The 72,089-nt window shown below is 34.9% G+C and overlaps 6 protein-coding genes, 3 long non-coding RNA genes and 1 other non-coding gene across 10 annotated transcripts; 5 read left to right on the forward strand and 5 right to left on the reverse strand.

Annotated features, from left to right (window-relative positions):
* The first annotated feature begins 1,240 nt into the window (after positions 1–1,240).
* On the forward strand, positions 1,241–1,966 carry LOC136276154 (uncharacterized protein C05D11.13-like). The gene has a single exon (XM_066087257.1). It carries the CDS (start codon positions 1,241–1,243, stop codon positions 1,964–1,966), a length of 726 nt encoding a protein of 241 aa, XP_065943329.1.
* Positions 1,967–2,290: 324 nt separating this feature from the next.
* Positions 2,291–2,995, forward strand: LOC136276155 (protein IWS1 homolog A-like). The gene has a single exon (XM_066087258.1). The coding sequence runs from the start codon at positions 2,291–2,293 to the stop codon at positions 2,993–2,995; it is 705 nt and encodes a 234-aa protein (XP_065943330.1).
* A 28-nt stretch (positions 2,996–3,023) lies between these two features.
* On the forward strand, positions 3,024–7,500 carry LOC105321290 (uncharacterized). Its single transcript, XM_011419552.3, has 3 exons — positions 3,024–5,243; positions 5,453–5,723; positions 7,209–7,500. Exons 1-3 carry the CDS (start codon positions 3,113–3,115, stop codon positions 7,498–7,500), a joined length of 2,694 nt encoding a protein of 897 aa, XP_011417854.3. The 5' UTR covers positions 3,024–3,112.
* Positions 7,501–15,926: 8,426 nt separating this feature from the next.
* On the forward strand, positions 15,927–17,829 carry LOC117684690 (uncharacterized). The gene is made up of 3 exons (XR_010714835.1): positions 15,927–16,358; positions 17,091–17,232; positions 17,701–17,829. It is a non-coding gene; the product is annotated as an uncharacterized protein (transcript).
* Positions 17,635–21,222, reverse strand: LOC105324004 (uncharacterized). Its single transcript, XM_066088187.1, has 3 exons — positions 20,721–21,222; positions 18,290–20,117; positions 17,635–17,787 (listed from the first exon to the last, which is right to left on the reverse strand). The coding sequence occupies exons 1-2, from the start codon at positions 21,060–21,062 to the stop codon at positions 18,294–18,296; spliced, it is 2,166 nt and encodes a 721-aa protein (XP_065944259.1). The 5' UTR covers positions 21,063–21,222; the 3' UTR covers positions 17,635–17,787; positions 18,290–18,293.
* A 340-nt stretch (positions 21,223–21,562) lies between these two features.
* On the reverse strand, positions 21,563–22,873 carry LOC136276568 (uncharacterized). The gene is made up of 3 exons (XR_010715084.1): positions 22,719–22,873; positions 21,988–22,572; positions 21,563–21,708 (listed from the first exon to the last, which is right to left on the reverse strand). It is a non-coding gene; the product is annotated as an uncharacterized lncRNA (long non-coding RNA).
* A 786-nt stretch (positions 22,874–23,659) lies between these two features.
* On the reverse strand, positions 23,660–25,580 carry LOC105318372 (uncharacterized). Its single transcript, XM_034468330.2, has 5 exons — positions 25,011–25,580; positions 24,714–24,890; positions 24,243–24,506; positions 23,969–24,038; positions 23,660–23,727 (listed from the first exon to the last, which is right to left on the reverse strand). The coding sequence occupies exons 2-5, from the start codon at positions 24,843–24,845 to the stop codon at positions 23,660–23,662; spliced, it is 534 nt and encodes a 177-aa protein (XP_034324221.2). The 5' UTR covers positions 24,846–24,890; positions 25,011–25,580.
* Positions 25,581–26,714: 1,134 nt separating this feature from the next.
* LOC136276567 (uncharacterized) lies at positions 26,715–29,748 on the reverse strand. Its single transcript, XR_010715083.1, has 3 exons — positions 29,042–29,748; positions 28,126–28,176; positions 26,715–27,524 (listed from the first exon to the last, which is right to left on the reverse strand). It is a non-coding gene; the product is annotated as an uncharacterized lncRNA (long non-coding RNA).
* Positions 29,749–31,389: 1,641 nt separating this feature from the next.
* Positions 31,390–39,443, reverse strand: LOC117688971 (uncharacterized). Its single transcript, XR_010715210.1, has 4 exons — positions 39,233–39,443; positions 32,780–32,849; positions 31,937–32,007; positions 31,390–31,759 (listed from the first exon to the last, which is right to left on the reverse strand). It is a non-coding gene; the product is annotated as an uncharacterized lncRNA (long non-coding RNA).
* A 23,994-nt stretch (positions 39,444–63,437) lies between these two features.
* On the forward strand, positions 63,438–64,272 carry LOC136276157 (putative nuclease HARBI1). Its single transcript, XM_066087262.1, has 2 exons — positions 63,438–63,718; positions 64,119–64,272. The coding sequence occupies exons 1-2, from the start codon at positions 63,438–63,440 to the stop codon at positions 64,270–64,272; spliced, it is 435 nt and encodes a 144-aa protein (XP_065943334.1).
* Positions 64,273–72,089: the final 7,817 nt, after the last annotated feature.

Below are 72,089 nucleotides of genomic sequence, written 5' to 3' on the forward strand. Positions count from 1 at the left end.
GTACTTGTAGTTTTTATATCAGCACCATTGCAACCTTTAATACTATTAATAAACAGATGGAATTTGTTCATGACTTCTTTTTGTGTTTATCGCTTAATAGTAAGTCAACTCTTTACAAGTCCTTGTAACAATTTTTTATTTACAGATCACAATGGAGAAGATTGAAAAAATTATGAAATGTGGTGAAGAACTTGTAAACAAGGGATTTCAGTTACAAGGGTGCATGAGCAATATGAATTTGAGTGGACAGAATAGGGCAAATTGCGACTATTTGTGGAAAACTCTCACAGAAATCCGGAACTTAGGCAGCGAAATAGCAAGAGTAGGAAACGAGTTGAAACCTGCCATGAAGAGTGCGATTGAAAATGAAGAGAGACTTAAAAGGATGCGACTTGATTTATCAAAAGTGAAAAAAGAGAAGATTGACTTGGAAAAAAGAATTAAAGAGCTTGAGGCTGAAACCAGCCTGTATTCTTTTGATGAGGAGTCCCTCCTTGGTTCACAACAAGAAGCAACATCACCGGTACAGGATGAAGAAGAACCAACACAACCAAGATCAGAAGAACAAAAGAATCAGCCAGGAACATCCTCACCCCCTCAAGAACCTCCAACTAAGAAGGAAAAGAGAACTGAAATAATGTTGCCAAAGACATGAACTAAAAGAGACAATTGTGTTAATTAGGACTTTACTGTTTTTCATTGGTTATGATTTACTGTTTTTCATTAGTTATGATTGTATTTACTCTGACACAAATATGGGAATGTTTATAATTTTGTTCAAATGATTGTCAGTAAACTTTTGTTTTTTAGGTTATGCTTACTTGGAAATGAAAGATAAAGTAAAGCCTTGATTTAAACAGACACTTTATATGCAATAGACAATTGTGTTAATTAGGACTTTACTGTTTTTCATTGATTATGATTTACTGTTTTTCATTGGTTATGATTGTATTTACTTTGACACAAACATGGGAATGTTTATAATTTTGTTTAAATGATTGTCAATAAACTTTTTTTTTTTAGGTTATGCTTACTTGAAAATGAAAGATAAAGTAAAGCCTTGATTTGAACATAAGCTTTATATGCAATATACTGGTAAGTACTGCAAGACTTATGATATGTGTATAAAAGATATGACTTGAAAGTTTTGAGTATTTTTTCCCTGCAGAAATATCAAATCAGGCACAATATGTAAATTTTAGTTGTTCCTGTGGGTTGATACATACTTGAAATTATCAAGATGCCTAGACTGAAAAGAAAAAGTACAGACCAAAGACAAAAACAGATTAAAGAACTTGTTTCAAAGCGTAGAAGAGAAGAAACTTCATCAGCAAACAAATCAAGTGAAAGTGATATGATACCAGTGACTGCTGACATTTTTCCAAAGACTAATTCATGTTGTACATCAACAAAAGAGACTAGAAATATGTTTTCAACAGGAGCAAATAGTTTTCCTGAGAATGGAACAAATGTTTCATCAATTAGTTCAAATACTAGTTCAAGAACAGTTTCCTCTTCATCCTCAATAGTGAATAACAAAAATGAAAGCTTTACACCTGTGAAAAGGTATTTTGAAGATCAGACTGATAAACAGAATAAAAGAAGAAAAGAATTGGAAGAAAAACGAAATTCCTCAAATTTAGCTGAACAGGAAAATAATCTTAAACCGGCAGCAAATCGATTAAGACAACAAAAGTTAAGAGCCTTAAAAACTCCTGATAAGAAAAATGATGATAAAAAACAAGTGGAAAGGGCACTTAAGACACCAGATCAAAAACAGGTGGACAATGCTAAGGATAAGAAAAGGAAGAGTGACTCTCGTGACTCAAGAACACCTGCTCAAGTGGCCTCAGACAAAGACAAAAATAAGAATAGGATGATTGACTCTCGTGGCTCAAGAACACCTGATCAAATTGCCTCAGATAATGACAAAGATAAGAAAAGAAAGAGTGACTCTCGTGACTAAAGAACATCAGCTCAAGTAGCCTCAGACAAAGACAAAAATAAGAATTGGATGATTGACTCTCGTGCCTCAAGAACACCTGCTCAAATTGCCTCAGATAATGACAAAGATAAAAAAAGAAAGAGTGACTCTCGTGACTCAAGAACACCAGATCAAGTGGCCTCAGACAAAGACAAAAATAAGAATAGGATGATCGACTCTCGTGCCTCAAGAACACCTGCTCAGTTTGCCTCAGATAATGACAAAGATAAGAAAAGAAAAAGTGACTCTCGTGACTCAAGAACACCAGCTCAAATGGCCTTAGACAAAGCCTAAAATAAGAATTGGATGATTGACTCTCGTGCCTCAAGAACACCTGCTCATATTGCCTCAGATAATGACAAAGATAAGAAAAGAAAGAGTGACTCTCGTGACTCAAGAACACCAGCAGCCTCAGACAAAACCAAAAATAAGAATTGGATGATTGACTCTCGTGCCTCAAGAACACCTGCTCAAATTGCCTCAGATAATGACAAAGATAAGAAAAGAAAGAGTGACTCTCATGACTCAAGAACACCAGCTCAAGTGGCCTCAGACAAAGCCAAAAATAAGAATTGGATGATTGTCTCTCGTGGCTCAAGAACACCTGCTCAAATGGCCTACGACAATGACAAAGATAAGAAAAGAAAGAGTGACTCTCGTGACTCAAGAACACCAGCTCAAGTGGCCTCAGACAAAGCCAAAAATAAGACTTGGATGATTGACTCTCGTGCCTCAAGAACACCTGCTCAAATTGCCTCAGATAAAGACAAAGATAAGAAAAGAAAGAGTGACTCTCGTGACTCAAGAACACCAGCTCAAGTGGCCTCAGACAAAGCCAAAAATAAGAATTGGATGATTGTCTCTCGTGCCTCAAGAACACCTGCTCAAATTGCCTCAGACAATGACAAAGATAAAAAAAGAAAGAGTGACTCTCGTGACTCAAGAACACCAGCTCAAATGGCCTCAGACAAAGACAAAAATAATAATTGGATGATTGACTCTCGTGCCTGAAGAACACCTGCTCAAATTGCCTCAGATAATGACGAAGATAAGAAAAGAAAGAGTGACTCTCGTGACTCAAGAACACCAGCTCAAGTGGCCTCAGACAAAACCAAAAATAAGAATTGGATGATTGACTCTCGTGCCTCAAGAACACCTGCTCAAATTGCCTCAGACAATGACAAAGATAAGAAAAGAAAGAGTGACTCTCGTGACTCAAGAACACCAGCTCAAATGGCCTCAGACAATACCAAAAATAAGAATTGGATGATTGACTCTCGTGGCTCAAGAACACCTGCTCAAATCACCTCAGATAATGACAAAGATAAGAAAAGGAAAAGTGATTCAAGAGCTTCAAGAACTGATGACATACTAGAAAATGAACGCTTAATTGATAGAACTAGAAAGCAAAAGTCTCGAAGTCAACCTCCAAAAATTGATCTTGACCTTGCTATAGAAAACTTCAGAAAGGCTATTAGTCAAGGGCCTAATTTCGTATGTAGCTGTTGTTGCCGTCAACTTTACAGAAGAAGTGTCATAAAGCTTGATTTGAAAAAGTATTCAAAGATATCACAGCCAGATTTAGACCTTTATCTCACTAAAGAAGACTGGATCTGTAACACCTGCCACAACAAACTAGTAAAAGGAAAAATGCCATGTCAAGCTCAAGCCAATGGTTTACAACTTACACCCATCCCAGAAGTCCTCCAGAAGCTTTACCCATTGGAGATACAATTAATCGCTAAAGTTATACCATTTATGAAAATTGTTGCAATGCCAAGGGGTGCTCAGCATGGAATAAAAGGACAAGTGGTTCTTGTACCAGCGAACCTTGAGAAAGTTGAAACAGCTTTACCAAGACCAACATCCCAAAGTCAGATTATATCTTTAGCATTGAAACGACGACTTTCTGATAAACATCATGTGCATAAGCAGTATATAAGGCCTCAGTTTGTTATCAATGCTCTTCAATATCTAAAGAAAAACCACTCTAGTTATACAAATGTGAAGGTTAATTCGACCTGGCATGAAATAAGTGAGGCAGAGGATGCACAATTCTGGGATGCTGCAACTCACAATCCAATCAGTGTTACAGATCAGGAGGATCATTTAGATGTTGATGAATCAAATCAGAAATCAGAGTCTCAGATGGAAGATGGGACTATAACTGAGAGTGATGATGAAATGGAAGAAAACAATCCTTCAGAATTTAATACTAATCTCCAGAATAAAAGAAGTGTTAATATAGACACATGCATTTATCCAATTGATGGTCCTGATGTGCATACTAATCAGATTTTGAACATAGCTCCAGGAGAAGATCAAATACCCATTACAACAAAAGAAGCTGAGTGGGAACAGATGTCTTTCCCGAGATTGTTTCCTGATGGTAAGCATACATACATTATGAAGAACCCAAGGAAAATTAAATTAACACCAAAAAAGTACATAAATTCCAGACTACTCTCCAAAGATGGCAGATTTGCAGAAAGTCCAGAGTATACTTTCATGGCGTTGGACTGGCTAGAACGAGATGCTATAAAACAAAGTATTTCAATTACCAGCAGAAAATGCTTTCAAGAAGATATCACATGTGGCCAATTCAAAGATCCACAGAGAATCTCAAGGTTATTAACTGAAAATCAAATATTTGCCACTTTTAAAAACATCCGTGGAACACCTCAATACTTCAAACAGATGCACTTGGATATGTTAGCCAAATTACGACAATATGGTCCTTATACATTCTTTATATCAGGTTCAGCAGCTGAATTTCATTGGCCAGAAGTGATAAGCATTATAGGTAGACAGTATGGAGAAAGATTTACTGAAGAAGACATTAACAAGATGACTTGGCAGGATAAACGAATGTGGCTGCAGAGGAACCCAGTGACTGCTGCTCGTCATATTGACTACATATTTGAACAACTATGGGAGAAAGTGATATTAAGTGGAACTCATCCAGTAGGACAAATTTTAAATTATGACCTGAGGAAAGAAATGCAGGGCAGAGGAACTGCTCATTTTCATGCAGCAGTACATGTAAAAGGAGCTCCACAACTTAATGTTGACCCAGATGAAGAGTTTGTAGCATTTGCAGATAAGTTTGTTAAATGTGTTCTACCAGACAAGGATGAGGATTACGAGTTGTATCAGCTGGTACTGACACGTCAGATTCACCACCACACCAGGACCTGTACAAAGAAAAAGATTGTAACCTGCCGATTCCATTATCCAAGACCACCTAGCCCTCAAACAGGTAAAATATATAAAACATCTCCGTATTACTGTATAAGTATTTAAAAAAAGAAAATCAAGATGACTAACATTTTCTGCTTGAACAACTTGACATTTAAGTTTACATCCAGGCCATATCTCAGTTACTATATGCATAGTTGTTTTTGTATCTCTTTTTTTTTAATTGCTAATTACCTACAAGAACATGTATATTTTCAATTTATATTCCAGTTCTTGCACATGTGCCAAATGATGAAGATGCCTCATTGATAAAACAGAAATCAACCAAGATTATAGGCAAGATGTTTGATGCTGTTCAGTCATATTCAAAAGAGGAAAAAATGCCACCTTATGAAAAACTTCTAGACAAAGCAGGCATCACTGATGAAGAATACAAAAAATCTCTTCGAACAGCTATACACAGAACCCACTTAGTAATGGAAAGATCACCTGAAGATTTATTTGTGAATAACTACAATCCTGTGTTGCTGAGATGCCTAAGGTAATAAATATGTGAAGTTGTAGAAATACATTGAAAAAAGGGTATGGCTAATGTGACAACAGCTCACAAAATATTTTGAAAAAGAACATGGCTTCTATTCCTGTTCTGTATCTTGGTGTCACAAGAGAGTCTTTAACAATGAACATTACATTCACAACCTCAAAAGAGAACAAGACTACATGCACACTTTAGTGGAATGTCCCAACATGCAGTGCCAATTCAGGCAATGCTCAGGGATGTCTAACAAAAAGAAAATTTCAATGAAAAAAAATAAGTTGCATTTCCGAATTTATGAACTAAGATTGACATAATATTTTAAAGATGGAACTGGTATTATAATACTTATCTATTATGGACTTCTCAAGAGAGAACTGTTTTCCTATAGTATAGGAATACAGTTCCTGAGGGAGAAGTACATAATATTTTAGTACATAATACAACTTATGAATCACATGTAAATCACGAGATTTTGGAATAGTGCCAGCCGCAGGAATAGTCCCTGGGAATAGTGCCCGCTACAAATTTAGAAAAGGCAAACAATCCAATCAAAATCGTTCATTTATGTCTATTATGTACTTAATGTAGACACAGGTACAAAAAGACAAAATGGTGAAAAAAAGGCTTGGTTTAAACGATAATATATATACAAAAATATTTTGCAACATTTTATCATCGGTTGAATATATTGATTCATGTAGTTAAGTCCACAGGCACCTGACGTCATATATTTTTCTCATAATAAAAATAATACACCGCTTACCTAATAATACACAAGGTACCCATCCCCGCCATCTTGGATTTTTTTAAAACTGTCACATCGCCGTGAATTTTCGCTTATAACTCAGCGGTAACATTTTTCTGCGATCATCTCCGCCGTCCGATCGGTCACTCGATTTATTAGCTTACTGCTGATTCAACCAAAACGGCCCATAACATCGTTTATTAATAAAAATATCTCCTCATTCTGCATCTACTGCTGCTGATTTGCGACAAAAGGCTAAAGGGTGGACGGAAGTTGACATCTTTGCGTCATCTTTTGGGATATCCCTTTTCTGATTGGTGCATTTTTTCCCTAATAAAATACTGCAAAAAATGCACCAATCAGAAAAGGGATATCCCAAAAGATGACGCAAAGATGTCAACTTCCGTCCACCCTTTAGCCTTTTGTCGCAAATCAGCAGCAGTAGATGCAGAATGAGGAGATATTTTTATTAATAAACGATGTTATGGGCCGTTTTGGTTGAATCAGCAGTAAGCTAATAAATCGAGTGACCGATCGGACGGGGAGATGATCGCAGAAAAATGTTACCGCTGAGTTATAAGCGAAAATTCACGGCGATGTGACAGTTTTAAAAAAATCCAAGATGGCGGGGATGGGTACCTTGTGTATTATTAGGTAAGCGGTGTATTATTTTTATTATGAGAAAAATATATGACGTCAGGTGCCTGTGGTTAAGTCCTGTAATTTTGTACTGTTTTTTCCAGATTGAACATGGACATCCAAATGATAACATCAATTTGGGCCTGTATAGCTTACATCACGTCATACATCTGTAAACCTGAGAAGACTATGTCTGAGCTAATGCAAAAAGCAAGTAAAGAGGCTAACGATAAAGGTGTAACTGACAAACTGTATCATATAGCCAACCAGCTAAGGAAAGGACGAGAGGTGTCACATCATGAAGCCATAATGAGATGTCTGTCAATGCCATTTAGAAGATCAAATATTCCTGTAGCATTTGTGACACAGATTTCAAAGAAAAAAGGACTAGAGTAATAAAACAGAGATCAGTTCTTGACACAATGGAAGATGATGATACCGATATATATACGACCACCATTCACGATAGATATGCTGCTCGACCATCTAGCCTAGAACAAATATCATTTGCCGATTTTATTTCAAACTACAGATTGACGTCTTCCTCTTCTAGTGAAAACAACAACTAAGAAGAACAGGATGAAGTTGATGAGGAAGTCTCTGAAAATGTTATTACTCTTAGAGATGGCTTAGGACAGATGAAAAAGCGGAAAATACCCCAAGTAATTAGATATCATTATGTCTCTCAAGAAAAAGATGAGGAGGCATACTTCCATAGATTGCTCTTACTATACCAGCCATGGAGGTCAGAAGATCAATTGAAAACACACTCAACATACAAAGATTCTTTTGAAATTGTAAAAGAACAACTTGTGCCAAAAATCAAATCATTTGAACCGTTTCATGACGATGTTGAGTCAGTCTTAGAAAATTTTGACCCGGATGACATGGCTCCGGAAGCATGGGAAGATTTTATGGCAAACATAGAGCAGGAAAAAGAAGGAGCAGTTGTAGAAGATCCAAACTATGAATTCCTCAATCCAGATAACTTACCAAATGATGTTCTAGAAACAAATTTACGTCGTTCATCATCTAATAAATCATTCACATTGACAAAAACATCAACATTACCAGACACTGATTTTTACAAGTTGATTCAATCCCTAAATTCCAAACAGAGATTTTTATTTGACTTCATCTATTATTGGGCCACAGCTATGAGATTGTCTGTAAATGTACCTGATCCATTTCATATCTTTCTGAGTGGAGGAGGGGGTGTAGGCAAATCTCATTTGATCAATGCTATATATGAAGGTGTAACAAGAGCCTTGCGTACCCCAGCACACAGTCCTGATCAACCAACAGTATTGCTAACAGCCTCTACAGGAAAAGCTGCAGTAAACATTAATGGTACAACACTTCATTCAGCTTTTAATCTACCAATAAAGGACAAATCAAACAAATTTGAATATAAAAAACCTGGCACAGAGAATTTGAATAGGTTATGAAGTAATTACATCAATGTCAAACTCATAATAGCTGATGAAATTTCTATGTTTGGAGCCAGAAGTCTATTGCACTTGCATCTAACACTTCAGCACATTTTCGAGATCTATGTAGGAGACCTTTTGCAATTGAATCCTGTAGGCGATTTACCCGTCTTCAAAAACCCCACTTCAGGATACAGTGCATTAGCTGGTTCATTATGGACACAGAATTTTAAACTTCATGAACTATATGAAATTGTAAGACAAAAGAACGATCCCATATATGCAAATATTTTGTCACGCATTCGTATAGGAAACATTATAGATGAAGATATGAAACTGTTAAAAGATCTTGAAAATACAAATACTGACAATTTCCCAGATTCCACTGTTAAAATATTTCTGACAAACAAACAGGTTGCTACATTTAATGAAGAAAAAATGGATCAACTCCCAGAAAGGATAACCATTCGAGCTAAAGATAGCAAAAGGGATACTACAACCAATACAGTTCCAATCACAATAATGGAAGAAAATATATATAAAACGGGAGGCTTACCCTCATCACTAACCATTGCAAAAGACTGTAAAGCAATGATAACTAAACACATCGATATTTCAGACCATTTAGTAAATGGTGTCATTGGAACTGTTCAGGAAATTTGTGTCGATCACAGAAATCCTACAGCTGGTATTATATTCATGAAATTTGGGAGTCCAGATATTGGCAGAGAAGCCAAGAAAACAACACCTTCGCGTCTGAAAGGAAGTGTTCCTATAAAGGCAGTGACAGTGAACTTCTTATTAACAGCAAAATCTCCTGTTCAGGTGGAAAGAACAATGTTTCCTATTGTTCCAGCCTTTGGTATAACGGCACACAAATCACAGGGAAGTACGTATGAATTTGTCATTGGGGACCTCACAATACCACCATCCATGAAAACAGTCATGCCTGGACAATTGTACACTGTCTTAAGTAGAGCAACACATAGGACTGGATTGAAATTGATAGAGTTTTTTACCACAGAAAATCAAGGTTAATCAACAAGCTTTACAGGAAATGGACAGAATGCGAAATCAAGCTACATTTGATAGGATTCATCCATTAGATCAACTTCCATCAGAAAACAAAATACACATCGGCTTCCTCAATATCCGATCATTAAACCTGCATTTAGATGACTTGAAAGCAAATACTGTTCTTCAAAATCTAACTACAATTTGTCTCACAGAAACTCATACCTCACTAAGTCATGAAATCACTGGATACCATTCCTTTCATGAAAAAACACAGCATGGCTTAGCTCAGTATCATAAAGAATCATCAGAAGAATTTAGTTTACAAGTGTCTAATGGAAATGACCTACAATTAATGGCTAGACTGTTGAAAACTGATGAAAATCCTTTACTTGTAGCTGTAACATATACACCACACAGTATGAGTAAAGGGACATTTGTGAGTCTGATCTCAGATTTTGTGAGGACTGTGCCAAAAACATTCACATTAGTGTTAGAAGGTGACTTTAATCTTGGTCCTGAAGATGAGAACCTACAAAAAATGTGCAAACTATATAAACCAAATGTTATGATCCATCAGGCAACTCATTTTCATGGGAACAATCTTGACCAGATATTGACAACAGATGACAAGGCATCATCTTGTGTTTTTCCTGTCCCCTATTCTGACCATTTTCTTACATGTATATCTCTGCAATAAGGGTATGTGATTTTATACAGTATGTAAACCAGAGTATGAAACTTGAATATGATTTCAAACAAAAACTGTACAGTGATATTGTCTCGTACATTTTAAATAAAGTTATATATGTTAATAGGTATTTGTTTGATTTTAGATTGTAGTATTTGGATATATTTGCGACAGGAAAAATAGAAAAAAAATGGTTGGTCGGGGAAAAAATTGTTCCTCCCAACCTCCCCACACATTTAATTCTGGAGCAGCCCTGAATGTTTGAAAATATTGCAATTTCATATACTGTGAAATCATTTGATTTCGTGGTGGTTCAATTTTCGTAGATTTCGTGGGTACCTCTCATCCACGATTTAACATCCTACACGAATTAATAAATAAGGGTAATAAAATCATATTTCCTTTGTAGGTTCTAGAGAATACACGAAATTACGTCCCCACGAACCTGTAAAATTTAAGCAATCCACGAAAATTGGCCCCCACAAAATTTAATGATTCCACTGTACAGTATACGAGTATACTGCTTGAACGGCGGGGGACCCAGGAATTCTATTCTTGTTCTCAAAATTAGAAATGAATGTAAATATAGCCGCTGGTCATATTACCACATACTAGTGCATGAATAAAGTATTTGTTAACGAGAGAGAGAGAGAGAGAGAGAGAGAGAGAGAGAGAGAGATGTTACAATCAAATCTCTGTTGGAATCAGCAGTTGTGATGCTGTAATGGGACTTTATCGTGCTTATGCCTTTCTGATTTGACGCTTCAAAATACCCTTTGGTAGATGATCTGAAGGGGGGGGGGATTATAAACATGATATGCCATAACACTTTTCACCATATTGAGTCGGTGTTTTTTGTAGAATAAGAAAAGTTTACATTCGAAATCTGTGCTTGAAATGGCGGTTGTGATGCTGTACTATTGTGCTAATGCCATTATGACATTTTGACTCGAAAACTAAAATTTTGAAACTATATAATACACTTGTGGCAGGATTGGTAATAGCAGGTGGAGCAACAGAATGAGGATCACTCGTACTGGATCTAACAACCTTCCTGAGGAGGGAGTTAAAAGGTTGGTTCCTCGTCTAGTCCGAATAGATTAACGAGTGATGTATGCCATGTAAGGAGATAGATAAAGACGGACTTCTTAAAGGCGAGATGTCTCCTGGTGTTCCACTGTTATTGTTCCTAGCTGTTTTCCCAGCCTCATAAAATGGTTTCCTGGTTTTATGTTCTGTTGTTTATTCTAGGGGTACTTTCGGGGTTGATACAACAAAAATGGACTGCTGGAGCCCTGTCTTTCCTTGCGAGGTTGAATAGTGTAATAGACTTTTGCCCCTGGATGACACTGCTCAAAGTATTGTGTCATCAGATATTTCCTTGATCGTGGGAGGTCAAAATTGCAGATGATGCACCTGATGATGGCCCCTAGGGCAACTTGGTGACAACACTCCATCTGCCTTCTGGATGGGTAGGTTTTATTACATCCCCGACAATTCCACCTAAAATTAACAAAAATGATACTCTTCATACATTCAGGGACTGTATCTTATATATATGTATATGTTTCTTCTTAAATCTCAGATATTTTTTACAATTGGCTGCCAATCTGGTTAGGAAATAAAAGGAATTACTGAAGGGAATAAGGAACAAGACAAGGACAGAACAACTGAACATTTCGATTAAAAGTAGTTATCAGTTAAGTATTTACTGTTGACTGCTAACTAGTCTGCTATGCCCCATTTCCTCTTTGTGGTATTCTTCGCTGAGGAGAGACTTGATCATGAGTTTTCTGTACCTTGCCTTGAAAGCTCTTATGATGAGTTGATCCAAAGGTCGCAGAACTGATGTTGTGTTGGCTGGGAGGAACTTGAGCTGAACATGGCTGAGGTGAAGTTCATGAATAATAGATGAGGCGTTGTCAAGGAATATCGGGATGTAGCGGGTTTTTTTTTCATTGTTGAGTTGATTTCACGGATCCAGGTGTTGATTATTTTTTATGTCATCCATGCCTTTTTGTTTGATTCATAACTGACTTGCAGTTGGTTAGCTTTTCCAATCACAAGTGGCTTTAGCTTTTCTCCTGTTGCACTGCACGTAAACATCACTGTTAGTCTTTTCTTTGCACTCTTGTCACCCTTGCAGGAAATGTCATTGGTGTTGAAGGTTTTGTCTAGAGAACAGGCCGGTCTAATCGCAGTTGAAAATATCTTCTATTCTGTATCCATTGATGATTTCTGGTATCCGCTGTCTGTAGTCCTCTACTGTATTCATGTCAACACTGGCGTTTTCTCCGCTGATCTTAAACGATGTGATTGAATAGCGGGCCTTCCATCTGTCGAGCCAACCATTGAATGCCTTGAATCCAGCGACGTTGATATATATATATATATATATATATATATATATATATATATATATATATATATATATATATATATATATATATGATATATATATAAAGCACAGGGAAATTTACTTTTGTTGGAGCTCCACCTCCACCCCGACCGAGGCTTGAACTCACGACCTCTGGAACCCATTCTCGTAGCAGTGAGCGGCCACCGCGCTACCCACTCGGCCATCTAGGCAAGACAAAGATCTTGCTTTCGATGACGAACGGAACCTAGCGCGCTGGCTGCGCACTACACAGTCGCTTGAGATACAGGTGAAATACAGTTAAACGACAATTTGAGAGGATCGGAACGATACACATTTCATAGATACACACATATATGATAGGCACAAACATTGCAATAACTCTCAATTGACATGTACCTGCCCATAGTGAATAATATAGATATATATAAAGCATAGGGAAATTCACTTACAGGTGGAATACAGTTAAACGACAATTTGAGAGGATCGGAACGATACACATTGCATAGATACACACATATATAATAAGCACAAACAATTGAGTCGTTTCGGCCTTTCCCCTCGTACGGTCCTTGATAAAATCGGACCCTAGTAGGTTTGGCCCCAAGTAGTTTGATCCTTAGTCGTTTCGGTCTGAGTTAAATTATTTGTGTTTTAATAAGTGTTTGAACACTTATAACTCTTATTATTATAGACATTCTTATTAGTCCCCTACCGGTTTCACCGGAGGGGACTATAGCTTTCCTCTGCGTCCGTCAGTCCGTCCGTCTGTCTGTCCGTCCGTCAGTCCGTCTGTCTGTCCCACTTCAGTTTTCCACACTTTTTTTCTTTATGCATTTGAGGAATAATATGAAACTTGCTGAACAGCTTCAAAATGGCAAACTACAGATCAAGTTTACACTTTTGTAGCGTCTGATTGACATATTTTCGAGAAAATTAATTTTAATATTCCAATTTTTTAATGTTCGGGTTCGTTATCGGGTTCGGTGTGTAACTGAATAAACGAGGTCAGTATGTAGTCAGTATACTGTGCGTTACTTGTACCACTCCTTTTACTGTACCATTCCTTTTATCATTTCTAACAAACAAATGAATTCTATAAAATAGTGTCAAGCATTGTGTTGTAAATTTAATCGGCAGGGTTTTTTTGTATTATTATTACAATCGGGTTCGTTGTCGGGTTGGGCTGTTTAACTGTTTGGTTTGATTCGGGGTACAGAAGACGGTAAGAAATGATATTGTGCATAACAGTGCATTGTTTTCACAAATTTGTACCAGCGAATACAGAATAGACTTGGCGAAATTACAGGAGATGAAATAAAGAGTATTATTTTACCTATTTCCTATTTAATTTCAATATCAACTATATAGTTTTAATTTCCTCTGTTCTTTTATCTCTGATTAAAGCATGACATCTCGTTTACAATAGCTCTGAAATAGTTGTGTGCTTGGAAGCTTTCATAGAATAATACAAACCGGTAGGGGACGTGTATTGCTTATGCAATACTCTCAGAATGCTTGTTTGTATTTAGAGTGTATTGATAAGTGTCTGAATTACTCTCAGACATTCTTAGCCAATTTTTGGAACTCTTTTTAGTGTTTGAATATTTTTTTTTATTATTCTTAGACATTCTTAGCCTATTTTCGGATTTTTTATAAATAAAAAAGAATAGTAGGTTAAATTATTATGATGTCGACAACTCTCTAAACCCAGGTAAATAATCAATTGAGAATTAAGTCAATCAAAAACTTTTTATTTGAATACATGTCATTAGCGAAGTAATGAGCACTAAACAACTACAACAGTAAAGACTAAACAACTAAACATAATAACAGTTTCATAAATAATATAATATTTACAGTCCAGTCCTTCTCATCAGTCCAGTCCAGCACTATAACACTATCACTATCACTTTCTCTGGAATTAACACGTAAATCACTATCACTGGTCCGGTCTGGGAACACTTGGCGCGACCACCTGTCCTACTCTACGCAGAAAAAGGGATGTAGTGATTATCCTCTCCTCGTACTCGGCCCAGCGCTCATGGAGGGTCCAGTGGATTCGACGGTACGTCAATCTCTGGTAACGTGTGAGTTGTTGTTCATCCACAAGCCACATGATGATGCTCAACTGGCTGGCTTCCTTCAGCAGCAGGGGAACAAGATAGCCTAGTACCCGAGGCCTTCCGAGTGCAAGCACGAAGGCCTGGAATCCCCCGTCCAATGGCTGCGCTCTATGGTGAATCCAACATGGCGACTAGAAAGGTAAAATCACATAGACACACTTATAGTTAGACCTGTTTGGCCTTTTCTTGCTGGTTCATATGCGAATCAATAACATGGTTAGACTTGATACAACATTTTCTTCGCTTATTTAGCTTTATACGGCCCTGAACCGTCGATTGAATGTCCGAACGGGAGTAATAAGCGAGCCCTGTATATCGCACAATATAAACAGTGATACATATCGACACTTTTGCTCATATATCTACTCATTTTTTAGGTAGACAAACATTTCAAAAGTTATTTACAGGTCATGATAACATACAAAACAACATACAATGCATAGATTCAATGGAATGCCTTGGTGTAATTGGTTAGCACACTTCATGCTTCAGAAGTTTATCATGGCATTTGAAGAGGTCCAGGTTCAAATCCTGGGGGTATTCCGCTTGCAATTTTATGTATTTTCAGTATTCATAATTATAATCTGCATGCTATCAGTTTTTAGTTATAAAGTGAAGGGCTGCAGTTTCAAACCTTTAAATTATGAACTTGATTTCACAAATTCATAACAAATTTTACTCTAATAGGTATTCTTATATATTTTATTTTTTTATAACAGCTTAATGAAGATGACATTAACAAGGCACTTGTAAAATTTAATGAAAGAATTGGTTGCAAGATTGACAATCTGAAGTCTAAACAAAAAAATGCCCTTCATGATGTTGTGAATGGACATGATGTCATTGCAGCATTACCAACGGGTTATGGGAAGAGTTTGATTTATGAGCTTATTCCATTTGTGCTGCAGGACACTAAAGTTATAGTTGTTGAGCCACTCAATGTGATTGTTAATCAGCAAATTAGCAAATTAGACGGTATGGCTGTACAACTTAAAGAGCTGAATCTGTGCAAAGCAATTACAGATGGGCATTTCTCCTATAGTTTTATCTACAGCCACCCTGAGAACATATTAGGCAAACCATCAGTGAACAAATTTTTTCAGTGCAGATGTTTTGAAGAGAACAGAGTTGTGATAGTTATTGATGAAGCCCATTGTATTTTGGAATAGGGAGATGATTTTCGTCCTGAATACAGTAAACTAGTTGAACTTCGAGCTGTGCTTCCTGAGGCAACATTTCTTTGTCTTTCGGCAACACTTTCCATCAAAGGTCAGGCTGATATAAAAAATTGTTTATCTCTGAAGGACTGTAGGATCCATGGTGAGATTCCAGTGAAGCCTAATATTTCAATTACTGTTTTAAGAAGACCTGCAAGCTCTAAGGATGTAACATTGTCTTACAGACATATTCTGGATGTCTTATTCAATGAACTGAAAGTTAAATTAGGTGCTACTCCACTGACTATTGTGTATTTCAATTCATCACTGAACTATATAGGATTTGCCTATGAACATGCTTGTCGAGTCTTGGGGAACTTGGTGTACAATGGGGAGAAGAATCCAGAAAATGCCAGAGTTGTTATGTATCATGCATCTGTAGAATATGGGAGTGAAAAAGTAAGAATTAAGAAATGAACTCAATGTCTACCCAAGTTATACGAGTATAACCTGGGTTGGGGCAATTTACGCTTTATAATCCGCGAAGCAGATTATAAAAAAGCGTAAATTGCCCCAACCCAGGTTATACTCGTATAACTTGGGTAGATATTGAGTTCATTCCTTATAATTTAATTTTCTGTAATTTACTGTACAAATTGAGTCTGTTTTAGTTTTAAAAATGATATTAATCTGTTCAAAATTCAAACGTAACGTCAAGCGGATTAGTACGATTTTGACGTTGGTGCATTGTGAAGTGTCTTGTGACGTGCAAACCAGGTTATACAATTTTATTTAAATTTTTCTATCCAATCAAATGCCGCGTTACAACCAGAATTAAATTATTTGCTAATAACACAAGAATCACACAAGAAATCCTTAGTTTAAACAGTTTCACATGAAAAATTAATATGTAAAGCTAAGCACTGTACAGGTTTGACTTGAAAGTAAACTAGGAGAATGACAAATTCAACAAGGTCCCCAAAACATTTTGTAAATTTACATATGATTTGTTTATGAAGATGGTGTAAAAAGAATATTTAGAGATGGAAGTGCTATGAATTGTTTTTTATAACATATAATGGTTGAACTTGATCGAATGATCCCAAATTTTCAAGATGTCCTATGCTATTGTAAATCATCAAAAATAGTGATACTGGGCTCAAACAAATGAATTTGATTTTCTACTATCAGCTACGGGAATTGATATTTCATCAGATTTCCTCAGAGGACAGCCCTCTAAGGATCATATTGGCTTCTTCTGCCCTAGGGATGGGAGCAGATTTTGGCCGTGTGGAAAGAATTGTGCATGCAGGTCCACCTAAGAGTATTGAAGGTAACTTTTTTAATGAATTTTATCATCTTAATATGGATAGAAATAAGTATTATTCCTCATCAGAATTATCAGAATTATCAGAATATAAAGGGAAGAAACAAGAACTATTTAATAAAAAACATGCAAGATGAATGAAAGTCGTGCTTGTGTAATTGTAAAGCATGAATGGTTTTAGGCTTTGTACTGACTGGCTAGACTGGGTCTTTCACTTCTCTTTTTAATGCAATCAAAATTTAAAACATAATAAATGCAGTCTTCAGGTTTAATGCTAAAAAAATATTTATATCCTGAAAAAGGACAAACTACAAATTATTATGTAAAAGTCATTCTCCTGCTACATATTTAATACTTCTATATGACAAATGGCTCCAATTGGTTTTGAGTTCAGTGGATAATTCCAACTTAAAATGATATCCTATGATAACACTTATAGTATCACAGTAATCGAACAAGTTTTTCTTCCAACAGCTTATATTCAGCAAGTGGGTAGAACAGGCAGAACAGGGAAACAGGCAACAGCAATTTTGTTTTTCAACAACAGTGATGTAGGTAGGCCTGAAATGAACAAGACAATGAAGTCATTCTGCCGAAATGAATCAACTTCCTTAATAATTACTTTGGATTTATGGATGACACCAATGAGAGTGAAAATAAAGCAACTTTGTGCTGTAACATTTGTAATCCAATCTTAAATGAATGGTATTCAGTTTTACCTCTAACGCAAGAGCTAAAATCTTCCATCCGACAATCATTGTCGGATTACAACATATTAAATAACTTGGAGATATCCCCTTACCAAATAGAATCAGTCATCCACAATTATTCAAGATATGTGGAAACAGACAGTTTCATTCAAGATTTTGGTTTGAATCAAGCACATGCAGAACATTTATGTACCATTATCAAATTAAGTGTGTCATTATAATGCCTTTCAATTGTTTTTGCTTTCCAGCACATAATTAAAGTACTTGTAATGAAAAAAAAATCAGTTGTCTTTATTTTTGAGTGGTGACCTAAAAAAGTGAGTTGGCTATATATTGAATTATAATTCACTTACCAGATTAAATGCCAAAGTCATTGATAATCTCGTATTGATGACCCCTGATCCATTCTTGCAAGTGTACAAAGTTGATATTTGCAATGGGACTTGTAAGTGGTTTTGTATAGCACTGAAGACTACGACCATCATTATTTTCAAAAGGCCTGACACGCAATAGCCTATGAATGATATTGAGCTCATCCTCTTCTGAGGAAGGTGTGCTATGTCGTTTAGCTCTGTAAAGTACATGTGTTGTTTTATCATAATTTGCTGATATTTGTCTCATTCCTGCTATGGCAGACGATCGAGACTGCACTGATGACTCTGTCTTATTTGCATGAAGAGACTTCAGATGCTCTTTTATCTCCTTCACAAAGTGTTCCATGTGTAGATCAGCTGGAATGTTTGTGTCTGCTTTGCCTTTCTGGTTAACAAAGAGTCCATAGAATGTTTCTTTAGCAGTCTTTAGGTCCAGCAGGGAAGTTTGCAAGAAAAGGAATCTTAATATTTCTAAAGCATACTTGGATCGGTTATTGTTCCCTTTTAAAACACACATGGTATATTTCATAAGTGATAAGACAATTTCTCGATTGGGCATCTTGATATTTAGATTTAAACACTGATATAAAAGGCCAATTTCTAAAACAGTTTTTCCATAACCTAACACGGAGTCATTTCTATTTTCTGAAACACACCTATCAACAGTAACTGGAACATTCAATATCAATTTTCCTCCATCAGGAAGCACATATGTAACTTGTTGGTAAAAGTTCATTGGCTCTGCAAGGTTAGCTTTAGCTTCATTCAGTATGAGAGTATCTATGAACTCTCCTAGAGAACTTGCAATAACTCTCTCTTTTTCTTCCTCTGTTGCAGAGGAAATATCTAATGCTGCAAATGCATGGTTAGGTTGCGAGTTGATCGTTTCCATTTCAAAGAAATGCATAACAGCATTAACTACATAACCTGAAATGAAGGAATCTGCGAGTTCTTTACAATCATTGTAATGATTTTTTACATCGTCTCCATTTGCTTTGGTTCTTCCCAATGTGATTTTCTCCGCATTTAGTGTTCCTAAAGCAGTACCACTTTTTCTGTAGAGAAGTTTGTAGAAAAGAGTTAATACTGACATCTGCAAATGGAAAAATGCAAATGTAATTGGAGTAAGATGTTCGAATCTATCCTTTGGTGTGATGGATGCTGCACGGAGTCTCTTTGCACCAGAGAACCTCTCTCTTGTAAGCTGATCCCCCCCTATATGAATCAAAATGTTGTTTCCTCCACACACATTTTCCACAACATTCTCATAAAAGTCCAAGATTTCTATTACATCGGAGTACTTCTGTTCATTCTTTGGCAGAACTGGTAAAGGAACACTTGTATGGACTTCAGAGATGTCGTAGTCATCTGGTCTGAGTTTTTGTTTAATGTTCTCTTTGACAGATTTAAAATTCTTGAAATACTTGCAGAATTTACATAGAATTTCAAGAATTACAACAATGTAGCAGTTTTTAATATTCTCCCAGTCTTTTTCTTGAGGTAAAAAAGTATTTGGTCCTAGCTCCAACAATGGCACTTGTGGTTTTGCAGTAGAAAGTAGGCTGAAGTTGCTGTGCTGAATAATGGCCATGGATGCAAACCAGTGTTCCATATGTGACTTCATTGTTTCTCTTTGATGACTAACATCAATCATAAAGTTCACATTATCTCCAATGAATCGAAATTTCCGGCCTTCCTGGACAGCATTGATAAGTTGTGAGTTAAAGTGTCCTCCAATCTGTTTTTGTGTTCGAAGCATGACACAGTGGGATGTTGTGATCCCTAGTGGTTGCAATCTGTCATACACCTTAAAAAAGAAAGGAAAGAAGATGCTCACTTTTTTATTTTTAGTTAGTTTTAGTCTGTTTCCATACAAGTAAATATCATTTTTAATTGGGCATCATAAAAAACATATAATTTTTTTTAATTTAGTACTTATTTACATTAATTACTTGCATTCAAATTGCCATCAAGATTGAAAGTAAAACTTATCTTACCTTAGTCTACTTACCAGCTTTTGCTTTAAAACTCAACAGAAATAAAACTTAATACAAAACATATAATTAGTAATCAAGATCCAATTTCATCATATAAAGGCATACTCATCATTCAGTACATAGAATGCACAGTAAATGATTGAATGGATCTTTGAAAGAACAGGATAAACACCAGCAGGGTTTGTCTGAAATGTATTTAAAATGTAAATAAAATATATCAATTCTGCTCAGTGCATAAAAATAACTGTTGGAAAGAATAGAATAAGCAAAATATGAAAAAATAAGCAATAATTGTCAAACTTGAAAACTTTAAACAACATTTCAAAAATTGTGAAAATAAGAACTTTCAACAGTAGTTAATTAAACATGAGAACTTTCAACAATAACAAGTATTCATATGTAAATTTCTTTACCTTCTGGTGTACTCGTTCATCAGCCAGGGAGATGGACACTACTCGTTGCACTCTTGAAAGGGAATTACATCTCCTCTTCATGAGAATGCCATACATCAGTCCTACTTCTTTTACCACATGCATGTAGTGTTCATCATCCTCAGATTTGTTAGTGCTTGTACAAACATTCAGCAAGACCTGGAGAAGCTGCCTCTGCTGAACATACATTTCTTCAATAATTTTTTCCCACTGAAAACTCCTCAAAGCTTCAAAATCAAGTTGACTTAAATAACTGTGTCCTTTGATACACATATATTTGGTATTTTCATGAATTTCTGCTAAGAAGAGTTTCCATAAGCACATTTTAAATGCTTTTACTTCAAGGATTGCCCTACAAATGTCTAATACATTACAACTACAAAAAAGTAGGGTGATGAGGTTAAGAATTTCTTTCCCTTGAAAGTCTGAGTAGATATCTGTTTCTAAGGGTCTTGTCTGGTTTAAAGCACATTTTAAAAGTCTTTGTGGTGTAGCCCCTTCCTCCAACAAATGATCACCATCAGCAATAACTTCAGCTGGTCGGGATGAAGTAGTTTTAAAACAGTCAAGTTCAAAAGATAATAGGGGCATAACACTCATCTTTAAATGGAAGCAATTTCATTTATTTCTAAAAACTGTAAATTCACCAATGGAGTGTTCACTGCTTAATTCAATATTACATGTACATGTTTTTGTTTATTTTACAGCCAACCTATTAAGGTTATTTAAATGCACTATGTCTTTATACAAGTAATTATCAACCCAACTGAACAACCTAACTTTATACTGTTTGCAACACATACAACATGGAAAAAAAACCTCATAACTGGAAATGAAAGATCAGTTTGACAGTATCGGTCAATTTCCTGCTCTATTGGTTTAGCCAAAATTTCTTTCTCGACTTCAGATATACTGGTATGTAAGGTGTCCGAGGCAATGAATCTCCGGTAAAAACTTTTACAGGAAGCACCTGTCATTATAAATTGCATTCATAAGAATATGTTAATAAAAAAAAACTTTAAGAGAGCAACAGTAGGGAATCAATTTCTGGAACTGCCTCTTATGAATTTCCAGTAGCCCTTTTTCACAATACATTTGTAAATCTTAAGATTTTAACTGTAATAAAGAATCTCTTACAACAAATTGTTATTCATTATCAGGATTTGGTTAATGTTTCTTTAGCTCTTATATTTTGAAACCTTTTAATCATATTTTTAACACAGTACTTTCATATATTTTACAACCTCACCAGTTCGGTTTGTGCCCAAGTCTGCATTCATATCTTGAGCACAGTTTTTCCAATATTCATTGGAAATAGGGTAATCAGGAACTTTTTCCTGCATATAACTGGCCACATAATTTTTCTCTTTATCATTCCATCTGGAAGACTATTTGAAAGAGAACCTAATGGACATTGTGATATTCGTTCTGTGGCTAAGTGAATACTTTAAATCATAATACCACAGTTTATTCTTTTCTTATCTGAAAGTAGCAAGATAGCAGAAAGAAGAACACCTGACTAGAGATTCAAATTGCCCTGATAAGAATCCTAATTGGCTTTGTCCTACTTTCTTTTCTTTCACAAGTGCATGAAATTTATATATATATTGATTCATACATAACTAAGTATATACATGCAGTATTTAAAATTTAAATATATTAATATAGCAAATCATCCTACAATTGGGGCTTTTTTGGAAGCTTGAACGGGGGTCTTTCCAGTAGGTGTCCCTCTACATCTCTTTCTGCTGTTACTTGACGTGTAGGAATGTTCGACATGCATAAACGAGGGCATCTTTTCCTGACATGGATGGAAATGATTGTGTATTTCCTCCTGTGTATTGTAATGAAACAGAAAAACTCTGCTGTATAAATTTGCTGCAGTGCTCAAAGAAACACAAGTGCATGAACTTGCATGTGTTAGTGTTTCTATCAGTATATGAGGTATTTAATATCAAAATATGTTACAACTTGTCCTACCAGTACCACTGGGGCTTTTTTTGATGCTTGGCCGTAGGTCTTCCCCTTGAGTGTCCCTTTGCATCTCTTTCTGCTGTTACATGTACTAGTGTATGAATGTTCCATATGCATGAATGAGGGCAACTTTTCCTGACATTGGTGGATATAATTTTCCTCTGTCTAAGATTAAAACACACAACAAACTATACTGAACAGCAATGCACATGGACATCATAACTAACTAATCAGCCATATCGGGGGCTTGACATACACTAAGTAAAGTGGAATACCTCCAGGATTTGAACCTGGACCTCTTCAAATGCCATAATAAACTTCTGAAGCATGAAGTGTGCTAATCAATTACAACAAGGCATTCCACTGAATCTATGCATTGTATGTTGTTTTGTATGTTATTATCAGCCATAATCAGCCAGATCGGAGGCTTGACATACACTAAAGCGGAATACCCCCAGGATTTGAACCTGGACCTCTTCAAATGCCATGATAAACTTCTGAAGCATGAAGTGTGCTAACCAATTACACCAAGGCATTCCATTGAATCTATGCATTGTATGTTGTTTTGTATGTTATCATGACCTGTAAATAACTTTTGAAATGTTTGTCTACCTAAAAAATGAGTAGATATATGAGCAAAAGTGTCGATATGTATCACTGTTTATATTGTGCGATATACAGGGCTCGCTTATTACTCCCGTTCGGACATTCAATCGACGGTTCAGGGCCGTATAAAGCTAAATAAGCGAAGAAAATGTTGTATCAAGTCTAACCATGTTATTGATTCGCATATGAACCAGCAAGAAAAGGCCAAACAGGTCTAACTATAAGTGTGTCTATGTGATTTTACCTTTCTAGTCGCCATGTTGGATTCACCATAGAGCGCAGCCATTGGACGGGGGATTCCAGGCCTTCGTGCTTGCACTCGGAAGGCCTCGGGTACTAGGCTAGGGAACAAGAACGTAGAATTGGAGGTTGGCCTTCCCTGCCTTCCCAATCATCCGTCGGTGCCAGCCTTAAAAATAAAAACCATACTATTAATATAATGAAAAAAAGGACAGATTATATATAAGTTAATATACGAATAAAGATTAGAAAATCAAATTATTTAAAACTGGTTGTATTATATTTTCACAATATTAGTTTCAAAAAATATTAACTTTCATATGAATTTTATAAATTTATATTTATATAATATATATTATAATATTTATATATCAATATACTATTTGAACATAACAACAATAAACATGTACCTCGTTCGAAGTCCATGACGAAACCCTCAACCGCCAAGTCAGGCAAAAGACTGCATATCTTCTGGAACAACTATAACAGATATATATATATTGGTCAAGATCAAATTCAGTTTTGTAAGTTTTCTTTTACTACTATATTTTATATATATATTTTTTTAAATTTACTAATATATTGTTCTATAGTTTGCCAATTATTAATAATAGTTAGTAATTTACATTGACATTATGCTACTTTATTAATATACTTTCACGTTTAAATTGACATTATACTTACTGCTACGTAATCCCTCTTTCGGCGTCTCGACATCAGGACGAAGAGGAGAGGGAATTGCTTCATACAGTCGTCCTTCTGTATGAAACCATGGATGGAGAACATTTGTTCGAATGGTCGACGAATGATCATGAATGTACCATCCAAGTACAAATTCTTCGCTGATTTCCGTAGCTCCTTCTGAAGGGGGGTTGCAAGAGGGATGTGGCGCTCGTTCTCTACCCGCACGTCACCCTGTATGAAGTCTCTAAGGAACCGTTGGTCAATCTGGAAATACAATAGTAAATAAGTTGTTTGTTAACTTGTAAGATATATATGTATAAATGATATCCAATACGTTGTCAAATTCTCTATTTTATAAAACTGATGCATTATATATCAATATACTATCAAATTCCATAATAATATTAATAAAATACTGATGCATTTAAGTCAACTTTCTTATTGTTTTCTAATCATTTTTACTCATTATACCTCAAAGGTTAAGTCCTTAGGCTCTGCAGGCCTCAGCTTTTGTCGGATACGATTCGCAGCTCTCTGAAGATACTGTTGATTGGGCAGGTTAAAATCGTTCTCGTTGGTAATCGAGAAGGCGTCCTCTACCATGTCCCCAGATGCTCTGTATGGATGTTGAATGGCTTCCACTCGGACCTGCAATTTAAAATAAATAAATAAAAAAGTAAATAATATATAAATTAAAAAAAACATAAATAAAATTTTTGGTTTAGTAATCAATCAATACAATTATATTCAAGGTAGTAGCAAACTAACCTTTGCAGCTATAACTGTCCGCTTGAGTAGACCTGCCTCTGGTGGGTGGATGTGATCAATGTCTGGCTTACAATGTATCTTAAGTTAAGACTTAATCAACTGCGTTACGCCAAGTAAGTTTTGTGAAACAGCTATGATAAATTTTAGGTGCTTGCCAATTAATAACTTAGGCATATCTTAATTTCTATCAAAGGAAACATCATAGAAAAATCTCAGTGAAAGGGGTCCTGCTTCTTTATATTCTATAATGCTACACCAGAAATTAACTAATATAAGAATAATAAAGACTACGTTCTTTGTACAAGATTGCATCCTTAATAGTTAAAGCAATATGAGCTGCAATTTCCCTGCTGAACTTTTTTTTTTACGAAAATGTTATAGAAAAATGTTATTTTCTACTATAATGACAAAAAATATCATGGTTTCCGTTAAGAAGCCTTAATTGATGCAAAATTGAACTATCGTCGTCCTGTACAAAATTTGAACCGCTATATATTCCTTAAAAGATAAATCTTTGATCGTCTCATCATTTAGTTCTCTTCATTTTCTATGTTCAACTTGACTCTGATTTGCCTTCGCAGGACAGTTAAGGCAACATTTTGCTTTTAAACAGCAGTAAAAGGAGCTCGTTTTGCTTTTGTCTATTCATTTCTGCATAATGAATAGTTCTAAACTATTTTGGGTGTTATTGTAAAGATATGGGTCTCCTTTACTTGACCATGTCTAAATTTGTCGGTCACGTGACTTTTTAGGGTCACGTGGGCGTCTTTTAGACAAAAATCGTTAATGCTAAAATGAGACAAAAAGTTCAAGGGCAAGGCAAAGAAATTTAAGAGTAAGTAATATGGCAACATATTCAAAATTATCCATACATCATAGAAATCAGTGCTCATTCAGTTGTAAAGTTTACTAGTTATGTAAATTTCTTTAAAGACTGGCTACTTGTTCCTAAAATAGTGCATTTTTGTATATTTTCATTACAATTACAAAGTAAACCTTCATCTGTCAACAAATGAGCATCAGTTTTTATAAAGAACTCGTAAAAGGGAAGAAAATCATACCAAGTTTAATAATATCTATAGCCGTCTTGCACTTGTACTTTTGCATTTAATTTCTCAATCTAGAAGTCCTCTCAAATCAATACACATTTCAAACGCACAAGTGATCCCAAAAGGGGAGGTAACTCTTTGAGCGATAACTCTTTTGATATAGGCGCGATGTCATTTTATCACATAATCCGAATTAATTTTAGGATATGTTTCAACAGTACATTATGTAAATGGTTATTTAAACATAGTGCTTCTGTTTTATTTATTTTAAAAGAGACAAGATGGTTACGATGAATCGTCAGCATTTCCTCTGTTGTATCATGGATGTAAACAAAAAACCGTTGTGTATCAGTTCTCTTGGTTAACCGCATTCGCGGAGTTATTGGTTTCTTAATATTTTTTTAGTAATGGGAGAAAAATATATGAGAGCTAATTGTACACAATTTTTTGAGGGATTAGATGTCAACAGAGACAAATGAAGCCCCTGATATTAATAAACTAACTAAATTGTTCTCATAATATATATTAAAAAATAAGATATGGAGTATTTTTTTCATTATTTATGTGCAGCCTTTGCCCAATGACTGCATATTCTTTAGCACTGCTTGGGTCTGTTAATATCATTCTGGGGAGGGGGTTTAAAGGGGTAACTTTATTCTGTTTGCCAGGGGCCAGGTACCATAGTGTTTTACTATGTAAATTGTGAATTAAATTAGAATTTGCCACGGGGACTATACATGTAGATCTGCCCATGTATGAGGCCTTTTCCCATCCCCCATAAGCAATCAACAGTATTCACCTTTGTATTACACATGTTACACTTGTAATTTAAACACTCATTAAAATTGACTTTTATTTTTATTGAACACATGCAGAATGATTAAGATTAAGGAGAGGGGGGAGGGTTAGCATATCTATTCATTCCCAAAATAAATTCTAAACGCTCATTTCTCATTACCGAGAAAGGAAAGAGAGTGTGTAAATCCTGCAACAAGGCGATCAAAAGCCATTTTTGGTTCACATCAATATATTGAATTTAAATAAGTCTGAATTCTCCTATGTGAGAGACTCTCTCTCCCGCCCATTTACATACCATCCCCTTTCCACTTCTCAAACAAAGTTATATATATAGAAACAATTATATTTGGTTCATTTGTTTTATTAATTCAAGAAGATAAAGGGACTTTCTGAAAAAAAATTCTGTGACAACATTTAAACCTGACATATTCATGCAAACTCAAAATTGCAATTTCTTTTTATGATGTCAATGTGTTTATTGTATGACTTCTTTAGTTCTGGTCCTCTTCTCTCTTCAAAAACACAGTCTTCCTGTTTCTATAGTTCAGGTTTTTCTTTCCATCATTTCATCTTGTATATGACACCAGGATAAGGGTGTGGGTAAATGATCACCAATAAGAACATCATTTATGTAAATCTCAAGACAAAGCTGCTGCTAAGGTACCAGCTAAAATGAAAATTACATATATTTCAGTAAGTTTAACTTGTTATCAAAATGGCTGAAAGACTGAAATGGAGGATTTTCTACAATTTGATAGTCAATGGAATTTATTTATCTTAATAAACATTTCATTATGTTTAGATGTGCATTTAATTTTGCACAAATTCAAATACAGCTTTTCAGTTTGATCGATTTGAAATTATTCGCATCCTCACCCCTGATATGTGCATGATATTAGTTTAATTGCACCCCTTTATTTTACCCGGCCTGACCTTAAAAATGCACCCCTCTCTCTCTCTCTCTCTCTCTCTCTCTCTCTCTCTCACACACACACACACACAACTGATTTGATTGATTGATATTATATAATGCTGGTGCAGTCAGTGTGAATTAAAACATACCATGTATTGTTGATTTGTTGATGAGCAATATTCATAATTGTAGATTTATAAATAACATAGGTTTATATCAATCATTTTAAAACATTAAATGAAACCATTCGTACTTGAAAATACTTTTTCTAATTGAATTGTCTCAGAGAATAATCAGATTGGTCATTATTTCAATGATAAATTATTGAACTTATACATGTATGTTATTTACTTACATTTTCTTCCAGCCTTTTTTTTCAAATCAGTGTGACATTTTTCAAATTACTCTGCATTATCAAAATATAATTATGAGAAGTCATACAATTTAATTTACATGCATATAAGGACATGTCAACAGTAATTTGAACATTTTTGTGAAAGGTCTACATATATTATGCATGGATGGGTAAAATGACCAACACTTCAAATTTTATTTGAAAGTTACATATGCACATTCTACACAAACAATACCATATATATGACCATGAATGTAGATTCCTCATTTAGAGAAAATCAGATGGAGACATGCAGTCATTTGTTTATTATTATTTGGGTTTTTTTATTACCAATATACAGCATCATAAGTATGAACCCAGGTGACAAGATTTCAAACAGTGTTTTGGTAGTAATATACTGAAGAATTAATGTGCATAAACATTTTAATATATCAACTGGATGAATGTGTAAACATTATAAATGAACTGTCATTGAAGAATTTTGAACACAGTAGAAAGGTGTTATTGATCAGCTGTTCATCAATTTCCAGAAAATGAAATCAGCATCTTTTAGCCTGCACTGTACTGATTTTCAGAAAATCAAATCAGCTGTTTTCACACAGTCTTTGTATTGTTTACTTACAAATTGAAATAAAAACAAACAGCTGTGTAAAGCTAAATATTGTCAGTACAAGTACTATGAACTGATTCGTGTCGATTGGTGAACATGATCAACAATTTAACGGACTGGCAATAAAGCTACATGTACAATGTACATTGTATAGGCCTAAATGTAAACAATGCAGTCTCTCTTCATGTTTTGAACGAAACAACACATTAAGTCGATCAGAAATGCATCAACAGTATAAAATCACAATAAAATAGTTATTGAGCTATCTGGTATATTACAAATACACTGTATATCTAATCTACATACCTGATAAATCATCAAAAGATCGCCATCATCGGGAATACCATCTACACGTGTTTACATCGTCTGACGAGCGCTTTTGGGACGCAGATTCACACCCATACGACAGATGCGTTATGGAAATTCTTCGTATATTCTGATTGTTGTAAACTTATAAAAACACACATGAGTCATTCGTAGTTATATTTTGCTTATGAAGTATTAAATTAGCCGTATTTTATGCTTAAACTGCTGTTTTCGGTATATATTCTATATATGGTAATACAGAGGCGGGGCGTATATTATGACGTCATAACTCATTATCCCTTCATTAGCATATCAAAACGATGTGTTGCCTTATCTGTCCTGCGTTATTATAATCTCATCATTAAATTTGTACTCTTTGGTAAATGGTTGATCAATTATATAAATTGTCGGAAACTTTGATATCGAAGATGGGGGACACACACCATTTCCAAAACAACAACCCAGAAATTACAGTAACAAACACATTTATTATAACAACAGTAATTAATATGTCAGGCCGAAACGACTAGGTATCTAAGGCCGAATCTCGCTAGGGCCGAACATATCTAGAGCCAAGCGGAGAAAAGGCCGAAACGACTTGTTACCATCTCAAGCTACTGTGTAGTGTCAGAGTTATTGCAATGTTTGTGCTTATTATATATGTGTGTATCTATGCAATGTGTATCGTTCCGATCCTCTCAATTGTCGTTTAAGGTATTCGATGTATAACGACCACATTTTGTACCTAATAAATGAATGGTCCGATATTCTTAATCATGATATCATTTTAAACTGTCTCTTTATTAAAATATGAAATAAAATTAATCATTTACCGCAGATATTTTGACGAAATTAAAATTTTCTTTTTTTATCAAGGGGAGATTAACTCTTTAAAAAATCTTAAATTGCAAAATGACCATCTCCTTATATGTTGTCTTTCGTGTGAATTTGGGTCATTTCAATTTCATTGTTATCTAGCAATACATATTTAACTAGTTTAAAATAATTCAAAATTGTTCAATATCCCTTCGTTATACATTGAATACCTTAACTGTATTCCACCTGTATCTCAGGCGACTGTGTAGTGCGCAGCCAGCGCGCTAGGTTCCGTTCGTCATCGAAAGCAAGATTTTTGTCTTTCCTAGACGGCCGAGTGGGTAGCGCGGTGGCCGCTCACTGCTAGCGCGGTGGCAGCTCACTGCTAGGAAAATGGGTTCCAGAGGTCGTGAGTTCAAGCCTCGTTCGGGGCGGAGGTGGAGCTCCAACAAAATTGAATTTCCCTGTGCTTTATATAAATATCTATATCATTCACTATAGGAAGGTATATGTCAATTTGAGAGTTATTGCAATGTTTGTGCTTATATATATATATATATATATATATATATATATATATATATATATATATATATATATATATATATATTCTGAGTATTCTTTTCTTCCTAGCAAGTTGTTATCATAAAAAAGGTATATTTACTTTTGTAAATATGACGGCCTCATGATGTCTTAAAGTTGAAACAATTTTAAAATTAATCGTGTAGATAACTGCACGCAATATAGAGTAATATTATTTAAAGATATACATTGTAATACTCATTGGGTATTGTAACAGTAAGATAGCCCACAAAATCCTGAGAAATGCTACGCTAAAGAAAAGTTTAGGGGATGCGTGAATCATTTTAATAAAATGCATAACACAAATTCTAAACAATTGCATGAATCTAATTTTTTCCTCTAAAACATCCTCCTTTTTAGCAATTTTCAATACATTTTAAGGTCATCAAATATAAACTTATATTCTAAAATTAATGTAAAAAAAACCCCCACAAAACAGTTGTCATTTTTATTTTTAAAAAAACTGATACAAAAGATACATTTGTACGGAAAGATTACTGAATAAAATATTAAGAATTGTAACAAAATTTAACTAATCAAATTTTTGTAGTTTTATGATTAAATTGCTTAATTTTTTTAACAAAATGTAGGCTTAAATTAGTTTTTTATTTAAAACTTTGAGAACATGAAAACTATAATTTCACTTTATTAAACAATTTCAATTTGGAAAAAGGATATGAATAAATATAAAACATATTAATTTTCCTTTCAAATATTTCTAAGAAAATTGATTGTATGCTTTGTGAAAAATAGTAGGAGTCTTAATTTGTTTAATATAACCATGTGATACGAACTAGGTACTCAAAGTATTACACCGACCCTATTAAAATATGAAAAATCTAACACAGTTTTGTAAAAACCATGTTAACAGTTTATGTATATACTACAATGTCAGTGCAAATACACTGTTTTAAAGAGTAAAGTACATGTAGTAAAAGAGCAAAACTGTCTAACATTAAAAAAACAATTTATTACTCTGCTGCTAATGCATCATTACCAACACAAGGTTTACATAATAATTCCGTTAATTTCAATAATGATTATTACATATTTTTAATAAATTGTAAGCAAAACTATCAATAATGACGTCACGTGAGTAAAAAGTTATCTTAAACAATCAATACATACATGTATTGTTTAGATAAGTCAAATGTTCTATACAGAATGTATTAAAAATGATTTGTAAAAAGAAACAATTTGCCAAAAAAAACAAAAATATTTATATACTACTCTCTCTCTCTCTCTTCTAAGTTCTGCCTTTTGAGGATATTGCCTAAGCTGGTTCTACTTTCCCTCCACAACACCCCACTATTTTCGAGACTGCCAAGAAATAGAAAAAAATAACCCGTCAAATATTCTGCATTGAGAGCCATGAAATCAAATATAATGCTTTTTTTGGATTCAGAATGTGTAGTCGTTATGGTGATTTACGTAAGCTTAGAAGTCTGAAGGAACATTGATACTAAGTTAATTGATATATATTGTATTGTAACTTACCTATATGTAAAACAACCAAAACGACAATCATGAGACCGACGAGACCTCCTATTATGATCCCAATCAATGCTCTATAAAGACAATACATAGGATATAGTAGGTCATAAAAAGTGTAAAGTAATATATATTACCATGAATATTATGTCAAGACATATTATGTAAATTTGGTTTTTATCAAACTATTTCCATAAGATTTAGAAACCAGCAAGTATATGATTAACTTGTCTAATAGGGTTAATTTATTTTCTTAATTTTTTTCAAATAACCTTTCATTAACACAGCAATGCATATTCATTTATTTAAAAAAGCCACATGAAATATTTTATTCATAGCAGAACAATGCATTTGAACTTCGAAATATGAATGAAGCTGTTTTAGAACATTGGTTGAATAAGATTTGGCTTTCCTGGAGTACTAGTACATGTACTTATATTTGATCAATGCAAGTGGTGCTTGAAGATCAACTCTCTTGACAAAATGTTTTGAATTTCAGTATAAATATGTAATACTTAGTTCTATACTAAGCATGTCATGAGTATAAACATTGAATACTAGGGTGTTACATTGAATAGTTTTACTTTGAGAACTTGTTGTTCTGATGAATTCCATCATTTCGTCAATACTTAATTACTTAATTGCTCCGCCTACCCCTTAACAATGATTCATCATTTCTACAGAAGAAAAAATAATTTGCAGTGGAATGTAATCCGTTCATACCAATATTATTACGCCGAAAAAAGTCTTGGTTTTAACAACTGGAACACTTTGGACGGTTACCAATTTACCTTTTGTTGCAAAGATACAAAAGTGATAGAAGTAACATTAAGTTAAACATCAGCTAACCTCAAGCCAAAGCATGTGTTTCCCATACAGATAGATCCACTCCTACATCTAGCAGAACATAGCGCTCCAACTACAAAGATGGAAGACCAAAACAATATAAGGTAATGTAGTTTTATATGGTTTGTATATTGTCCTTTCTGACATATAGTCATATTGAAGATATTATTTGAAAAATAATATATATGTCAGAAACGACAATATCCTAAATCACATTAACAATAAAAATCGAATAAAGTTTTATGTCTCAATTAAATAGGGAATTCTTTCTTCCCTGCACATAATTAACATGTCTTTTAATGTTTAAAAAAAAATTCAACCCTTTTCTTTACTATATTTATTTAATGCGTGAATTGATCAACCATTAATATGATCAACTCTTCCGAACCAATCGGAGTTGACAAAAGCTGTCAGAGTTATTTTCATACGCAAGAGTCGAAAATTTGAAGTTTCGGTAATAAATGTTATTAAATAGTCTTGATTTAAAGTTGACATGAATTCATAAATACGCATTATTTCCTTATATCCGACAACCGCTATATTAGTTGTCGATTTATATTGTTCTGCTTATCGGTCCACACTCCTATATAAGGCTGATATCACTTTTCATGCTTCACCACATTTAAAAAAATATTGTTTTATGTCTCTGGAAAATCCCTGCACAGGTATTATCAAATGAACGACGAAACAAGAGAGACAGAAATCCAGGTACGCATATTTCAAAAAGCCCTTATAGTTGTAGAATTTTTTTCCTGTGTCTGGCTAACATCGCTCATGTAGAGAACGATGGAAACGATGTAACGTGGTCCCTTTGCTTTCATTTACTATTATTAATGTACTGGATGAAGTGCCGTCGGGGACCTCTAAAAGATGCACGCAGACGTTATGCACTCAGTATGAACGACACGCGTGTTAGATATTCATGCGAATTAAGGCAGCACTATATGTGCATATAATAGGGATACATTGGAAAAGCTTTCAAAGAATAATTATAGTTTATGTTTTATTGATTCAGGCACGTAGCATCGTTTTTGAAAGTGGAAGGGGGGGGGGGCAGAAAAAAAAAAGGAAAAAAAAGGGAAATTTTAGGTTTCTTGAAATCTTCAAAATCCTAATCCCTGGGGTGGGGTGGGGGGGGGGCCTGGCGTACTATATAACTTCAATTTCACTCCTCATTTCCTCATTTTCATATCAATTTTTTACATACTCCCAAAAAACTGGGGGGGGGGGGCAACTCCATGATTTTTCTATTTTTTATATGTAGATTTTAAAAAATTGTTTGCTGCGAGAAAAGGGGGGGGGGGCAGCCCCCCCCCCCCCCCCCCCCCTGATGCTAGGTGCCTGTGATTGATAGTTACCTTTATTTTTACACATAATTTACTACAATTTGTAGATCATGCATTTAGAAGTCCTTGCATCATTAATGCCTTGATCGGAAAGTAACCGACCGTAATTTTGTCGAACGGTATATATATAACCCCTGTGATAGTTCAGTAGCGATCAAATCTAATATCGCGAACAAAGGCTTTTATGAATTCATGTCAGCTTTATTCTAAATTATGTGAAATACATAAATATCATTAGAGATTACAGTTAAAGGAAATAGCATATTGAGTTGATTGTAACTTATTCCATCTGATAACTCTTCTTTGTCAAAATGATATCCTATTTTGGGTATTCAATGAATGAAAGATAAATATTTCATATCTCATATTGCTTATGACAACCGTCGGATCATTTATATGATTGCAAGGGGACGCGTAAAATAAGGAATATACAGTGTTGAAAATTATATTTGCCTCCAGAAAGACGTACTGTAAATTGTATTTCGCAAGGTCACAACAAATGCATAACACAGTTTAAAACAGGTCACAACAAATTCATGACATAGTTGAAAAAATCAATAGGTTTATATTTGATATGACGTAAGGAGGTCGACTTTAGTTTTCATTGCGCATGTTTTTCGCTTTTTCTACTAAGATACATAGTGTTAATACCTTTTATGAGTTTTTGATACCATTTTAAAATTCCTCAACAAAACAACATTGAGAAGGTGACAATCTCAAAGGGCCCAGCTTTGATAGTAGACATTAAGATAAAAAGAGTTTCAGATCAGATGGTTTGACATTGACCTATAACTTGAAAATTTTCCAGCTGGCATAGAAATTATAAATCAATCTCATTACCTCTTACATACAAGCATTTTTTGTTTAATTTGAACAGATTAACCAAATGGGAAAAAAATCTATCGTCTAAAACTGATTATAAAGAGATCTGTTATGACCTTCACGTTGACTTTGTGCAAGGTCACTGCACGCCGTTATCCAAAAGCTATGTTTCATTTAAGTATTAGCCTAAAAAGGATAAGTGGGGACTATATATGCTCGTAAAAAGGATTAATATTTGATCTGATATGACATTGACACTTGATCTACAAACATCATTTGAGGTCACTGCATACCCTTTTATCAAAGGCATCATGTGGGTGTTGTATGAGCCAGATTGGGGCTAAAATAGGGATAACTGGAAAGCATATACGCTCTGAAAGACTTTTGCATGATCCACTATGATCTTGACCTACAAACTTTATTCAAGGCTTAGTGTTAAATCTAAAGCGAACTAGCGTGGCGTGGCGCCATGCCCCATTTTATCAGCGCCATGCCCTTTTTCTAAACGCCATGCCCTTTTAATAGTAACCAGCTGGTTTTAATAGTTAAAGTAAATTTAATTCAAAACCACCATTGCCCTAGCCTCTGTTTAACCAACACTCGATGGACTTCACGCACGGGTGACCCGAGACAATAGACGATACTAGAGAGGCCCAAGCTGAGGGGGTATACACAGCTGTCCTGTATGAATGGGTGATTTGACAGCTAATTACTGGTACATAATTTCATAAATAACATCTGAATTATCTCCTTGAAATTAGTAGGCTAATTGTACAAGCTAGCTTATCATTGAGACATCGTAAGCATGGTAAGGTTATCTATAAATAGAATTAACACAAAAGAATATATTTCATGAAGATAATTTGAAATTTTAACACTGAGGCACCTAAAACCATGTTTTGACTAATAAAAAATTTGAATAAAATGTAGATGTGAAGTTTTCTTATTCCTTTTTAAGCTTTTAAACAATCGTCAGATTAACCAGAATTTTCTCTGTTTCCCAAAAAACGTAACTCTTCTTCCTGAAGGATGCAGAAACTTAATTCACAATAAAGATTGGTTATGCAGATTTTAATGCAAATTATTTTTAAAAAGCTTAAAACAACAATTTAAATATCCAAATTTCTGTGGTAAAAAGGGTTTAATAATTTACTGCATATTCTCTTGACTGAAAAGTGGACAGGCATAGCCTACATCAATGCTATTCCTGTCCACTTCTCAAAAGATAATATTGTCTACATTATACATGTTCTATGATTCATTACTGGATACAGATGTGTTAAAGTTCACATATTACATAAAGCCTAAATGAAATAAAGAATTTTTAATGCAGTTTACTTTAAAACTAGTCAGACCAATGCCATGACTGTTCTAAGGGATAAAAATAAATGTAAATCAATTTAAGAAAGAAAAAAAAAAAGATTGATTCAGAAAATAAAATATTGAATAAAACTTATGTGAATTCAAAAGCAAATCATTTATTGTTCAATTATCTTGTTTTATCACAGATCTCGAGGGCACACTTGATTACGATGCAAAATTTTCCTTATAATACGCTTGTTTCAAGGATTATAATAATATTACGGTACCGTAGAAAAAGGTGCCCCTTTCAAAGTTTTATAATAATTACCGCGAAGAAAAGTGCCCTTTTTATCAATTATTTAACATGCCCTTTTCAAATCCTAGATTTAACACTAAAGGCTTCTGCACACCTTTTGACCATAGACACTATGGGAGAAAGAGTTTAAATTGGACCAATGAAAGAGAAGATATGCTCCAGACAAGGCTTTCATTATTAATTCTGCTATGACCTTAACCTTGGACCCAGAAACATGTTTCAAGGTCACTGCAAACCCTTTATCCAAAGACACTATGTGGGTGAAGTATAAGCAAGAGCACTGCCTGATCACTATATGGCGCCAGCAGAGCGTGGCCCTGATAAACATCACAGATAAAAATATTCAGATTTTTTTTTGGGGGGGGGGGGAGGTTATTTTCTAAACGACTGTCCTGTTGTTTGTTAGGTGAGCGTTGCCATTGTGCTTTAATGACGTTATGATAAAACGACGCTTTGTAGGAGTAAGTTCTAAGAAAGAACATAAGTGAAAAAGTGAAAGTTGTGCGCCTTCGAAATTTACATAAGAGAATGCTATCATTAAATGTTTTTCTTAATTTTTCAATGAATATATTGTACTTATCTACAATTTGTATTGAAAAATAGTGCAGAATTTCGTGCATTTTGTGATGACCCCCAATAAAAGGAATAATTTGGTCTTCTAAGGTAGAAAATTATAATATTATATAAATAGTGCCTGTTTGGGAAGGTAACTGTAGAAATTTCAATTTCAACAGTTACCCTCCCAACTAGGCACTATTTATTTTATTATACTAAATGTCTTTATTTGAAAGAAAATTTTATTGCTTTTATATAGAAATGAAGTGAATTCTATAGCGAACCTTACGCGCATGTAACAATTCGTTGTGTTATCCGTTGCCAAGTGTGTTGCTAACGCTGAGGTTAATAGAACGGATTATCAACTGCGTCTAAACCAATCAGATTTCAGTATTTAACATGAAAGTATAATAATATTACTTATCACCTATCACAATTTGAGGAAAATCGTTATTTTATTATTTTGCATAAAATCTGACGACAATTTCCTTTATATTCCTATAGGAATTAGACCTGTACTTTGAGATCCCCTTAAAAGAATCAGCTGATAGTTTTATTTTAAACTTCGCAAATAATTACGTTTCAAACGCGAAAAGCATCGCGTACATATGTACGCTATTTCAACTCGATAGAGAAAGCAAACTAAATCACTTAATATAGATATGTTCCTTAACATAAAATTAATGAATGACAGTTTTCATATTCATTCATCCTTTGCAATTGCTAGCAATAGGGCGCAAAAAGGGCTTGGTATTTGGTAAACAAGAGATGTTTGTGAAACACTTATGTCCCCCTCTCTTGGAAACACCCATGAAGAAAATGAACGGAAACTGCAAATAATTGGATTTTTTCTAAGTCAAAGGGGCAAATCTCTGTTTCAAAATTGCTCGAACGTACCCAAATTTAAACGTGATCTAGATATTATAATAGTAAATGTGTGTGCCAAATTTCATTTTAATACGGGCAGCCTCTGCGAAGAAAATGAACGGAAACTGCAAATGAGTGGGATTTTTCTAAGTCAGACGGGCATAACTCTGTCGAAAATTGCTCGAACGTGCCCAAAATCGAACCCAACCTAGATATTATCCTGATAAATCTGTATGCAAAATTTCATTTCAATACGGTACAACCTCTGCAAAGAAAATAAACGGAAACTGAAAATAAGTGGAATTTTACTTAGTCCATGGGGCATAACTCTGTTGAAAATCTGATCATACCCAAAATCGAACTTGACCTAGATTTTGTTGTAAGAAATGTATAAACCAAAGAACTATATATGATATTTGTCAAATTTGGCCCCCATAATTCGCTGTTTTTAAAATGATTCAGGTACATTAATTTGTTGTGCTATTTTACAAAAGAGTTGACATAAAATATGTTTTTCACTTATTTTTTTTTATATATATCCACTCACTGGCAGTATATGACGTCAGAAGTGACGCTATTTTTATAATTCAATCAAAATCAGTCAAAAATTTACATTTTTCTTATCTTTTTTCGAATGGGAAATATAGAGCGACTCTTTGAACAAGAACGAACTTTTTGCCACTTATAAGTGTTGGAGAGATACATCTTTGCTGAAAATATTTTGTTTGTTCAAGCAGTCGCTCAATGTTTCCTTAAAGAAAAACTGCTTCAAAACAAGCCGTTTTATGCTAAAAATGAGAAAATGGCGGGAAAAGGTAAACTCTATGATGTCATAATTTTAAATTGTGGGCACGAAAACCAAAATGATAATTTTGAAAAAACTTCAAATAAATATATTTGTACAAATAAAACAAAGAATTACAATGTTCATTTAAGGGGGCCACTTTGGGCTCAAACCATATATAGTCCTTTCATTTCAATACGTGCAACCTCTGCGAAGAAAATGAACGGAAACTATTGGTGGACCGACTGACCGACGGATAGCAGCAAAGCAATATGCCCTCCTTTCTTCGAAGGGGGGGGGGGACATAAAAAGAAAACAAAAGTTCTTTTGAATCATTTTTTGTTGATCTCAAAATAGTGAAAGGAAATTCTCTAATTAAAAGGTATGTATAAACAACAAGAATGCACAGCCAAATGTAGTACGTTTACAGTATATGAAATTTATTATTAAATATATAAACTTACCATGATCAAGAAATAAAAGAACTAAGCAAAGCCCAGTCATAATGGAAATAATTTTAGGCATTGTGGTATAATGCAGCTTCTCCCTACTCCTTCATTTAAAGTTGTTTTTAGTTATGCCTAAATGCAACAACATACGAATGATTTTATTGAATTCAAAGTCATCGATAGGTCAACGAATGATGACGGAGTTATTTAAAACCAAATATATACGTCTTTAAAATTTCCAGTTAACAAAAATGTAAATTTGCTTCCTGCCTTATATATGTTTGGATTACAAACAAGCTTGGTGATTGTGACTACTTATAAACTGTAAAAATATTATTGAAATTAAGGACTAGGTTAATATTTACAAAAATGTTTAAATTTAAATTTGAAAGCTGATAAATTAAATTTTTTACATTGCTTAAAAATAATGTATGACATAAATATAATTTTTAATTCAAAATGTATATTTGAGAGGTAATTTGTTTATCACCCAGGCTCCTTAAACTATACTTTTTTAGTTTCGTAGTTAATTTTTACATTGATTACCAGTTAGATACTTGAAGTTCATAAAACAATTTAAACTTCCGTATCTCCGGAGTATAACGTTTCAAACAATTATAGTGAACTACGCATAAAATTTTAAAAGATTGTAAATATAAAAATCTAGTGCGCAGTTAACTAAAGAATGAGGTTTATTTTTAACCTTAACAGTCAGGAAGTTTAAAAATCATCAGACCGTGTTCGAAAGAACTTTTAAAGTTTATATTCATAACTCATAAACATATTTTGTTTAGTTCTCTACGAGTCCAACTGTCATTTAATCAAAGTACTGGAGTACTGAGGGGAGTTGATTTTATCGGTTATCATTTATTTTAAAATCAACTAATCTTGCATGGCATTTAGTTTCTAGTCTGTGTTTGAATTACGCACTTTTTTATTATATGATTTTTTAGACCTTTCCCACAAGAATTTCGAGAAACCCCATATGAATCATGTTGTGCAATATTTAAAGGTAGATTTCAAACTATGCATTAGTAATCGAAACAATTCTAAAAATCGTATGGATCCAAGCACTATTGATATCGAACTCTAGTGTCGTTTAACCAGACACTCGGCTGTCTCCGTTAATCTGCAAGAGAGCCTCTCTGCTTGTCGGAGATTTACAGAGACAGCCGAGCGTCTGGTTGAACGAGACTTTATTACACTGTGGCGTAGGAACATTTGAAACTACAAAAATATCTAAATTGTTCGTATTATATAATGTCTGACTATTTTCAAAGTGTTTATAGATAACTTTCCTTGAAAAACAATGCTTCAGCATACATTACATCGAATATTTCTATTATTTTCAAGAACTAAGTCTTGTCAGTGGTGATGATTTGTGCTTAGATCCAAACACTGTTTCACTTTCGGTTTGCCAGAGAAACTGCATAGGAGAGTTGATTGAAATCAACTCCCAAAAACAGAAAGTACAAAAGCGACCCCACTAATATAAAAAAAAAAACAACTGTGCCTTTACAATTGCATGAGTGTCATAATTCCTACACATACTGTCTAGGAATCATATATATACATTTAATCAAGAATCATTCTGATGTATGAGAAAATTGTAATAACAATTTGCAAAAAAATAAAAATAAACCTATCATTTTCGTTAAAAACTTTATGATCATAATTACATGACCTAATATTGAGAAGGTGCAAGACTGATTGGAAATAATTTTGTCCATATTCGTTAACTTTGAGGATGGCTTTTATGAGTCTATATTTTCATAGATAAACTAAAAATGGCTAGTATACATGTTTAGCTAAAAGCAATCCCGTCTGCCATCCACAGGTGGCCAGACATAATTCTCATTTCAAGGGCATCTATATTACTATATTAAGATAATAAACTCGAATTTTTTGCCTTAATACCGAGAAATCGGAAGAGTACTGTGTTTTGTTTTACGTATTTTAAACATCATTGGTACTTAAAGATTACCAATTTGTTTTGATTTTTCTCAATCAAGCGTCGCTGATTATTAATGAATGAAAATTCCTTTAAAAATTGCGGATATCATCTGGATTTCTTGGATTTTACAATATTGCGCTTGCACGTCATATTCACGCTAAATTACGAGAGGCTCTTTAGTTAATGTTTCTACAATATCACATTTGCATGGATAAACTCAGAAACGATAATACAAATACGTGTACATTTTCAGTGAAAAGTTGCTATATGTTCTTCATCAAAGAAAATACGAGCGATAACTCTAACTCAGTGCATTGAATATGAAAAATCCCGTGAATGTCGAATGTCAACATGGTTTGTAAATTAGAAGCGAGTAAAAACGTTGGTGAAAAAGTTTTGAATTCTTCATTGACATGAATTAAATTTTTTAGATGAAAGGTATTTACAGCCTAAAAATGGTTTGTTGTGAATAATTTGACTGTCATTTTCAATGCAGCTTCACTAATTTTCTCCAAAATCGTTTCCGAGCGATTTTGCAATTTTTTGCTACATTATGGATATATGAGTATATTAATTGTGGAGAGGACCTGTCCCGAGACACAGATTTTTCTAACTAAGCAGAGTGTAGTGAAATTATTAGCATAATTGTTGGCTTAAGAGCTGCCTAAAGCTTGGTTATGTAAATTTCAACTAATCGGCCGGTGTGTCGATGTATCTATTTCGTAAATGTCCAATATTATATACAATATGTCAACACGTACACGCACGGGTCAAAGTCGAGTTTAAATTAAAAATGTAACTTGGTCCCTTATCTTGCGTCTCATGCTTCAGCTTTTCAGTATTTTACCTTTAAAATGGTGTTCCAATATTTGCATTCATCCAAACCTCATTGTGCATGTAGAGCACATTAGTGCTTTTGGCTAGCCAATTTTTACTTTACTAATAACATGTCAATGAAAAATGACATAAACAAACTGTCAACCGTCTCAAAAATCCATGAAACGAAATAAAAATTCAAAGCAGAGCAACACGGACCTAAAAAAAGATAGAGGTAGGATCAGGTGCTTAGGAGGAGTGAGCATCCTCTATTTGTTTATTCCAAAAATTCAAAAACTCTGTTGGTTGTTTTGTTTTATATAATAAGAATACTTCTAAATCACGTTATTCAAAATGATTTATTATAAAATATGAACAAACTGTACAACTCCCCCCCCCCCAAAAAAAACCCTCTTGCCTTCACCAAACCTTAACTTTGATAAGCAACTTCATCCTTTTCCTTTCCTAAAATGTAATCATTTCTTTCATCAAAATTCAAGATCAGGATAAAATAATACGACGAATAACACCCTCTCCACCATAGCTCCGGCCTTAGGTGTCATTAAATTTAAATAAAGATTACTTAATTGGTTTTCTAAATATGCAGTTAGTTTATATATTCTGTGCCAGTAAGATTTCAAAACCAATATATATTTAACACTATATCCATTTTGGCCACACACTGGGAGTCATACAATTCACAATTTTGATAGCAGGCTTTAAAGTCTATCTTAATATGCAGTCTTAATAGGCAGTCGGTTTCAGAAGAGGTAAAGAAGAGGATTTATAAACATAATGTATATAGCATCACTACATGACCATGTTGGCCCCAACCTAGAATCAGAATTCGCCTGAAATTCAAAAGCTTGGTAGAGACCTTTATACATGTACATGTAGTTAGTACGAGTTAAGAAAAGTTTTTGACATGGATGATTTTTTTGACTTTCCTAATATGCAAATAGTCTCTATTCAGTATTATCAGTAGTAAAAAAAAGAATTTTTAACATTAAGTACGTTAACACTACATAATCATTTTGGCCCAACCCATTAGTACAATCCCCTTCCCCGGGGGATATGAAATTTACAATTTTGGTAGAGAGCTTCCTTGTCTACATAATTTTGAATTCAGTTTTCCTTACAGAATGATGTGTAGGAGTAAATAAGTTGTAAACAATAGTCATATTTTGACAATTTTTGCCCTGTCCACCGCACACCTATGGGGCAAAAGTCATGAAATTTACAACTTATGTTTCCCCTTATCCAAAAGATGCATCGTACTTAATTGGAAAAAAATTGTCATGTAGGTTTAAAAATAAGTTCAAAATGTTCATTTCTTAAGGTCAAAACAAATTTTCTATCTAAAATTTAAATTACTTAAATGTCATTAGGGTAAAGTGATCGTGAGTCGGACACCCTTCGTTTTATTAGAGTTATGCAGATCATATACTATTGCACACACTCTTGTAAGGGGGGTTGTCCGAAAGATCTCGAAATCGTCTATCATAGTTTGCCTGGATCCCCTCGGTATTTTACCTTACAAAACTTTCGTTAGCGATACACTTCTAACAAAAAATTCGTTCGTGAGTCGGAGACATTTGATATTGAGTCGGACATGCATTCATAAAGTACGGTTAACGGTAATTTTTCAATGCACATATATACACATTTCATCAAAATAAATCCATGAAGATCATTGATTTATAAGTTATTTTTTTACATGTAACATTTATTTTTCCTTAAATCAAGGTCCGAAAACGTACATGTAAATAGAGTAAAAAATTCGGAATGGGCGTTGGGGGTGGGAGTAATAGCATGAATTGACTGATAAAAGGGGAAACCAAATCATTCATTTCGATAGATCAGGACTATATAATAGTAAATTTAATTGTAGATCCTTTAGAGCTCGTTTAAAAATACCGTCGATTTTACCACTTAGTGAGAGTTGCTAGTGACGAGAGGGAGAGAGAGAAAGATGAAAGTAAATGTACATGTAAGTACAGTATTCAGGAAAACAATATGTAAACATCATTTGTCACCAAGTGCATTGGGAAAATCGACGTTATTTCAAAACGAGCTCTAATAGTATAACAATTTAGGATTTTGTATGATCATTTTTTTTTGCTCGAAGTTCAGCGCGTACGCAAGGGGCATTTGTCTGTAAAAGTCCACCATTCAAGACGAAACTCTGAAATCTTATGGACTTGGTTGTAATATTGTTCAGGTATGTTTTAAATAAATTACGGATATTTATTCAAACTTAAGTGTAGTTTATCGGATATACATATTTCAGCAAAACCAACGTCATCAGTAAAACTATTTATTGTCATTGAGCTGCGATTGTTACATTTTCAAAATAATGTTATTTCAATTGTTTGCTTGGAACTTTCAAAGTAAGTCTTGAAGATCAGTGTGTCCCTTTTTAGGATTCGTTTTGGTTGCTTTTTTAATAATTTTCTCGGAACGTTTTCTTTCACGCTCTAAGCGTTTTTGTTGTTTAATTTCTTCTTGTTTAATTTTAAACGCTGCTGCTTCCTTTTTCTGGTGAATAACTTCGTCGGCAGTAATAACAAAGTACTCTGTCTTCTTTGTTTTCTTTACAGGTGGACGAGAAGGCAGTGGATACATTTTGTTTGCAATAGAAAAAGCAGAAGAATCACTTGAGACAGGAAGTGAAGTGGTCGGTACCTGAATGATTGCGGATATAGGAGGGGAGTTAAGTAAAGATGAAGTATTAACTTTGCCAGAAAATTGATGGACTTGCTGGGTATAATGTTTCCAGCTCTGGTACAGCAGATCATTGTTCAACCTTGTATTTATTCCAGACATTGCATTAAATTGCAACTTTTGCTCTGAAGACAATGCGCTCTCAATGCCTCATGCGGGGTACATTTACTACATGAGCTAGTATCAAGACCTTGAACATTGTCTACTTCGAGACTGGTTAAATCGGAGTTTACAAGCAACCCTTCAAGCGGGTCGTATAGTAACGGTAATGTATCTTCTCCTTCAACATTCAAAGGAAGTGAACGAGACACAGACGATATGGTCTCAGAGAGAGGGTTTAAAGAAACGCTCGTAATAACCTCGGGAGGTTGGTCTACAGAAGAAACAGACTGAACAGACAGGTTTTGAACTCAAACTGAGGGAGAACTGGATGGTAACAAAAGACTAAAAGTGCTAGAATTTGCGCTACTTGGTGGGGATGATGCCGTTTCCACCCTTGGAACACTAATTTCACTGGGACAAAAGGCTTCATTTGGTATAGCACTCTGGTTAAATAGATAAATGCCCGTTGCAGCAAACCCATTTTTTTATTGTCGCAGGAGTAAGGGCTGCTCCCCATGCGACATTGAACAGGCGAAGAAATTGCCTATGTCCGACAGCCACACCCGTTCCTTTGGTGAAGTTGTCAATGACAGTGTTCCAGTGACTTTTAAGCGATTTAAAGACTTCTGTCAAACGGTTGGGTCCAGTTACTTGTATGACTGTGAAGTTCAACGACAATTATATCGTTCTGATTTGACAAGTCAACAAACTCTACATTATTGTGTGAACCTTGGCCGTCACAAATTAGAACTTGTGGCCGAGCTGGACCTATGTTTTTTAGGAAAGTGTCGGTGAACCAAAGCCTAGCGTTTGGTCCACCCTGAATCTGATACTGAGAAGTTGGATCCTCTCAAAGACGACCCGTCTTCTACTATTGCCTCTAAGTCATAACTTTCCAAGTTCCTTTTTGTTTTTCCGGGAATTACAAAGTGAGGTGGAAGGTAATCACCATTTGCATTCCCGCATGCAATGACGGTAAATAGTTCTCGAGACATGGACACCTTCACATGAACCGTTTTTGCCCCTTTCTTGGCCAAAACTTTATTACGTTTTTGGGACATAGTAATCCCCGTCTCATCCATATTCCAAATCCGCGAAGGATGATCTTTAAGGTTTTGGGACTGGATGATGTTTCCAAGCTCATGGAAATAGCAAGCCATGCGTTGTCTTGTCATAGCATCGTGTCGCACGGATGCAGTTGCTCCTGGGGACCTTAGCGAAAATGTGTCGTGTCTGGCCTTAAATCGGCGCCACCACATGTCAGAAGGTTTCCCATGTTTGAATCGTAGACCCCTTGATTCCGCCATAGCTCCCGCAAATCTTAAAAAATTAGACTTTGAAAAGCCGATTCCCATCTGTGATCTATTTATAGCACAGTCTATCATTTGGTTTTCATCTGTTCCACTAAAGACTGGTTTGCTTCCCAATTTACTTCCTTCGGTGACCTTCCCTGTAAGCCGATCGCTAATGATAGATTTTGGGACCTTATATTTCGCTGCAGCTTTCCTGATTGAAAGCTTACTGTTTCTGACATCGGCGACAGCTGCTGAAATGGCCTTTTTCCGTATACTGTTTAGGCCCTGGCATTATTCTGATAAAATAAATAAAAAAAACTCTAGATTGGTTAAAAAAATAACCTATTTAATGCAACAACATGTCAAAAAATCGTATAGATCGTTGATAAAACATGAATCAAATGAATATTTCAGGTTATTTTGTAATTGTCTATAAAGTGTATTTATTCTTTTCTTTGATTTCTTTAGAAAACTACTCTCTCGTAGTGTTCAGTGATGTCTCTAATCAAACTTATGTTACTTTCACTACACTTAAAGCCAAAGGAAATGTTTTTCATCGGTCCTTTCTTTTTGGAAAATTTGTTGATATGCTGTTTTGCTTTCAGGTAACAAGGACCATTTATCAATTTAACATTGAATAATCTGTAAAACACAGAACTGTTTTCGCGCTGGAAGTATGCGACCCGTCTTGTTCAATCAATATCTTCAAAAATGGCTATGGCACAATTGTCCTTAGGGTTGTCCTCTTCCCACTTACAATAATGGACAACTTCCAATGGGATCTCATGCGGTGCCTAATGATGCATGCCAACAGCATATATATTTCTGACAATAAAGTTTTTCATGGTTGAGGTAGAATTTTCCAGAAACTTAAACATTTTTTATCTGTGGATGATCTAAATTTAAACGTAAATGACATAATACCTAGCTATAGATCAGTTACGAACCATGATCTTACTAGTTAAATCTTGAAAAGAATACATCTAATGAAAAGTATATATGACAGAGCTTCTTCAGAAGATATTCAATCATGATAAGCGTAATGGTATCCTCAATTTTTGAACAATAGGTGTTTACTCAAAGACAGATCATAGTGTAATGCATTTCGAAGCTTGCCCTTTACACCAACTTAACACATAGCATCGTATTTAAAAGGTGCGAATTTCAAAATTTGTGAATTTCATGGCCATTGGGTCAGGGATTCTTGTGTTGGAGGGGACGGGGGGGGGGGAGGAGGAGGAGGGGGCTCTAGGGATTAAACAGTAAAAATGCATTGATTCTTTGAAAACCTTCCCCTCTGCTCCTGAAAATAAGGCAGATGAGCAAAGTACAAAGAAATGATCAGGACGATTGCCTCTTTTAGATTAAAGCTGATATGAATTCATAAAAGCTTTTGGTCGCCATATTAGTTTCGATCGCTCCTCTACTGCCACTGGGGTATAGATACCGGTCGAGAAAGTTACGGTCGATTGCTTTCCGGTCGAGGCATTCAGGTTGCACGGACTTCTAAATTCATAAACTACACATTGCATTGAAATGTTTGTAATAAAGAATAAAGGAAACTAGACTGTTGTTGCTATAGCAACAGAAAGGTCTTCTGTTCCTCGTGTATTAATCGGTACAAAAAAATCCATTTCTCTTTTAAAAGAAAATTGATACAATATAAACTGTAAAAGAATTTCCAAGAAATTATTTATAAATTAAACAAAACAAAAGGATTAAATGTCAATTTTTGAGTACTTTCTGTGACGACCGGAAGTTACGCCAGATCATGTAGAACATAGTAAACATATCTTTTTACATTGTTTTGCCTTTCCTCAAAGTTCAAGTTTTTGTTTCTTATAGTATCTCGTTGATAAAAGGTTTTTGTCTCGGGACCGGAAACGGACAAATGGAAGTGATTAAAGAAATTAAAAGTATATATTTTAGTACATTTACCTTCGGTACGTTATTGTTCATCACACTCAGTAAAATGTTTTAAAAAATCTAAAGTTAAAAAAAGTCTTCTGCTTGAACGCTTCAAGTGAGAACCGGAAGTGACGTATGACTAAATGAAACTCGTCAAAAACATGTTCAATCAAATGTCCATTATCCATATAAATTTTGTTTCTTTATCTCTCGCAGTTTTTGAGATATTGTGGGCACTTTGTTTTTAAAAAAAGGCTAGTACCTAAGATGTTTGAGATGTCTCACCGGAAGTGGAACTTTCTTTGTTTTTTTTGACCATGTGTAAATGACCTTTGGAATTTCTATAGCTAGAATGTTACTTCCATGCTAAATAACAAAAATATTTTGTGCTAACACATCTACATACATAGGTCTATCATCCCACAAAGTTTGGCTGTTCAAGTCGTTACCGTTTTTGAGATCTCGTCCAAGAAAGGTTTTTTTGTCTGGGGACAGGAAACGGACAAACGGAAATGCTCAATGTAAATTGTATTAAATGTTCCGTTGTATACTTGCCTTTTGTACATTTTTGTTTATTGAACTTACTCAAAATATCAAAGGAAAACAGTTAAACTGATTAACAGCCCGATTTGTTTGAACTTTTTCGGTGTTGACCGGAAGTGACGGAAGACAAAATGAAACCGGTTAAACACATTTTCAATCAAATGTCTATCATCTATGAAGGTTTCGTGTTTTGATCATTTATAGTTTCTTAGATCTCGCGGGTACAAAATGTGTTTTAAGAAAACTTCATGAGATAATTGAGATATCTCACCGGAAGTAGAATTTTTTTGTTGATTTGACATCGCATAGATAACATTTGCATAGATTTATACTTATATATTTATTCTATAGAAAAGGAATTATTTTCAGAACAAGAAAAATCCAGACTATACTTAAAAATTATGCTTCTATGGAGACACATTGACGTTATTTTTTTCATAGAGAAAAATGTCATTTCAAACCAATCCGTTTTGAAATTGATATACATCTCTTTACCTGTCCCATGTTTGTTTTATGGGGATTTTTTTTTAGTTATTTAAGTATAAAGTAAAGTAAATTCTTTTTAGAAGTTGGATAGGGGTCCAAAAAGTGATTGTCCTATATTAAAATAGTACACATCATATTTCAATGGAAATATACTTGCAATGTATCACCATAGACACAGACAAATATATCTTTGATTTTTTAAGGCCCAGTTTAAGAATAGGGGACCTTACTTTGAGATGAGCTAAACCTTAAATTAGCAAAATTCAAATTTTTTTAACCAACGGTTGTAGAGAGGACACCAATAAACACACTTTATATTTTTTCAGATTTTTTAAACTCCAAAATAGGAAATAGGTAGCAGGCACGTAGCATCGTCTTTGAAAGGGGGGGGCAGACTCATCCAAAAATCATCTTGACAAGACAAAACAAGTGAAAAGCTGTCAATGTGACAGCAAACCGGGTTTTCTTTTATGTAAACTGTATCCATAATCCATGTCAACCCTTATCCAGTGAAATGGAGTACCCTACATGTATATGCAACATTTTGCCAAAAAATGACTAAGTTCAAAAGCTGGTATTTTTTCGATAAATTATCGGAAATCAAAATCCTAGCAATATGCACATCTCTGATATATGTACAATTGATCTGCAAAAGAACAACTTCCTATCTTGAGAACTGTAGGAGGAGTTATCCGTACAATGAGGGTACCCTATATGCAATATTTTGCCAAAAAATGACTAAGTTCAAAAGCTGGTATTTTTTCGATAAATAATCGGAAATCAAAATTCTAGCAATATGCACATCTCTGATATATGTACAATTGATCTGCAAAAGAACAACTTCCTATCTTGAGAACTGTAGGAGGAGTTATCCGTACAATGAGGGTACCCTATATGCAATATTTTGCCAAAAAATGACTAAGTTCAAAAGCTGGTATTTTTTCAATAAATTATTGGAAATCAAAATCCTAGCAATATGCACACCTCTGATATATGTACAATTGATCTGCAAAAGAACAACTTCCTATCTTGAGAACTGTAGGAGGAGTTATCCGTACAATGAGGGTACCCTATATGCAATATTTTGCCAAAAAATGACTAAGTTCAAAAGCTGGTATTTTTTCGATAAATTATCGGAAATCAAAATCCTACCAATATGCACATCTCTGATATATGTACAATTGATCTGCAAAAGAACAACTTCCTATCTTGAGAACTGTAGGAGGAGTTATCCGTACAATGAGGGTACCCTATATGCAATATTTTGCCAAAAAATGACTAAGTTCAAAAGCTGGTATTTTTTCAATAAATTATTGGAAATCAAAATCCTAGCAATATGCACACCTCTGATATATGTACAATTGATCTGCAAAAGAACAACTTCCTATCTTGAAAACTGTAGGAGGAGTTATCCGTACAATGAGGGTACCCTTTTGGCAGCCGCCCGCCCGCCCGCCCGCCATTTTCACCATTTTAATAACCGGATTTTTCCGTTGGAAAACCCGGTTAAAAAGGGTAAAAGGTTACTTTCCAAAATCCCTAAAATCCTTATGGGGGGGGGGGGGGTATACCTTTCACTTCAATTTCACTGATAACTTCTTTATTTTCAATTCAATTTTTTTTACATTGTCCCATAAAATTGGGGCGGGGGAACTCCATGTTAATTCAATTTTTTTGTATGTAAATTGAAGAAAAATATTTGTTGCGCCTGATGCTACGTACTTGTGTAGCTGCGCAGTTCGACATCTGTTCTGAGTGATTAAAAAGGTATTGTCTCCTGTTCGTATGCACACTTTTTAAACAAAATGGCTTGTAGGACTTCACATTTATTGCTTTTATATCTTTTTGCAACATTTTCGGCCAGTTTGGGCAGAAACAAGCAAGTTCAAGAAAGGTTTTAATTCTCATCCTCAAATGTACAAGCCCTTAACCCTTAACCCAGATGTACTGTCCACTGAGATACACGACTCTTCCTCTGCTACAGAAACTCCAACAAAATCAGCAACCGCCTCAAAGCCACCCATAATCTAGTAAAAACGAGACATGAACAGCTTTAATCTACATTTCCTTTTAACAACCTTGTATATAACGTTATAATAGCGTTAAAAAGCATACAAATTCACAAATTTTAATTTAACTTTATAGATTATGTATTTGTAACATTTTGATAACGTTTACTTAACGATATAACGTTTTTGTGCTAACTGGGAACTCTAATCTTAAAAGGTATATATGACGTTTTTAACCTCATTTTTGCAATGTTGAAATTCACTATATTTGGCCGGGCTTTGAACTCACAACCTCTAGAACCTGCGCTCCTGGCAGAGAGCCGCCACGGCTCTAACCATTCGGCCATCTAGGCATATAGGTAAATTTTAATAATTTGAAAAATCATTATAAAAATATTAATTTTTAGAACTCTTTATTACGAGGAGATACAAAAAAGATGCTCGAGGAACGTGTCGTCTGATCTTAAAACGTGAAGGTGAGCAGGAACTTGTTTTCTTGACAGGATATCATTTAAAATGGCTTTCATATCAGTTTCATCGGCTTTGTCAAGAGCTAAGAATGTATCTCAAGATTTTCCGTCATGCATTTGGGCACTGTTACTGTGGTGGTCATATCCAACTTCTTGTCCTTTGTTGTATCCAGATGCATTTTCTTTGCTTTTTTACTTGCTTTGTACACAACAAGCGATGGAAGAGTGAAAGAAGCCAAGCAGAACTTGGTATTTGTTGCTTCTGAATCGATTTTCTTAGGAATTCTCATTGTGTAAAAGAGACCATAATTCTTCCACACAACCTATTGTGGAAATCTTTCCTTTGTTCTCTTAAAAAGAGTAAAGAGTTAATGCTTGCAGGAAACTGAGGATATTGTCAATGCTGTCCTGTGTGACGGTAACAGGAAATCCACTTTTCAAGACAAGTCCCATAATTAAGAGTTCAAAATAATTTTTAAAGAAATGAATATCACAAAATACGTATTTCCTATTAATGCAGGTTGTTAGTTGGCACCTTAACTGTAACTGTGAAACGGTGTAAAAAAAATGGCTCAATATGGTGGAATTGCCACTTTAATTTCATCCAGGTTTTCAAACGCTGTGTACTGCAGTCTTTGTTCATACACAAAACACCTGCTGGCCTGAAACAGGCATGGCACACGTTTTGAAAGAACTGCTTTGTGAGGCATCGGGATGTAATGCTCATTAAAAAAGCACTTAATTTTCTGCACATGATATTCAGTTTGATGCGACCCGTAGGAGAGTGTTTGTAAGTATAGGATAGCCTGAAAATAAAAAGAAAGATATGACCATTTTATTCAAGAACTGTTCTTGTAAACACATGTATTGTAAAAAATATTGTATTATGAATTTTCAGGAAACTCTTCAATTTTATGTGTCCAAGAAAGAACATCGCTATGACAGCAACAATGGGTATGGCAAGCACCCAGCTGGGGATGGGAGATTGAAGGCCACAAAAATAGAAATCATTAGCATGTCGAACTCGATATCCCATACAGTTGGCTTTTGCACTCACTGTGCACAAAGCACAAGGACAAACTCTGCAGTGTGTAGAAGTAGACTTATTCGTTTTTTGCCCCCGGCCATATGGGAGTTGCTGTAGGTGTGTAAATAAGGAGGGCTCCAGTGTTGTCAACTTAAAGGCTGCCCAGTTAAAACACACTGATGCAGTTTATGCTTTCTATGATGAAGAACAAAAAGAGCCTACCGAAAACCTAGATTCTACATAAACAGAGTAGCTCTAAGGGCTTGTTCATTGTCAGTGATCCAGTATATCAGTTTTTCTCTAAAGCAAATGAAATCCTGCAAATGTATTTGACACCTAAATTCATACATTTCAACGTAGATAATCTTCAAGGAGAGTGCAGAAATATTCTCCTATCTGATTCCGATTCGGGTGAATTTGTTCTAAGCATCAGAAGCAGATGAAATTGAGAAAGAAATATTTCTGTGTATGCTCCTCTATCTGTTTGCGGATGTAAAAATCCTCAACTGGTTCCCGTTTAGCCAATATGTTTATGACCAATTTATAGTGGTTCTACTATATAACGCAAAAATGGGCGCAAAAAAAATGTTTTATATAAATAAATTATTTTTATATTTGTATTATATTTAAAGGTTATTAAGAATAAATGGCCTGTAAAAAGTGAGTACAAGCCAAAGTCAAGTGTCATAACAACAGTCGTCCATATTGTTGCCAACAATAGTCAATTTGCAGAAAAATGAACATTTATCCCCGGCTACATAATGAAGTCCATTTATCACAAAGGAGGAAGTTGAGCGCATAGAAAATGACACAAACGATAAACACATTTTGTTTCATCGATATAGGTTAGGATTTTTTAACAGTCATGCGATATGAAAGATTGGATATATATTTATATATATATATTACTTTTATTTCATATGATTTTTAAAGGGATGATTTCGTCAACAAAATACTGAAACAGCTAACAGATGGTAGGTCAGTTTGAACAAGACCCAACGGGGTAAAGGTAATTTGTACAGCAATGCAGTGCTTCTGAACAAGACCCAGCGGGGGAAAGGCAATTTGTACAGCAATGCAGTGCTACTAAAATCTGATATCACTTATGTGTCAAGCAGTTCAAATCTTCAAAACAACAACTCGGGGTTAATCTAGATAACCTTGTTTTGATTTCTCACAGTCTACCTTCTGAAACAAATACTGTCAAACTATATAATGTTCTTCCAATTCCATCACAAGTGAAACACGGAGAAGCAAAGAAAATCAAGATTTTGATCGGTCAAACATTTTCAAACTTACAATCAGTGAAAATAATCGACAATATCCGGCCCATTTCTCCAGTTATATCAACAAATCTATGCATATATCATCACGAGGCATAAATAGAAAAAATCTGACGAAAATTTCACCAAAAGATATGGATGAATTGAGTTTATTTACCATATATTGCAGATCTATGTGAAATAAAACCGTCTCAATTTCAGACTTCATCGTCGAAAATGATGTAGATATAATGGCCATCACGGAGACTTATCTTGGTACCTATACAGACCAAATATTGTTGAACGAACTGACCCCCGACGGCGAAAAAGTGTATCACACACCCAGACGAGGTCGTGAAGGAGGAGGTGTAGCTCTCATAGCTAGACTTAATCTGAAAATAGTCGAAGAAAAGCAATCATGTGAGAATGTTTAATTTAAGCACATCGGATTTGTCGTTTACTCACAGAATCATTAATTCAGAATGTCTGTAGAATATATACCCCCATCTTTAAGCGTGTCCTGGTTCATCGAGGAGTTTACTCAATATTTAGGAACATTAGTTGTAACATCAGAACTTCTCATCACAGGCGATTTCAACATCCACGTCGACAGTCTGAACAATTAAGATACGCGGAGGTTCCTAAACTCTCTGGATGAGTTTGGTTAAAAACAACATGTTGTTGACGCAACCCACAACAAAGGTCATATACTGGATTTGCTTACCAGAGAGTCTAACACTATCCTGATGTCTAAGCCGGCAGTGAAGGATCCTTTATTGTGCGATCTTCGAGGGAATGTGTCCGGAGATCACAAGGTCATCTGTTCTGTTTTAAATGTCTCAAAACCAGAGAAACCTAAGAAAGAACTGAGATTCCGACATTTTCGCAAAGTTAATACAGAGGATCTAAGTTCCGACCTCAAAAAATCGCTAAGTTTTTTGAATTCAAATAACATACCACTTGATGACCACGTGGAAAACTATATATATATAATTCTATCATGAGGGATGTTGTTGACACACACGCGCCTCTATTAAGAAAAGAAATAACGATAAGACCATACACGAAATGGTGCTCCCGTGACCTACCATGCAAAGCGCGAGAAAAGAAAAGCTGAAAGGGTCTGAAAACGCACAAACCTAATAGTGCATTATTCAATTTACAAAGAAAAGTGCTCGGATAGCACAAAACTGCTTCTCAAAAGCAAATAAGACTGGTTTTTGTCCAATAAAATTTCCTGTGGTAAAGTCAAGGGAAACTTTTTAAAATTGCAAATTCACTACTTGGGGAACCAGTGTTCCAATTCTTCCTGACTGCACATCTAATTTGGAATTAGCAAATGGCTTTGGATCATATTTCAGCAATAAAATCAATGACATACGAACCAAGCTGGTAAGTGAAAGCAGAGACGGAAAAACTGATGTCATGGCATTTGATAAACCGTTTGATGGTCAATCCTTGGCAAATTTTGATCCTACATCCTGTGAGGAAGTCTTCAAAATTTTATCGAATTCGGCATCAAAACATGTTGTTTAGACCCGTTATTAACCAGTCTACTTAAAGAATGTGAAAGCTCAGTGTTGGTACCTCATATTACTGACATCATTAACAAATCGATATCTGAGTGTTCTGTTCCATAGAGTTTCAAGGAGGCAGTTGTCAGGCCTTTGCTCAAAAAATCTGGTTTGGATAAAGAAATTTCAAAAATTATTGACCTGTCTCTAACTTGCCGTTCATATCGAAAGTTTTGGAAAAAACACCATTCCACCGAAGCAGCCCTTCTTCGTGTTCATCATGACATTGCTGTTACACTGGACAATAACAGTTGCGCAGTTCTTGTTATGTTGGGTTTATCGACAGCTTTTGATGTACTGGACCATGACATCCTGCACAAACGATTGGAGCATACCTTTGGTATCACAAATAATGCCCTTTCGTGGATCAAATCTTACATGAGTGAAAAAACGCAACGTATATCAATTGGTTCCGAAATTTCTAACCCGGTGCCGCTTGATATTGGAGTGCCCCAAGGCTCAGTGTTGGGACCAAAAATCTACTATATTTTTTCCCGTTCACTTACCGATATTTGGTTGCATCATGGTATGCAGTATCACGTATACGCCGATGACACAAAAGTGTATCTCATCGTTAAGCCAACTCAGAACTGACAAGATGTGTCGTCAAGGCTAACACGCTGCCTGAATGATATGAATCTGTGGATGTCTAACAACATGCTTAAGTTAATTGAAAAGAAAACTGAACTGATTACTCTTGCCCCGAGAAGTTGTATAAAAAACCTGAGCGAAACTAGCTTACTCTTCGGCAAAAACATCATTCACAGTGTCCCAAGTGTGCGAAATATTGGAGCATTTTTCGATCAACTATCTTTTGAAAAGCAGTACAATGCGGTCTCAATGACATGTTACTCACAGATTCGGAAAATAGGACGCATTCGGCACTTTCTCACGGACTCGGCATGCAAAACACTTGTCCACTCTCTGGTTGCGTCGCGCCTGGACTATGGAAATGCGCTATTGTACAACATAAATAGCAACTACATAATGAAAATCCAGAGGGTTCAGACAACTGCTGCACGTCTTATTACCAGGACAGGCAAGCATGAACATATTCAGCCCATCCTGTTTGATTTGCACTGGCTTCCTGTGATGTATAGAGTGCAATACAAACTACGTGTATATGTATACAAGGCGCTCCATAATCTTGCTCCGACGTATCTAGCTGAATAAGGTTGCGAACACAAACCTGCTAGGTCACTTCGCTCGGAGTATGCAAACCAACTAGTAGTGTCGCGAGTCCGAGCAAAAACCTACGGCGATCTTCGATTCGACAGGGTGGCACCAACGCTGTGGAATCGGCTTCCAGTGGGACTTCTAACAGTTACCAGTTTGAATGTTTTTAAAGCACAACTAAATTAAAAATTCATCTTTTTAGAAAGGCATTTCTTTAAGTTATATATCTGAAAAAGTTTTACGTGGCAATTGCGGTCATGTTTTCTTCATTTTTTTGTTTTAGCGGTATAATGTAAACTAGTCCTGTTTTATTATGTATTTTTAACTTACCCTGTAAAGCGCTATATAAATATGATTATTATTTATTTTATTTTATTGAATATTTATCTGTAAAGAAGAATTTTACCGAAAAACTGTTGACGAAATTAAAGCAAATTTTAGCCCCTCTTCAAAAAATTTACAATTCTAAAAATATGCAGCTGTGCAGACAGTTTTACGAAGCAAATACGGGAATATATGTTTGGTAATTACCACGTGTGTGGACATGTCTCTGGATTTTTATTCTTTGTGAAAAAACACAGTTTTAAGCGGAAGTGGATCCAAGATCTCGGGTTTGGGTTATGTTTATTATACCACTAAAGAGGGAAAATATCGCTTTAGTATCTTATCAAGGGCATATAATATTTGCAGAGCAGTTAGAGTAAGTAAACAACGACTTATTTTACTGCAGAGTAGTCTAAAACCATTAAGACATTAAATTTCTAATAGAAATTGACCATACTCCGATACTTGTGACCTGAACTGAAATTAAATACGGAAGAAACGTAACAATAGTGACTGAAAAAGGACTTTCTGATTCAAGATGGCGACTACTATTGACGTTTATATTCGGCTTACAAGGAAAAAGAGGGGTAAGTCATAATTTGTTTGTACAACATAGCTACAAAAGTCTTGGATTGTTAGTAAGGATATATTTATTACGCACTGAAGATTGTATTTTCATATATACGACTTTATAACATTTTTTATTCTTTTGTGTGAAAACTACTCATGTCAAGTAAGAACAGTGATAGTTCAACAACGAACCGCAAGAAACACAAAAACCCATCTTATAATCAACCTTAAGTATCTCTCCCTGATTTGAGTTCAGAAACTGGTGAAACTTGTATTTTCACCGATTCAAAAGAAATGGAAACCAATCCTTCCACCAACACTGGTCCTTGTACTGACCCTTGTAAAAAAACACTTACAGTAAGAACAGATACCCCAACATCAGATTCCCACCCACACCTGATACAAACTGAAGGTCAGACCTACAGCCTGCCTACCCTCATCTATACAGCTATGTGTGATAACGACTTTATGACCAAACTAGTTCCTATGCTGGCAAACGCATTCACACATACCATTGAACGAGCTGTACAAACTGTATTTCAATAACTGATACTTTAAAATTCCAAACAGAAGAGGTCCAAACTCTCAAAAAATACTTATATGACGCAACAGAAGCAAATGCGTTTCTACGAAATCAGATTTTGAAACTAGAGGAATCTTTACTTTGAGCAGTTTAGGCGGAGAAACTCCTTGAGGTTTTCACAACTGCCCAGTTTCTCCCTAATAACAAACCGGTAAGCGCCTGGACACAAATAGCATAGTTGTAAGTATCTGCAAAAAATGGGAGTTGAACTGACAGGTGATGACATTTCCAGGTCCCTACCCATATTAAAACCAAACAGTAAAAGTGATATTCAAATTCGAAACCCGGAAAGTCAAGATCAAAGTGTACTCAGAAAAACGCAAATTGAAATACTTCTCAGTGTGTAACTAAAGATCTGACGAAGTTCCGCCAAAGTTATCCAAGGCAAAACACGACGGTTACATAAATACCTTCTGGACTAACGACTGTCGGATTTGCAAAAGTTCACGAAAGGGGCCAAAAAAATATGATTCGCACCTTCAATAAAATTAACGCGCTGCTTAACGACCGAGACCAAAGTATCGACTAAGTCGTTAATACTGTGATACTGTAGTTAACTTACAGTTACCATTGACATTGATTTGTATGTTTGTGTACATATTATACATTATATACTTAAGTGATACCAACATTGACTAAGACATTCACTATGTACACAAACAAGTTTTGTTTGTGTACATTTTGTACGTCTTAGTCAATGTTAGTATCACTTTATCCCCTACTATTTCCCTTCCAACGCATGCTGTCTATACCAGTAAGTGTAATATTGTACGTAATCTTTTCATTACATACATGAAACCTAGGTGTTATTCCCTTGAATCACTTCTTACCTCACAAGAAACAGTGTTGTGTTTTGTTTTCTGTTTACTTTTATTTTTTTGTTCTTTGTCTAATCAATGTCAACGGTCATCCAAACAATCGCACCCCAACAATCATGCTACTTGATTTCACTGCAGCCCTCTTTAACAATGCTTTTTTACCTTTTCATACAGACAATTGGTAGCACAACAGAACAGTACAAGGCTGTATTTGGACTTTACTATTATATAAGTAGATGTACAACAAAACGTGTTTTTTCGTGTGTCTTTATTATATTTGTTTACATATTCAATTTGCATAATTTTTACTAAAGGGTCTTAAATATTATATATAACGTGTGTTGTCTACTAGAGTCATTGTTCATTGGTTATATATTTCAAATTATGCATGTAATATTGATCTTATTAGGTAATATTGAAACAACCCCGGGGCCAAGTCACTTACATATTACACAGTTTACTTATATCAGGTAGGGCACCAACCCCCAATCAGTGCTTACACTCCCATTTGGTGGTCAATAGCATAAAAAGTATACACATATAACTAACCAAATGGTGGTCTTTCTTATTGGCGCCAATATTGCTTAAAATTAAAAGGAAGGCGCATTTGCACGAGTATCAAGTGATTTACAACTCACCCTAAGACTATATAAGGAGAGTTTTCCAAGATTTCATGCGTTAAAATCGACAGCGGTGGGGAAGAGAGCCGAAGAATAGTATGTCATACAGGTTTTCTATCACATTAATGCATTATAATTTAAACATACCTCTTTAACTTCAAGAAATGCTCTTATGGGATGTTCTTTAAACCATCTTACTTCGTGAAACGAAGCGCCTATTTGATCAAGATCAATCAGAACCAATGAAAAATCCCGTTATAATTAATTGGAGCGAGTAAACGTTTGCAAGGAGGATCTTTAGTGTTAAAAATACATGAAACAATTTACGCAAATCTTTTTCATATTGCGTTAATAAATATTGACAATTTCTTTTAAATTTTTTAACAACTTGTATTTTTTAATTGCACAGACATGCCCTTTCAAAAGACGTGTAGCCTAAAAAACCATAGTGCAAGTTGTACATGTTTTGTTTGCCGGATAGATGGGGAAAAAGTGAAAACAAGTCATTGAAAAATTAAGAGGGAGAGTTAAGCCGCAGAGGATATTACATTTACAATACAATTACATTACGTATGTATCCATAACTTTTTTCGCATGTTATTTTCAATAATAAGTATGGATTTAAAATGTGTAAAATTATAAATTGTGTAATATAATTGTTATTGGATATTTTGTTCGCAGGCAAGACTTGTTCCAAAAAGGAAAAAAAAAACCCATCGTTTCAGATATCGTGAATAAGATTGACAGCGGCGATATTGAAAATGGTGACCTGGAGATGATCATGACAGCTATTGGTTTGTTTGGGTTTTTTAAAATAACTTTTTAAATTTTATTTAGTAATTTTTTTCTCTGTTCTATGTTTCTTTAATTTAGTTGAAATTTAAGGTTACAAATCGGCCATAACGTATGATATTATTAAGAGGAAAAAATATCGAAATAGTTATAAATTTATTTTTTATATACGAATAATTTAAAGAATTATTTTGAAATGACTCAGCTTTTAAAAAAGGAAGAGTTAGGCTTTGAGTAGTGGTAGTTAAAAAAACCAACTAAGGACTTTGTCAATTATAAGTTACATTAAAAAAAATATCATACACTCTATTTTACAGGTAGACAACAATCATCGAAGATTGAAGCAGATAGTGTTCATGCTGGTGCTCTACAAAGATGACGAAATATGAAAACAGTTTGATCCATCTAGTAAGAGATATAAAGATATTAATAAAAGTTGTTTAATTTTATTCAATTTGTTCCTATGCTACATGAAGGAGAAGAATGGTTCTCTTCTGGCGTTCATAAAGGGAGTGATGGGAGATGCTTTCGGAAAGAGAGAAAATGCTGTCTTCATCAGCAATGCAGTAGACATCATTTACTATCTGACGAATTCAAAATTCGTCGGTCCTCTTGCATTTGCTAAAGCTCTTCTTATCTAATCTAAAACAGGTGCAGTTTTAAAATAAAACTAAGATTTTTTTTTTTGTTTTTCTTTAAACTTTCATTTCAATTTAAAGTAATTTTTTGAAATCTCTTATTTTATACAACACTTTTTGTGGTATTTTGATTTCTTTATTTTTCTATTTCGTGTTCATTAGGAAGAAAATGTTAAAGTAAGTGTTTTTAGGAAGCAAAGAGGCATTACATATTGCAAGTGCATCTTCCCAAAGTGGGAGTTACACCAGCATACTAGGGTGGTTGAAAGCCCACAGTAAAGAGAAAATTAAAATCCAACAAACCACTGATGTTATTTCATTTTTTGATAACAATCAGGTACTCAATTTTTTTAATTATTTTTTTTTACAATTCACAGTTAGTATACACATGTACGAGGGTCAATAAATCAAATACGAAGACAATGTGGTTGTTTATGATATTTGTCATGAAAGTCATACTTAACAGATTACTCTGTGCACCAATATTGATGTGCGAAGTTTTAGTCCATTTGATGAAACGGTATTTTTGTTACCACTTTTTAAAAACAACATGTTTTGTCTCCACGGCGCACGGTAACGTTAAAAGAATGACGCCAATATTAAACACGCACAGTTTATAGATATATCCCATCTTTATATCACGCTTAGTCTCTTGTGCCTTTCTCCTTACAATTTAAAATTGCACTGAACCACTTTACATCTTATTTGCACACATTTGTTCGAGAATCTAAAGTTAGTTCTTTAAAGTTTTCATTTTCTAACCGTGTATCTCTTAGTTTACTGTAAGGATAACCATGAACGTCGGTTGACGTTACTTATTTCTTCACCAAATATTTTCCGATATTCTACTCTCTTTCGGACTGTTTTATATTCAAAATACAATTACCACCACAACGACAAAATTTATTACAGTTAAACAGTCTAAAGTCTAAAGAGGACTATCTGTCTTTAATTACTAATATTTGTTCGACCAAACAATATAATCCGTCATTATTTGGAACATAGAATACCAAGACAAAACTTACTTTGAGGTTTCAATATATTTGGTTTTAAGCTCAACTTATATTATAGAGATATTACTTTCAAAATTATATGGGTTATTGTGGACATCACACAAATTCTGACCGTGCGCACTGACCTCATTTTTGCAGGATTAGATTCTAAATAATTCTTAGAAATAAAGGAAACTTTTTTTCTTGCAAAGTGTTTGAAACTAGTGCTACATTATGTCTACCAAATTTAGTAATGATATGACGTTAAGTAACATAGCTATGACAAAAGTCTTCGTATTTTTTTTATTGACCCTCGTATATTCTTTATCTAATTAATAATGTTTTCTAGAAGGTTATTGGAAGAAAATGGAGGGTGAAGAATGATTTCAAGGCGGAGTCTTCTGTTATCATTCTGTGGCACGTATGCAGCCCAGAAGTAATATTCAAACCAAGGAAAAGCTTGCTCTATCCAAGTGGCAAATCTTCACGGATTCAGCAAAGACGAGCGCGCTGAATAAAATCAGAGAGCAAGAGAAGGTGTAGAAAAAACAGTTCATAAAAATAAGGTATACCCACTGAAAGCCTCTAAACAGAGAGAGAGAGAGAGAGAGAGAGAGAGAGAGAGAGGGGGGGGGTTAGTCTTAAGTCAAAACTTCCTTTATATTATCGAATAATTGAGGAAATCTACATTTGTCCGGTGTGCCGTCGGCAATATGAACATGAAGAGTTCCAGCAGCATATCAACGTCACAAAACATGCCACTGAGTTGGAAAATACAGAAATATTCTCATGTTAACAAGTGTTACAGATTCTAAAAATTTTATGTACTATTTTCATGCAATACAATAACAAAAAAAATCATTCAAACTAACAAAATTATACTTTTTCTAGGGCAAGGTCATTTTAAAATAAATATGACCAGGGCACTCTTTAAACTATTGTGGGATTTGTGCCTAGTAGATCAGGCCAACATGTAAGGCTTCAGGAGTCTAAACGCCCTTGCTTCATGCCAGTCTGTCCATGGTGTGTGTGTGTGTGTGTATATATATATATATATATATATATATATATATATATATATATATATATATATATCCAAAAAACGTGAAAGGTGATATCACACAGTGAAAATAATAAAAAATTAACAGTTTCAAAGTTTCTATTCACTAGCACTTTCTGGATTTTAACATGTGCGCCATGTATTGGGAAGAAGACTCCGTTCAAGGTTTTCTAGACTGCCAAAGGACCCCCAACCAACACCTTCTGTTTAAAATTGTTTTTCATTTCAGCTTCGTCCTTCATGTTATTTGAGCTGGCGTCAGACGAAACAACAGCGACGTAATTCTTGCCAGCAGGAAACCGATTCACAAAAGCATCGTAAATCATACGTAGTACGTAACTGCGACATAAGTAGTTCGTAGCAAAATTTTGGCGTTTCACGAAAGGGTCCTAATTCACGTTGCGTCGTAAGTTACGTCGTAACTCTACGTCATCTCGGAGGTGACGGAAAATTACTTTTCAGCGTTAGTTTATCAAAATGGCGGCGTTCATGAGGGTTGTTGATGAGCAAGTGCGACGGGATTTGAGGCGGCAGCGCATTTTTAGGGACAGACAGAGTCCCCTCGACGCCTACGACGACCTTGAGATCATTCAGCGATTTCGATTAGACAGGCAATCCATCATTTCCATCATCGATTTGGTTAAAGACCGCTTAGACAGGCCCACCCAGCGATCGGTCAGTCTTCCGGTATCTCTGCACGTCTTCGCAACTCTACGATTCCTTGGTTCTGGCACCCAGCAGAGACTGATTGGGGACACGTTAGGAATTTCTAAGTCCTCCGTTTGCAGGTTTATGAAATTTACTATGAATACAGTGTTTTTACGCTGCGAGTGAAAGTTCACGGGCCTGTCTAATTTAACAACTACACTTATTTAATTATTACATGATTTTAATGAAAATAAACGATATATAGCATAAAATATGAGAAAGTAATTTTGTGATTCTAAAAATAGCACATTGTTTGCTATATTCTATAATCGGAAAAATCGACATTTTAATTGCAGAAGGTTGTACATATATTCACAATATAATTTTGTAATAGTTCATCAGTACGATGTAAAATTTTGTTCAGATCCGTCAAAGATACAACAAATGCCTTGAGTGCATCACTGCAGAACATCAAGTTTCCTAACAGTGACATTGACGTTATATTACCAGGACGAAGGTGGGTTTCCACTCCATCGCCGGATTTCCTAATGTGGTAGGAGCCATCGACGGGACCCACATCCCAATAACTGCACCTTCTACAGACGAACACCTTTACATATGTCGGAAGTATGGAACACCGGGACTGTCTTGTATGAGGATTTAACATTATACGCAGTGTTCTCCTCATTATATTTGGTACTATATTCATTATGTAGTCTTTTTAGATTATATCGTGTGCATTTTATATTATATACAGTACTTCTTTCATTATATGATGTAGTTATATCACTCTATTATGTACATTTCTCATTATATGAGGTGCTTCCAACAATATATGAGGTGCTTCTAACATTATATGCGGTAAACTTAACATTATATTATGTACTTCTCTCATTACTTACAGTATATTCATTATTATATGTGGTATTTCTGTTAATTATGATGGTGATGAGCGTTAAATATTATGTCCGGTCCTGTTAGCCTTACGTGCGGTAGATTTTGCAGTTCGTTGTGATGTAGACACAGTATTATATGCAGTGCTTTCTTCATGATGATGATGATCTTTTGGATCTCTAAAAATATTAAAACGATGGCGGGAAACGAGGACGCTGTGCTAAAGGAGGCATTGTTAAAAGCCAATCTACAAGCTCTTCACTCAAACATTTTGAAGGAAAACATTGACTTTAAAATTGCCCAGAATCATTCCGATGGTCAGCTATCTTGTCTTGGTGTAGCGACCATCGGAGAGAGGCATAAATTTAGAATTGCGTTGAGAGACGCTGTGGCATCAAAACACCAAGATAAGTTATAAAACACTTGTTATACGTCATTGCTGAAATTAATACAACGGTTGCACCCATTGAAAAAAATCTTTTACTGTATACAGTTTCAGTTTGCATTTCCTCGAAGAAAAACTTGTACCATTGTGTATCAAATGAAGTCGTACCCAAACCGAGTCGATCATACCTACGTAATTAAATGGTCAAAATTATATAGTATAAGTTAACGTGTTATCAGTTTTAAAGAGATAAATGTTTGATACAATTTATAATTATATACAGTCCCATTGAATAATTATTGCACACATTTAACAAGTTAGCACATTATGAGGTGACCCTCTAAATTCGACAGGGTCCTTATTTTGACATTGTTCGTTTTTTTGGCTTACATCTTGTTTGTTGTAGAGAAAGCTGTAGCACACTTTTCATTTTAACCAAGAGACAATAGAATAAACTAAGAATCAATTAACAGTAACATATTTTTCCCATAAGCATTTCCATTTTACAATACTCTGTCCTAAGTTTCACTTCGACCACTTTTCGCTTGATATTTCGATCATCATATATACCTTTGTACTCAAACTATGTTCATCCACTTATATGAAAAATGTCCAGATTATCTGTTTTGAAACACAGCCTCTACCGTTTAAGGTTTCAATACACAACCTTAAATAGAAAGTCTACGGAGATTTTGCATTGCATCTGCCATTAATAAGCGCGGGTGATAAAGCTCAATAATTGTGCGAGGTTTTCCAAGTAATTCTGAATGGAGAAAAGATGTAAACATTTCCTATTATCTATTTCTGTAAGAAATTTGTTTTTGTTCCTTTAGAGTGAAAAATGAAAATGTGTCAATGAAGATAACCTTGTCCAGTTATCATCCTTGTAATCCCTTTCTTATACAATATTTTATTTTATGAGATTTAGAAATTTAAAATTCAAGTTATGTAAAGTTTTCATAAGTCTTTTTACTTGCACTAGTCAACTCATATTCAATATTTGAGTACAAGTTCACTCTTTTGAGTTTCAGTATGGCGGACCATTTGATAAAGTCAATTACGTATGACTCGGTTGGGGTGATACCATTGTAGATCATTCAGGCACATGAGAAAATTTATTATTGACAATTTACTATTTGTATTTACCCATGTATTGTTAAAATATACACAAGTCCTAAAACATGAAAGTTATTGTAGATGTTGTTTCAAAAAAATTAAGAGAATTATTCATACTCTGTATATCATAATATACATGTATATATAGATATTGTCAAAAATAAAAATTTCTGCGATGAATATACAGACGTGTTATTGGTATTGAAATTGGAGCTGTTCACCTGTGTTTACACACTTGGCCTTGTTCAAGCCATGGCCAAACAACTATGATGGGGCCTCAATAAAAAATTTGTATTTTTAATACCGATACATGAATTTTTTAGAAAGCTTCCTTGGCATGTCACGTCTATATCTGGGTTCACATATTTTCTTTAGAATTTAAAATGCAATTGAATTTTAGAATTTAAATTGTATTTTTAGACGCAGAGCCTGGGAGCAACATAAGAAGCATTCAGATTTAAATGTCACGCCTCTTTGCTTCCGGTAGAACTAGAACATCAGTATACTCAAAGACAAAAAAAAAAAGAAACCAAGAACCTGCACAGCAACTTTCATTTGTCTTGCTGACCGAAACCAAATGAAAGTGCCAACATTCATGGAAAGAGAAGTTTTGTTCAAGGCTGGTTTGGGTTACAAAAAAAATCAGTTATGTGAAGAAGACAAATAAGATGACATGATGGAAAAGCTCACTAATGAAAGCAACTTCTACCAACAATATTGATGGATTTGAATTGTTACGATGTAAACCCAACTGCAGAGAACTCTGTGCAATTGACTGCCCATGGACTGTCAGTGACCTAAACGCTGCTTTTGGGAGCCAAGCAAAAATGTATATTCGTCCAATTCAGAGAAGTTTGTCTTAGAAACAGACACAACCCCAAAAAGAAACGACTAGGAAGAAGTGCAAGGGTTGTGAGAAAGAATATCCCATCAATGATCTGAGGAACCAAGTGAAATACTGCTTCCTATCTAAAGAATTCCCCGAGTCTGATGAGGAACATTATGAACTTCCAGACCCATTTGGAGAAGAAAATATTACAAACCTATATAACATTCAGATGGATGAAAGTCTACAATCTCCACTTGATGCTGCATCTGAAATGCAGCTGTCGCAGGTTACCGAACACAGAAGTAACTGGTTACCACCAGCTGCCTCTGTTCCAGTGCAGCCATCAGACAGAAGTAACTCGATACATGTACCACCAAATGCCTCTGTTTCTAAGCAGCCATCCGACATGAATACAGAACACATGGTTCTACCAGATGCCTCTGTTCCTAAGCAGCCATCAGAAAGAATTAACTGGATACATGTACCAGCAGCTGCCTCTGTTCCTGTGCAGCCATCAGACAGAAGTAACTGGATACATGTACCACCAAATGCCTCTGTCCCCGTGCAGCCATCAGACAGAAGTAACTTTAAACATTTACCACCAAATGCCTCTGTTCCAGTGCAGCCATTAGACAGAAGTAACTCGATACATGTACCACCAGCTGCCTCTGTTCCTGTGCAGCCATCAGACAGAAGTAACTGGATACATGTACCACCAAATGCCTCTGTTTCTTTGCAGCCATCAGGCATTACAGAACACACAGTTCAACCAAATGTCTCTTATCCTGTGCAGCAGTCAGACATTACAGAACATAGGTTACCAATGATGGAGACAACACAGTATCCCAACAACCCATTCAATAATTTTTCTGAAAGCGGACATGAAAGATTAATTGAACCTGAGCAGAGGTTGACTAGTAGTAGATACTATAAGTTTGGCAGAATACAGAATGTCAGAGAAAGAAGATGCACCTAGTCCGGTTGAAGATATTAACTTTCAACACCTCTTAACAACAGTGTCTGATGTTGAAGGAATGGTTAAAAATTATTGTATAGAAAAAACTATTGTGGACCCTGTCGACATCTTGAAAAGTTTTCAAAAACATATTGTCACAGGGAGAAAACTAGATTTAGTGAATAATTCAGAGACTATAGAGGGCTTGACAAATTTAATAATGGTTGATAGACATAACATTTTAAAAACAGCTGTAGATGAAATTCAATCTTTAGAAGATTTGAGACCATGTTTGGAAGTGCAGTATTATGGAGAGGTAAAAATTTTTATGCTACCTTTGTTTAGGTGTCTTAAAGCATTCATAGAATTTCTTAGAAATGTTGGTAAAATCAGAATGTCTCACAAAGAAATTTGAATTGCAATAAGTCCATTTTTAGATTTTTTTTTTGTTTAGCAATGGCATTGGATTGGTTTTGAGATTATTACTTTAAACAAGTTAATTCAGATTTAGATGTCTTAGTAGATGGGATATCAAATATGAACATCCTATCAAAAGAAATACAACAGTTATCACCAAAGCTACAATTTTTAAAAATTAGGTCAAACACAAAGGCCTATGGGTAAAGAAACTAGAGCCGAGCTCGTTGCAAAGCAACGAGTAGGTCTTCCGTCGCAACTTCGTGTCGCGAAAGGATTGTCCATCAGTCTGACTAAAACACTTGTCAGAGCCTGACAGACCCTGTATTGATAAAAGGTCATCTTTACACGACCATTTCTTCTTACCAATTAGAGCTTGAGAAAATTGATTGGAACTCTTCAAATGGAGACAAAAAAGATAAATTCATGCCTGTTTTCTATGTAACCTCTAAATTGAGTATTGCACCACTCATTAAACTGATAAAGGCATATCTTTGCTAAGTAGGTGTTTATTTAGATTGTATGCAAATGTGGAGGTCAAGTGGAGATAGCCTGTTATTGATACAGGTCTATCAGAACCTTGCGAGTGTAAGGAGAAGGGAAGTGGTTTTTAATGATACTGGATTATCAATATGATAATAGTAAGTTCAAGAAATCGAAAACGAGACTCAATTTCAAAGTATTAGTTTCATACCAGGCAAGTTCTTCGTTTAACTTACTTCAAGTTTAGGATAACTTTCAAAAGTACATCATTTATGTACATGTATATAATTAATTTAATTATAATAAAAGTGTGGATGTGGCGGTGGGGGAAATGACCCAAAAATCAATTTTCTAAGCGTTAACTTAAGGGAAATTTTGGTTGAGAGAAAGGGGGGGGGGGGGCATTGCTACCACTGGACCATCTAAAAGGTACTGTTAGCAAGCTCACAAATGATATCCCCACTAAAAAAGAAGTTATTACTCACGTATTTCTCTATTAGAGAATAGTGGATGGTTCTTTTTTTTAGCGAGTCGGACAAGGCAGGGTATATTTACAGGTCACAAGTATTCTTTATGTCAAACTGTAGCTTTTACTCATTTCCATTAATACAAGATATGACACATGTTTAATATGACTTTGAACTTGCGCAACTGACCCTGGGCCAAGTTCATGACACATCATCGGTCATCAGGAATCTTTACATGAAATAGAAACTCCCAATGTTTCTCCTTAAATGACTTAGGGACAAATCATTACACACCCTCAGGGCATAAGCAATCTTTGTGTGAAGTAAGAAATTCCAAAGTGGACCGGAAACAAATTTTGCACTTTTCCTGCCAGTAACCTTTACTTTGTCCAAATGACCTTGGGTTTAGCTCATGACGCTTCGTTAGGTAATGAGTAATATTTGTACGAAGTAAGAACACTTCCAATGTTTTTCCATCAGAAAGATATAGACCGGACACGACGTACGGACGGACAAGGTGTTTTTTATTTAACCCCCCCCCCCTCAATTTTTTTTCGTGGGGTATAAAAATCCTTTTCGCCCGTTTTGTGCGGCACAAAAAAAGACCTATATTTTTCAATTATTTCTATCATATCACATATAAATATACATGTAAATGTATGATTTGTATGCATATTTGAGTTCTTCTCATCATCGTCGGAAAGGATAAGAAACCCTTGGGGTCCAATAATGTCTTTTCATGGGCATTTGTCAATTTGCATCACTAAATGATTTCCAAGCGGTAAGCTATCAAAGCTTTTGAGATGTTACATGTAGATATTGAATTTCTATAGATTTAAATTTAAGGTTAGGGAAAACAACACTTTTTATACAGTAAATAAAAATCTAAAATAGCTTTATGTACGCGTACACATAAATAGGAAGATGTAGCGAAAGCTATAAAGACTTTATTTCTTCTGTTCTAGACTTTTTCAGAGTTAACAAGCTACAAGTTAACAATCTCCCATTTTGACAAGCTAGATTAAAAATAAAATATTCAGCTGAGTTTTAGGTCACTTAATCTGCATTACAACCTCATACTACACAACTTCAATGATTTTTTTTTATCAATTTGCATAACAATAAGTAAAATCCCCAAGAACAAATATCTATCGCAATTAAATGCATACATTTTTGGAAGGCAGAAAAGTCGCTATATTACAGTCTGCAAGTCAATTGAACTACTACAATTATTTCAAAGAAATAAGAAACTGTCGACACTTTCAGTACTCTGATGATTTAATGACGATCGACCGACTTTATTGCTTAATGTAGTCGTATATCATTACTTCTAATCCTGAGAACAAATTTTGTTTAATCTTTGACTTAAAACTGTTAACTTATAAAACCAGAGACATAAATAACTTATTAAGTTATTTATGTCTCTGATAATATATATTTTATTCTGTTCATAACTATAGAAGTTTAGCGTGTTCAACAGGTTAATTTTTTAGCCACATTCTCAGATTACGATATCGCACCTTTAAGGTGAGGTTGATTGACATCGAATATTTAGACACTTATTGTTTAACAATTGACCGCTGCAGTGAAAGCATTCTTCAATTATTTATCAATTGCTGGTCTGCAGCCCGGGGGCAATATTCTGAGCTATGTGCGCTATGTATGAGATTTTCGGTCGCACGTGGAGCGGATTGACTTAGCATAGACTGACCGAATAAATACACGGGTGGGAAAGTGACATACATTGAGGAGAAAAATGTACACATGTTAAGTAGTCGCCAAAAATAGGTCTTCGCCACATTTGGAAAAAAAATAAAGCCCTTGCACTGTGATCAAGAAACCGATAAAATCTAAACAAATCTTGTTTAAAAACTCATGTGAACATTCTAAAAATAATCACTTAATCCCTCAATTCTGGACAATTCTTTTATCGTGTCAGCCTCTACCGCCCATCGCAACTTCTCGGGCCTTTTCGGCAAGCTCGGAAAAACACTTCGAATGTATTACCTAGGCGTCCATGACAACCCCCCTTTTTATAAAACTTGATATAATTACAACACATTTTATGATCTGTTGAGATGTGAGCTATACTTCATTAAAGGTATCAATATACAATAAAATATAACACAGAAACGACATACAAGACTTCTTACCGATACTTATTTTAATGGGAAGCGACTCCATTTTGTATAAAATTCTAACATCCGGTGATGTTAATACATCGAGGTGTTTTTCCAAACTTGCCGGAAAGGCCAGAAAAGTTGCAATTGCCTCTACCGCATGTGTTAATTTGATATTTGATTTTTTTTTATCCTGCCTTGAACGCTTGGGGACTGTTTCATTTTCTAAATTCGGCTAAATAATGCTTCCAATTTTGGGTTCTCTCTCTCTCTCTCTCTCTCTCTCTCTCTCTCTCATTTTATGTGCAACCTTATGAAGATGTCAACTACTTTCTACGATATCTATAAAACCTCTCAGCAGTATTTAGCGGAAATATTCGTGGGTAAATAAAAAAATCTTAAATTGAAACACAAGTCAATCTTACATGTACCGGTCAAAAACATGGAATGGCCTAATAATGATCATTGGTAATGCATAAATGATTATCATATAATTGATTCATATTTCATTTATTCAACGTAGATCTCGGTGGACCAAGGAAAGAGTTTTGGGCTCTTGTGCTCAAGGAAATAAAGGAGATGTACTTCAACCCTGTGAAGGAGGGGACACCTTCAAGCTATGAAGCAGTAGGAAAAAAATCACACAAGAATTTAAAAGTAGATCAATGTGGTTTGTTTGTTAGTGAACAATATCCTTTGATGGGAGCTTCACCAGACGGAAGAGTTTCTTGCAAATGTTGTGGAGTGGGGCTCCTTGAGGTTAAATGTAGTTTTACATATCAAAATGTCGAACCCTTAAAGGCCTGTAAAGATGA

This window comes from Magallana gigas, chromosome 6, assembly GCF_963853765.1.
Source record: "Magallana gigas chromosome 6, xbMagGiga1.1, whole genome shotgun sequence".
Lineage (NCBI taxonomy): Eukaryota > Metazoa > Mollusca > Bivalvia > Ostreida > Ostreidae > Magallana > Magallana gigas.

Bases quoted from the DNA above. Each gene is read 5' to 3' on its own strand.
- LOC105318372 (XM_034468330.2), bottom strand. From the start codon at position 24,845: ATGGTAGAGGACGCCTTCTCGATTACCAACGAGAACGATTTTAACCTG. The intron at 24,507-24,713 runs GTATAATGAGTA...TTGTATTTCCAG, and splicing joins CTAAGGACTTAACCTTTGAG to ATTGACCAACGGTTCCTTAG. The intron at 23,728-23,968 runs GTACATGTTTAT...TTTATTTTTAAG, and splicing joins CGTCATGGACTTCGAACGAG to GCTGGCACCGACGGATGATT.
- LOC105321290 (XM_011419552.3), top strand. From the start codon at position 3,113: ATGATTGACTCTCGTGCCTCAAGAACACCTGCTCAAATTGCCTCAGAC. The intron at 5,244-5,452 runs GTAAAATATATA...TTTATATTCCAG, and splicing joins ACCACCTAGCCCTCAAACAG to TTCTTGCACATGTGCCAAAT. The intron at 5,724-7,208 runs GTAATAAATATG...TGTTTTTTCCAG, and splicing joins GTGTTGCTGAGATGCCTAAG to ATTGAACATGGACATCCAAA.
- LOC136276157 (XM_066087262.1), top strand. From the start codon at position 63,438: ATGGCGGCGTTCATGAGGGTTGTTGATGAGCAAGTGCGACGGGATTTG. The intron at 63,719-64,118 runs GTTAGGAATTTC...TTATATTACCAG, and splicing joins CAGAGACTGATTGGGGACAC to GACGAAGGTGGGTTTCCACT.
- LOC105324004 (XM_066088187.1), bottom strand. From the start codon at position 21,062: ATGTGCTTATGGAAACTCTTCTTAGCAGAAATTCATGAAAATACCAAA. The intron at 20,118-20,720 runs GTAAAGAAATTT...TTCTTTTTTAAG, and splicing joins ATGAACGAGTACACCAGAAG to GTGTATGACAGATTGCAACC.
- LOC136276155 (XM_066087258.1), top strand. From the start codon at position 2,291: ATGATTGACTCTCGTGCCTCAAGAACACCTGCTCATATTGCCTCAGAT.
- LOC136276154 (XM_066087257.1), top strand. From the start codon at position 1,241: ATGCCTAGACTGAAAAGAAAAAGTACAGACCAAAGACAAAAACAGATT.